Raw genomic sequence first — 72,089 nt, 5'->3', positions numbered from 1 at the left:
TCCCAGGGTCGTCCCTGCCTGCTCCCGGGATCCCCTGTGTGTCATTTACATGAACAGGGATGATCCGGGACAATCCCGGGATAAACCTTAGGTCTAGCTAAGGCCTGAGTGCCTGACTTCTTTTTACCTGTCCTGAATATCCCACTGTTCTATTTCATTGGATGATCCCAGGTTGTAGTATTAAGGGCTTCATCTCACCTACTTTCCCCCCCGATTTGCCTCTGCGATTTCTAGCTCCGTTTCATTAGCGCCTCAAGCTAATGGCCCCTTTTATGTGGGTTTGTGGTATCACGATATACCAATGAAAGTTCCCTTTTGTTTGCTCTTCCACTCCACCCTCCTTTCCCTCTTCTCTCTGGCTTTGTTGTCTAGACAGTTAATCCAAACAAGTGCATTATTAAGAAATCAGATCGTTGGAGATCCAAAATCTTTTTTAAAATGTTATATGGTTAATGACTTATAAGGTTAAGATTTTGCCCCCTAGCAGCACACAGGAAAGACTGGATTAAATCTGACCGTCCCAGAAAACTAGATTCCTAATTTTCTGGATTGGGGAATCGCGTCAACCCACTGTGTGAAGTCCAAAGTCTTAGGAGTCAATTGATCATGGCTTCCACCCTTTACACATAAACTAGCAAACATTCTTTATGAGGCTTCCATTCTTTATGCTAATGACAGTTTGATTAGCATTAGGCACAATAAATATTAAGTTGTTAGTTAAGCCAGAAAGGACAGACTTTCTAAATTATACCTACATTCCTGGCAGTGGAGGCTGATGACTCCTATGGGCAGTGAATCCTTTCTGGGTTTCAGCCAGAACTCTAAAGGTACTGAACTCATGTTTGGGATAGGGTTCAGCACCTTGGATAGCTCTTTAGAGTTCTGAGTGGTTCTGACTGAACACACAGAGTGGATTTACTGCCCCATTGACATCGGAGCCACCAGCCTCCACTGATTCCTGTTGTAATCTGACCAGTTCCCTCTAAACTATTTATGGGTACTTCAGTTTGATTGAAAAGCCATTAACTAGGCAGCATTAAGTGGGAGAAGACTGGAACCAGGCCTCGTTGCCCAGGTGATAGACAGGGAAATAACATAGTAATAGGACTGGGTGCTTTGTTGGCTACCAAAGTGGAGTCTGGGGCACTATAAAATAGCAGTGCCTATAACAACAGGCCAGACCAGGCCTGAGGCCTATCCACAGCCCAGCCCCGGGTTAGGAATCTTCCCTCAATAACTTGAGTGGAGCACATCATCTTCAGTTTCCTTTTCTCTTCCTGCACGCTCTCTCCGCGAATCCGATTGTGTCAGGATGTGCTCAAATTAGATGTGTTAGTAATACGGTGAAAGCAATTTTCTGCTTCAGATTTCGTTTCCTTCATTCCTGTCATAGTCATCATTGATTGTCTCATTGCATGCTGAAAGGTCAATTGTACTCTGCCTGTAGCTCATGATGGATCACAGGGATGGTTTGGAAACATCACCCTGGAACTCATGATTTTAAAACCTGATTTATTATTAGATGATGTTGTTAATTAGTTTTATGGCAAGGGCTGTAAGTGAACATTTTCTGTAATGCTTACTGTTAACCTCACTTTACCCTGCGTTTTAAAAAGCTAATAATTCTCCCTGCCGACTAAATGGCTCCATTCTTGGAAACTTCCTGGGCTTGTCAATAATTATTTGAAAAATGCAAGGGCACAATTCAGCCAAACCTAAGCAGTTTATGTCACACTGATCATGATGGAAAAATTAAGCACATTCTAAATGTTCTCCCTCTGAAATCAATAGGGTTCAAAAACGCTTACTTTTGGATGGCTTGAAAATCTTAGCATCTTATAGTCATGATAGTTTTTTTTTTTTTTACTGTCCCCTTCAAAGGCTGTGGACCAATTCTGATGTATCATGAAACCTTTCTTGACCTCTTTTACTAGTTTAGTACTAGTTTATTCTATCTTTTTCTATTTTTCTACCCTTTTTCTACCCTGTTGATTCTCCTGGACCTCTCAGCAGCCTTCGATACCATCGGCCATGGTATCCTTCTGGATAGTTTGTCTGAGCTAGGAGTTGGAGGTACTGCGTTGCAGTGGTTCTGCTCATACTCGGATGGCCGATTCCAGAAGGTGGTGCTGGGGGATTATTGCTCTGTGCCGTGGCTCCTAAGCCATGGGGTTCCACAGGGCTCTATCTTATCCCCTATGCTGTTTAACATATACATGACACCGCTGGGGGTGGTTATCCGGAGATGTGGACTGAGGTGTCATCAATATGCGGATGATACCCAGCTCTACCTCTCCTTTTCCTCAAACCCAGGTGAGGCATTGACTGTTCTGAACCAGTGCCTGGGCACGGTAGTGGACTGGATGAGGGCTAACAAACTGAGACTCAATCCAGACAAGACAGAGGTACTGTTAGCGGGTGGTTCATCTGTCCAGCGAGGTGATGTTTGCCCTGTCCTGGATGGGGTTGCACTTTCCCTAAAGGATCGGGTCTGTAGTTTGGGGGTGCTCTTGGATCCAGAACTGTCACTTGAGGCACACGTGAACTCAGTGGCAAAGAGCACCTTTTATCAGCTTAGGTTGATATACCAACTACGCCCTTATCTGGACAGAGATAGCCTAGCTACAGTTATCCATGCTCTGATAACCTCTCGTTTGGATTACTGCAATGCGTTATACATGGGGCTGCCTTTGAAAACGGTCCAGAAGCTTCAGCTGGTACAAAACAGAGCAGCCCGTTTACTAACAGGGAGTGGCTGGCGAGATCACATTACGCCAGTCCTTTTACAACTTCATTAGCTGCCAGTCCAGGTCCGGGCCCGATTCAAAGTGCTGGTATTGACATTTAAAGCCCTAAACGGTTTGGGGCCAGGTTATTTGAAGGAACGCCTCCTCCCATATGTACCTGCCCAGACCTTAAGATCATCTACAGGGGCCCTTCTCCGTGAGCCCCTGCCAAAGGAAGTGAGGCAGGTGGCTACTAGGAGGAGGGCTTTCTCCGCTGTGGCACCCCGGCTATAGAATGAGCTCCCCAGAGAGGTCCGCCTGGCGCCTACACTGTACTCCTTTCGTCGCCAGCTGAAGACCTTTTTATTCTCTCAGTATTTTAACACTTAATTTTAACTTAAATTTAAATTTTACTGTTTTAATTCTGTATTTTAATCTTATATCAATTTCTGCTGCGTGGTTTTATCCTGGTTGTGCTTTTTATACTGAATTTTGTATTTGTGCTTTTAACCTGTTGGTTGTTTTATTATGGTTTGAATTTTTGTGAACCGCCCAGAGAGCTTAGGCTATTGGGCAGTATAAAAATGTAATAAATAAATAAATAAATAATATTTATTACGTATTTATATTGCCCGATAGCCTAGGCTCTCCAGGCAGCGCACCATTAAAATAATAAAAACACAATAAGTATACAACGTTAACAGGTAAAAAGTGCAATATCAAATCAGATAAATTTCAGTCCAGGGAAAGCCTGTGTAAAGGCAAGTTTCTAGGAGGCATTTAAAAGCTATTACATTTCCCGCCTCCCGAATCGCACGAGGGAGGGTTTTCCAGAGCGTGGGTGCCGCCAGAGAAAAAGCCCGCCGCTGAGGTTAAGACTTGCCATTACTCCTTGTGAACTGTGATCACACCTTAGAACATGCCTAACATTTCTCTTGCATCTGCACATTGAAGAAGAAAGATTGGTAGTGATAGGCAAGGCATCTTTTGCTATTATTGGTCTTCTAAATGAGGTAGCTCAATAAGCTTCTGAGGAACCTCAGGGTTCTCTCAAACATCGCTAGACCTACCTTGGAATCCATACAGGAGGAGGGGCGAGCCTGTGCTACAAGTAGTGCGGGCCGTCTCCCCTATCTACACATAAGAAAGGACCCATCGCGTCCGCCATTTTTTTTTTAGTTTTAAAGCGCCATGTGCACAGGAGCGCACTAACTATAAAAGTAATGGTGTTTTTTTTTTTTAAGGGTTCTTCGGGATCCCCCTGGCTCCGATGTCCCCCCCCCGCTCTGGCTCTGATGTCCCCCCTCTCCCCATGGCTCCGTTTCCCCCCCCATCTTCTCCTGGCTCCGTTTCCCACCCCCCGCAATCTCCATTTCCCCCCACCCGCGATCCCCTGCCCGCAATCGTTTCCCCCCCATCCCCCCTTGCTCCGATTCCCCCCATCCCCCCTCTGATTCCCCCCCCCCATCTCCCCACCCTGCCCTGATGGCTGCAGCGCTCCTGTGGAGCGCTGCACGCTGGCCACTGCTTTTTCCGGCCACTCACGAGTAAATGCGGTAGCTGGGAAAAGCGGCGGAACGGGCTGCAAACCTGTGGTCAGAAATACCAGGCCACAAGTGGTGCCAGTTACCCCGGGGCCAGGGAGGTTTGACCCCATCTAGACGCGTAGGGACGAGCCTGGGCCTCGCACCGGGCTAACCCCTCGTCTAGCAGTGACAAAACCACTGGCCTAGGAGATTTTTGGGACGAGTACATGATCATGATTAAATTCATACCTCTACCATTGGCAACTAATCTTATTTCTATGAAACATGGAGTTGCTTCTCACATGACTCTTTTCCTTCATTAAGATGCCCTCCATGATTGTTGTTGATGATGCATGTGCTATCATGTGTAATAGCCAGCAGTATGTAGCGATTCAGAGTGTGAACTGGGAAGTCACGGGTTCAAATCTCACCTCACCCATTGCCTGGTTCAGTAGCTTCAGGCAAGCCTAAGCCAAGTCCATCAGCCACCTATCCCCGTCTGACAGATGGAGATAGCCATACTGGCCTATTTCACAAGGTTCCTATAAGGATTACTGAGATAACATATGTAAAGTTCCTTGAATACTGAAAAGTGTAGGAGTGTGGCCAGGTTATGGGACAAAGCCACATGTCACAGTTCTACTGCTGAGTATAACAGGTCATTTACGTGTGTTCGTGTGACTGTCATGTGAAGAGAGATCATATCATCTACTAAGAGCTACAGATGCAACTGCCATTAAAAAGCTGGCAATGCTACAGGTAGCATTACTATGTGATTTCTTATCGCAGGGTGGGCAAATGAGAGCATCCACTGACACACGAATGGGCATAAGATTTCTTTTCTTCTACATGCGTCTGTTCATCCCACAGCCCGGCAGCAGGAGCCAACCTGTGTAGGCAAAAGCTTGGTGGCAGCGGGGGGGGGGGGGGTGAGGGGTGGGGGGGCAGATGTTCTTTCTTGGGCTTCCTGTGAGGCAGCTGTGCTCTCACTGCCAAAAGGTTGTCTTTCGGGGAGGGAAGGAAACACATCAGAACCTAATTCTTAGCAGCTTGTTGGAAGGTTTATTATGTTCCTTTATTGCTCTCATTTCCTTAAGGTGTATTGAAAACTACAAAACACCAAAGGCCAATTAAGTAAACGACTTGGGAGTAAAGAGGTTAGTATTCATCCCTAACTAAGGCCCACCAATGGTTTTAGATTTAACTAGATGGATCTATATTTGGAGGCAAAAAAACCAACACCCCAAATATAACACAGGTGAATTGCTGTGACTGGATTGTTTGAGCTTCTCGAAGCATCTTTGTAAAAACAGAAATATGAAATATATTATAATGGGATTGCTACATGGTCATGTCAAGTATAATCTGATTCCTTTTCTAATGGGCACTGATGACCAGCTCCCTTTAGAACAGGTTCTAGAACAACTTAATGGTCATAAGAACATGAGAAGTGCCCTGATGCTGGATCAGACCAAGGGTCCATCTAGTCCAGCACTCTGTTCACACAGTGGCCAACCAGCCATCGGTCAGGGGTGAACAAGTAGGACATGGTGCAACAGCACCCTCCCACCCATATTCCCCAGCAACTGGTACACACAGGCTTACTGCCTCTGATACTGGAGGTAGCACACAACCATCAGGACTAATACCCCCTTTTAAAACCATCCAAATTGGTGGCCATCACTACATCTTGTGGTAGTGGATTTCATAATTTAACTCTGCGCTGTGTGAAGAAGTCCTTCCTTTTATTTGTCCTGGATCTCCCACCAGTTTCATGGGATGACCCCGGGTTCTAGTATTTTGAGAGAGGGAGAAAAATGTCTCCCTATCCACATCCTCCATACCGTGCATAATTTTGTACACCTCTATCATGTCTCCCCTTAGCCTCCTTTTTTCCAAAATTAGCAATCCCTGCTGTTGTAACCTTCCTTCATAGGGGAGATGCTTCAGCCCCTTAATCATTTTAGTTGCCCTTTTCTGCACTTCCCCCAACTCTATAATATCCTTTTTTAGGTGTGATGACCAGAACTGTACACAGTATTCTAAGTGTGGTCACTCCATAGATTTGTATAAAGGCAGTATGATACTGGCAGTTTTATTCTCAATTCATTTTCTTATAATGCCTAACATGGAGTTTGCCTTCTCTACAGCTGCCACACACTGGGTGGACATTTTCATTGAGTTGTCCACCACAAACCCAAGATCTCGTTTGGTCCCCGCCAGCTCAGATCCCATCAGATTATACTTGAAGTTGGGTTCTGCACCCCCACCCCGCAACGTGCATCACCTTACACTCTGCCATTTGGATGCCCACTCTCCATTAGAGCCTGTGGCTACTAGCCATAGGAATCTGTTGTGAACTAACAGGAATGGTGTTACTTATTCTTAACACATCCTAACTCCCTTTGGAGGTAAGAGTGAAGTGTGCTTCCAGATTTAATTAAGAAAAAAAGGTGTGCCTTAGGTCCCAGTAGTTTTGGAAATACTGGTGTAGTTGCTAAGACATGAGCTGGGATGTCCTTGTTTCAAATTTTAGGTCAGCCACACATTCACGAGCTGGTTTTAGAGGAGCTACTATTTCTAAGCCTCAGAAACTCCTCCTTCTCCACAAGCAATATGGGAAAAAGGCCTCAGCTAGACAAGGGGGGGGGCAGAGGGAGGCAATCTCGTGATTTTATGATCACAAAATCATCGCCCTGGTTCACATGAAGCATGCGACATCGCGCCCGCCATTTTGTTTTGTTTTTTGTTAAAGGGGACGGAGCGCATGAGCGCTTGTGCTTAAATTGTTAAGTTTTTTTTTTTTTTTAAAAACTAATTTCCTCCGCTCACCCCAACCACGATGGGCACAGAGCACCTGAGGAATTCTGTGCCCCATGCCCAGCTCCTTGCGGTTAGTTGTGAGGAGCCGGGACAAACCGCAACGCCGGGCCACACATATCATGCTCCCGGGATGCCCTGTGCTTCATATGGATGCACCGGCACGATCCCGGGGTGAACACCGGGATATTGCCCCATCTAGCTATGGCCTAAGAGTACCCCATAGATCATGTGAGGTGTTTTAAAACTAAGTTAAATGCTCAGAACTCTCTGCTTATCATTCAGAGCAGTAATTTTAAAAAAATGTTCTCAAAAAGTATTCATGCCCAGCTAGGGGATAAATAACAGAAACCATCCGAGAGAGACCAGTGCAGAGCAGCATGTAAACGTAGAGCCGTGATTCCACATTATCCTTGATCCCAGCAGAGTTTCCAGGATACGAATGCTGAGACTGGTTCCACACCTACCCTCTCATAGATATCAAACTGTGGATCTTAAGTGGATTTAAATGAACCTGTGCCACTTCTCCAAGCATTGATTTTGGCCTCCCTCAGCCCTGTAATCTAGCAAAGATCACTTCTCTAATACACACAGCCTCAGCCATTGTAGAGCTTTTGAATGGTGTGCAATCGCAAGCTCATACTGCAATCTGGTTTATTGTTGCAGGGCAAATTGCATTTTGGGTGACCTTTAAGCAGAGAAAAGGGAGAAGGCCTTTCTTAAGGGGAAAAAGTGGGAAGGCAGCAGCCTAATTTTGCCAGTTTCAAGATACAGTAGCTGTATTTTCTGTTTTCTTTAGAATCATAGGTAGGATGATAGTAGTAGGAACCAATTTGTTTTAGGAGTGGGTGCCTTGAACAAAGCAGGTCTGAGGAACTCCAGCAACCATTTTGAGATCATTTGTTGTAAAAGTTCCACAGTGTTAAGTAACACTCCACTTTCCTGTGGCATAACTTTATAGAGTTTACAGCAGCAAGTATTCCGAAATGCATTCTGAATGAGAGCTGCTATCTAGTTATGCTTTCCTGGTTTTTGTACGTGTACTTATTTTGATCTTTTACTGTATAACAACGGCAACCTTAACGTAATTCTGGAAGAAAATTCTATTCCAAGAATAGGGGGGGGGGGAATAGGTACAGAAATTTGATCACAGAATTGTAGAAATGTTGGCCCAAACATTATTTTGGAGCAGTGTTCAAATTAATGGAGGCAAGAGTAGGGTGGCCATATGGAAAGGAGGAGAGGGCTCCTGTATCTTTAACAGTTGCATAGAAAAGGTAATTTCAGCAGGTGTCGTTTGTATGCATGCAGCACCTGGTGAAATTCCCTCTTCATCACAACAGTTAAAGCTGCAGGAGCCCTGCCCTCTTTTAAATCTGGTGCTCCTGTAGCTTTAACTGTTGTGATGAAGAGGGAATTTCACCAGGTGCTGCATGTATACAAATGACACCTGGTGAAATCCCCTTTTCTATGCAACTGTTAAAGATACAGGAACCCTGTCCTCCTTTTTCAAATGGTCATCCTAGGCCAGAGGAGACCTTTTCTGATGGCTCTCTTTGCTGCTGCTGCTGCTGCTATTTATTTTTAGCCTGCTTTTCAGTCCTGTTAGATTCCCAAAGGAGAGTACAGTGAAAAGATGTTGACAATACAAATCAAATTAAAATAAAGATGATGACACAAAAATGGGAGGGACCCTGGAGTCAACCTTTACCCTCTTCCTTCCAGCTGCTTTGTTTCTTCCGGATCTAGCTGTAAATTCAAAGTGCCCATCTCAGGGCTCATCTACCCTATTTCTTCGATTCTAAGACACATTCTTCGATTCTAAGACACACTCCCCCCCCCCATATAAACATCTCTAAAAACGGGGTGCGTCTTAGAATCGTGGGTGTGTCTTAGGGTGTGTGTTTTTTCTGTTGGTGGTACTGAAATTAGTGTGCGTCTTACAATCGATGGCGTCTTACAATCAAAGAAATACAGTACACCAAGCAGGATATTCCACTATGAAAGCGGTATATAAAAGTCAGGAGTCACACTACTCTGCTTTATAGAGGTATTGAAGTGCACTGCAGGATCTACGCTACTGCTTTATAGTGGTACTGAAGTGCACTGACAACTGTTGGGGCCCATGACTAATAATAATAATAATAATAATAATAATAATAATAATAATAATTTATTTCTTACCCGCCTCTCCGCTTGGATTGAGGCAGGGAACAACAGCGAATATAAAACACATAAAAGCTGAATAAAAACATAGTATACATGATTCAAACATCCTACAAACATTCTACAAACATCCTAAAATCCCCCTGGATAGGCCTGCCAGAAGAGATCAGTCTTGATAGCTTTCTCGAATGCTAATAGACTGTCAAGCTGAGGAGTCTCTTCTGGCAGGCCACTCCAGAGTCTGGGAGCAGCAGAAGAGAAGGTCCTTTGGGTAATACTTGTCAGCCTAACTTTGACTGATTGAAGTAGATACTTCCCAGTACTTCTTCCCAGTAGATACTTCTGATTGAAGTAGATACTGCCCAACCAGGTTACATCAGTGAGCTCACAGCTTGGCTGGCAGATTCCTCCAGTTGTCTGTATTGTTATGTGTTTGGGGATCAGTCTAAATCACCTCCAAGCAAACCCTGCTTCCTCCTCAGCTGTCCAGCAGACCTCTTTGCAAGACAAAAGCTGCTCTCCTTTGGTGTCAGGTTCAGCCTTCCCTTGATTCATTTCCTCCTACCCTCCTCAGGCCTTGTAGGACAAAAGGTTGCCCATTTAGGAATTACAGTGTGGGGTGGGTGGGTATATATGTCTGAACAATATATATATATATATATATATATATATATATATATATATATATATAGTTTTACCATGTACAGCACCATGTGTATTGATGGTGCTATATAAAATAATAATATAATAATAATAATAATAATAATAATAATAATAATAATAATAATAAATGTACACATAATGGCACAATCCACTACTATTAAACACTTTTAGCTACCAAAACTTAATGCATGTTTACTTAGAAGTAATTTCCAGAGAGCTCACTGGGACTTACTTAATTATAAAGAATCTCCTTAAATTAATACAGTATGTCTTGACTAATGAGTCAAAAGCATATTACATGTCCAACATTTTCAGACTAAGTGCAGGAAGATGGTCTTTAGGGTATGTGATATTATTGCACTGGGACATGGGGGGGGAGTTTGAAGGACACTGGTATATTGCACAGAACTGCGGATGATGGGGTAGTATGTAAACTATCATAATATAATTGAAATGTAATACTTTTGTTGAGTACTCGTTATTTTAATATGTGGCTTTGAACACTCTGGGATCCATCATTGATGAAGGATGGTTTCCAGAAATGGAAATATATACTTAAAGGTAAACAAATAAGGTTAGACTCCCTTTTCCAAGTTTAGCCCCATCCCCCCCCCCAAATTGAGAAGTCTACACCCCTCCTCTGCTATACTTGTAAAACTCCAAGTCCTCCTGCTTTGGATTGCTGTCCAAGTGCCTCTACTCTTCGTAGCCAAAGATGCATAGAATTATAGAATAGCAGAGTTGGAAGGGGCCTACAAGGCCATCGAGTCCAACCCCCTGTTCAATGCAGGAATCCACCCTAAAGCATCCCTGACAGATGATTGTCCGGCTGCCTCTTGAAGGCCTCTAGTGTGGGAGAGCCCACAATCTCCCTAGGTAATTGGTTCCATTGTCGTACTGCTCTAACAGTCAGGAAGTTTTTCCTGATGTCCAGCCGGAATCTGGCTTCCTGAAACTTGAGCCCGTTATTCTGTGTCCTGCACTCTGGGAGGAACGAGAAGAGATCCTGGCCCTCCTCTGTGTGACAACCTTTCAAGTATTTGAAGAGTGCTATCATGTCTCCTCTCAATCTTCTCTTCTCCAAGCTAAACATGCCCAGTTGTTTCAGTCTCTGCAAACTGGCTTCTTTCTTTCTTTCTTTCTTTCTTTCTTTCTTTCTTTCTTTCTTTCTTTCAAACAAAACTAAAGGAGATTTAGGGCACAATCTTATGCCTGTTTAGACAGAAAAAAAGCCCTACAACTCCCAGCACACTCCAGCCAACCAAGCCCTCATCTATACGACCACAGGATTGCTCCTCATTATTTTTTAACCCGATTTTTCACAGATTCGATTCTGCCCACAGAGCGTCACACTGCAGCATTGTTAATGCGCACCTCCGTACAATCGCAGGCGGGTGGACTGGTCTACCTCCATGATCTTTTCCTTCCCCCTTTTATTTCTATTGAGTCTCACTTCGAGAAAAGGGGGGTATGGGAAGTCATGCGACAGGCGGACTGGTCCACCTCCATGTTCATATACGGAGATTGGATCAGTGGTTGCAGTACTTGGATTACTACATTCATTTATATTACAGAAGTAAGGAAGAGAAAATTGTGACATCAAAGTTCCGCCCATGTTTTTGGGGAAGGCGGGAAATGGGCAAGCCAATCACTTTGTCCTGCTCTGAAAGCTCCGCCCACACTTCAAAATCCGATTTTACTCCCCCAACGACACATTACTCTTATGCGGTTTAAACTCGAAGGTATAGCAAAAGCCACGGTAAATCGCGTCTCTGAATATGCGCATTTTCGGGCTTAAAGACCGGCGCTGCAGCGAATGGACAGCTGCGTCATGTGTCCGAGAACACAAAATTGCGCAGTTAAGGCAGTGTAAAGATGCCGTATAGACAAGCCCCTGGTTGGCTGCGGCATGCTGGGAGTTGTAGTACTCTTTTCCGTCTAAGCATGCATGGGATTGTGCCTTTAATTTACAATGAAGCATCTGATTGTACTCATTAAAGAACAGCTGCAACTTACAGTGCAAGGCTCTGCTTGTCCCATGTCAGAAGTAGGCCCCACTGTGTTCAATGGGGTTTTGTTAACATAGGATTGCAACCTTAAACACATTGAGTTTGCAATCCTATCTACACTCAGGTGGGAGTGAGTCATGTTGGACTCAGTGGGAATTACTTCTGAGTAAGCATACTGTGCTTTAAGGAAATTTTTCAATGGCAGCCCCAACATCGCCTGCAAAGCAAAACAGGGATAAAAGAATGTCTGCGACTGACTAGGGACAGGGATCTGAAAATAGAGACAATCCCTGGTAAATACTAAATAGGGAGAATTGGAGCATATTTGGTGACCCTATAAAAAGGCGGACAGGGCTCCTGTATCTTTAACAATTGCGTAGACAAGAGAATTTCAGCAGGTGTCATTTGTATATATGGGGAACCTGGTGAAATTTCCTCTTTTTCACAATAGTTAAAGCTGCAGGAGCTCTGCCCTCTTTAAAAGGTCTGAGCCATGAAAGGCTGAAAGCCAGTGTTGTAGATACATCTGCTCAGTCATACCAGCCATTCACAGAATAAAAAAATCCAGTTTTATCCCCCAGATTCTATCATGCAAGCGTGGCCTTTGCTCTGGTAACAGTGTCTGTATCCATCCATAGGCTTTGCCAATAGATGTGGTTTGGTAACGCTTAGAGTCTTGTTAACTAGGGCACAGTTTCTTGCTTAAGGGTGAAACTGTAATCCCCAAATTGTTCTGCTACTGAAAGTACTTTTGGCTTTAATTGGATTTGTACCAAGGGCATGTCTTAAAATTAAACAGAGGAAGAGGAGGAGGAGTTCCGTGCTTAGAACCAGCAAAACAGATGGCTCAGACATTATCATTATGAACATACATTGTGGGGAGAGGCAAGATAAATCATGGCTATTGGCCCTGACTTCCATCTACTTTGGCCAAAAGTGCCTGCCCAAACAGGATTATTTTCCAGATCAAAACCCCACTCTCCCTAACCTCCAGTCTGTAGTGCTATCAGGTCAGGATTTGGTGCAGAGGTAAAGAGCCTCCTCATGGCAATATGAGCAGGGATTGTCGTCCCCCACAAAATTCACCAGGGCTAGTTTATTGAATTTTGAAGTAAGTGAATTAATATGCATGGCCATCTAAATAAGAGGGGGGGGGGAATATTGCTCAGTCCAGAGTCTGAAGTTACCTAACTTTATTACTTGCTCCAGGATGTGTCAAAAAGTGGATTCTGGAATCACACAGGGTGATTCCAAATGGTAATAAGGGATCGTGAGTGCCATTTCCCACAGCCCAATTTACTCTCCAGCTTTCACTTGCAGACACATTGTATTATTTTAATATAGGATCCCTTTGCATCCCCCAAATACCTTTAAATAGGGTGACCATATGCAAAGGAGGACAGGGCTCCTGTATCTTTAACAGATGTACTGAAAAGGGAATTTCAGCAGGTATCATTTGTATATATGGAAAACCTGGTGAAATTTCCTCTTCGTCACAACAGTTAAAGCTGCAGGTGCCCTGCCCTCTTTTAAATCTGGTCACTCTAGTATAGCTCCTGCAGCTTCAACTGCTGTGATGAAGAGGGAATTTCCCCAGCTTCACCATATATACCAATGACACCTGCTGAAATTCCCTTTTCTATACAACTGTTAAAGATACAGGAGCCCAGTCCTCCTTTTCATATGGTCACCCTACTTTAAATGCAGTTTCCCCTGCCCCAAACCAGAAGTAAGAAAGAAGCTTAGGGGTGTAATTTTGAACTGGAAAAAGACCAGAGGGGGGAAAGGTAAGACGACTCGCCTTTCTTACCCTTCTTTGACTGAAATGCAGCTTGTCCAGGCAAGCTTTGGATTTGTGGGGGAAAAGTGAGGGAAAGAATCCTAGTTTGATTTTGGGCCTCAGTTCCCCCATCTCATGATCAGCCTGTGTGCAGTTTTGTAGCTTCCTTTTTTTCAGCCAGAGCTTCAGTTACACTTCGTATTTAGCTCCCTTATAAAAGGGACGCGCTGCTTTCACTTGGAATAGACCTGCATGACTTTGAACCACCAAGGTGAGTGAAATCCACCAGCATCTATTGGACCTTACCAGGACTTTGATTACACACACACGCACTTACACACCGTCATCCCCATAATGTGGGAGCAAAGGAACGCTTATCAAGCCCCTGGTGAGTTCTTTAGTATGGCTGGAGGGCTGCCTTGGGCTTGGTGGGTCACAATTTGGTCATGGTTGGGTGTACAAACTTATGCATGGTGTGGAGAAAGTGGATAGGGAGACATTTATTTGTCTCCCTCGCTCACAATACTAGAACCTGAGATCATCCCATGAATGGTGGGAGATTCAGGACAGATAAAAAGAAATACTGCTTCACACAGCCCATAATTGAACTGTAGAATTTGCTACTGCGTGATGTCATGATGGCTACCAATTTGGGTTGGATAAATTCCTGGAGGGGAAAGCTACTAGTCCTTATGGCTATTTGCTACATTCAGAATCAGAGACAGTATCCCAATGTACACCAGCTGCTGGGGAACATGGGCAGGATGACACTCTTGCACTCATATCCTGCTTATGGGTTTTCCCAGAGGCAGCTGGTTGGCCACGGTTTGATCAGAATGCTGGGCCAGAGAGGCCTTTGATCTGATCCACTAGAGCTCTTCTTATGTTCTCTGAAGGATTTGTGACACATGGTAAAAATTGATTGGGGCTGCACACAGGCAGGGCCACCCTTAGGTAAGGAGACAAGAGAGAAAGGGGCAGCAAGGCAGGATGTGAGCAAATGCAGATACATCTTCAGGATTGCTCACAGGAGGGAAACACAGAAAAATGGGGGAAAGCTAAAGGCTGAGAATAGGTGAGTGTTGGGGAGAAATCTGAAAGAGGGCGGAGAGGGGACGGAGGACCAGGCACAAGGAGCAGCAAAGAAAGGTGGACAGATTCTTTTAAGGAGGTGGGAGACCTTTGGGCAGGTAGAGTTGCAGGAGCAAAGAACACAAGAATGGGTTGGACTCATTCCAACTCTACTGTTCTATGATAAGAAGGGACAATCTAAAAAAAATAAAGGAGGAAAAAAAGAGGAAGGAGACACGTCCATGAAGAGTTTTAAATATTGGCTTGGCTGGCAAGAAATCCTCCACCAGCTATAGTTCTAACTCTCCTTGGTAGTACATCATTTTCTTTCCTCTGAGTGAAAGGAAGCCATTTCTACCTGGTGTTTTCAAATCAGCCTTGTTAGGTATTTATGTGGCACAAGTGAATTCCCCGCAGAATTTCCATGAACAATTTATTATCAGCTCTCAATGAAGAATGACTAATTGGGCTGTTGGAGTAATTCATTTAGCTTTATTAATTACCCAGCAAGCCATAGCAACGGCTAATGGCACTCACAGGGCCATATCTAAAGAGATAATGATTCAACCAAGCATAGACAGGGCACCAAATTAGCTTCTTTAAACTGGCTGTTGAGAAGTATAAAATTTCTACATAGGCTAGGGTGACCATATGAAAAGGAGGACGGGGCTCCTGTATCTTTAACAATAACCCTTTTCAATACAACTGTTAAAGATACAGGAGCCCCATCCTCCTTTTCATATGGTCACCCTAGTGTTGTTCCCATGCTAAGGAGCGAGCATGAGGTTTGCCTCTGAAGGAACCGCTGCCGCGCCCGAGCACCATCGCGCAACGGCACGTTACTGCACGGGCACAGCAGTGGCGGTGGCTCCTTTAGAGGCAAACCTTTTAAAACCTTTTGAAAACCTTTTTAAAAAACCTTTACATGCTTCTCCGGCGTGGGTGTCCTTCTGCCCACACTGGAGAAGTGCACAGGCATTCCAGTGGCAATTTGGCTCACTGGCCCACCCACCCCTCCCTGTCCAGCCGATGGCGACCAATTAGGGGCCAACATTGGCCGGGACACGCCTCCACTGCAAGTCGGAGATGCACCGTCGTCACCTTGCTCCACGGAAAAAAGCCAGGGTAAGTCCCCGACTTTTTAAATTCGGCACTTCAGGGGAAACCCCTGGGATGGCTCTGTAATGGCTGCTGCATTGTATAAATGACCTAGCGCCAATGCAGAGCCACCCTGGGGCTTTCCCCTTGTATAGACAACCCCCAGATCCTGTACGGGGTGGGTGGGTGGGGGAACAGAACCTTAATTTCAGTGCAAGTAAAGTGTAAGTAAACGCACTCGCAGTTTCTCCTCCCTAGGGAACACAACAATATCATGGCGCAACAGAGCCAATGAGATTTGGTTATTCAGAATTTCAGAGAGGGCAAATGAAGCCAGTTGTTTTATCTTCGTGCTGAAACAGTGGAGGCTGGTGGCTCAGAAATCAGTGAGGCTGTGAATCTGGCCTGGAGTGGATGCACCACCCCACTGACATCGGAGTCCCCAGCCTCCATTGCTCTGAAAGGATGGCAGAAGGCGGAAACACACTCCTGTTACTGGGACAGTTGGACCAATGCTCCTCTTTTACCATGCTGGACAGTGGGGATTTCATTGCTCAGCCTCACAACACAGCATGAAAAGTAAGAAACATGGGTGCATTCACCTCAGGAACATGAGGCCAGGCATGAACTTGCCAAAGCAGAGGGCACCAAGACCATGAGTGATGGCCCAGCTGCCCCAGCAATGGAAACACACTACTCCGTATAATTGTACCCTTTCAAGTCCTTCTCCCAATCAACTTTTTTGGGGTGTGTGTGTGCCAATTTCAGTTCCCCCATTCTGGCTCTGCTTTGTGCAAAGGTTGGCATTCTTCTCAATTGGCTCTCTTGGGGGGAATCAGCAAGTATTGTCCAGTAATACTTGCAGTGATCCCTGGAAATACCAGTCTCGGGATTGGTAGAGCTGCAACTCTATCAGCCCAAAGACGGACGTAAAGGAAGAGACATCCCAGGGTGGGCTTGTAACCAGTTCATTCCTCATAGACCTGAATCAGGAATTTGTGGGCCAAGACTGGAACCTAGCTTAGTGTGCTTCGACCTTAGGCACTGAATGGCACCATGAAACCTCTGTGATTGGCAGGCAGCATGAAGTCTTTCGATTGGCCTGGCCTGGTATAAATACTGGAAGGCTGGCCTTCACCCTTAGTTTGGCCAACAGACAGTACCTGTCCACTTCAGACTCCAACAACTGACTTCAGGGACTTCTCTTTGGCTGCAGAATACATAGGGCAGTATCCATTATTATTATTATTATTATTATTATTATTATTATTATTATTATTATTATAGCACCATTAATGTACATTAATTATCCACTAGCATAAACACTCTCTATCAGAGCACCAATAGCAAAGCTGGCATGACAAGTTCCCCCAGAAAGCACCTTGTGCCAGCTGACGTTATTTGCGTACTGCTAGAGTTATGTAAGTGGTACGTCCATAGTGTAAACAAACCGGCAGTGTTGAGTATTGCCCATATTTTATTTAGGGTGCAATCCTATGCATGTTTAGACAGGAAAAAGGGTACTACAACTCCCAGCATTCCCCAGTCATCTATGCTGGCTGGGGAATGTTGAGAAATGTAGGATTTTTTTGTGTCTAAGCATGCATAGGATAGGGTGACCATATGAAAAGGAGGACAGGGCTCCTGTATCTTTAACAGTTGCATAGAAAAGGGAATTTCAGAAGGTGTCATTTGTATATATGTAGAACCTGGTGAAATTCCCTCTTTGTCACAACAGTTAAAGTGCAGGAGCTATACTAGAGTGACCAGATTTAAAAGAGGGCAGGGCACCTGCAGCTTTAACTGTTGTGATGATGTCATGTATGCCCATGACAGATGAAGAGGAAATTTCACCAGGTTCTCCATATATACAAATGACACCTGCTGAAATTTCCCTTTTCTATGGAACTGTTAAAGATACAGGAGCCCTGACCTCCTTTTCCATAGGGTCACCCTAGTTTCAGCTGCCTGTGAATCAGATAGTGAACCGCCCAGAGAGCTCCGGCTATTGGGCGGTATAGAAATGTAATAAATAAATAAATAAATAAATAAATAAATAAATAAATACAACACCAACCCCCCTTCTTTGACCCTGCCCCCCTTGTTCCTGTGATGCTCAAGAACAGGACTAGGTTCCAGCATCAAAGCCAAGGCATAAACTGTCATGTTCCAGCAATGCTGGACCAGCAGGCCGGGCCGCTGTTAGATAATCAATTATCTTTCTCTTTCTTGAATGTCTTTGTAGCTGGGCATGCACAGCAATTAGGCCTGCAGACAAATCTATGCCGTGCAAGCAAAAACAAAAAACACCAAACAAAACCCACTTTTTTCTTTTTAATTTTTTTTATTGTGAATATCAACAAAACAGAACAAAAATAACCGTGAAAACAAAAAGAAAACACATTACATATACAGGAATATCCTCATTTTTCATCAGATATACCATTAATTTTTTTAAAAAACGCATAGGCTTCACGAAAAGCAGACCAAATATCCATGTACATATCCAATCGCAAGTTACGCCTGTATAACACACGTTCAAATGCTGAGAGCATTGTTAAGTCCTCAGTCCATTGCATTACGGGAGGTGAGCATTTATCCTTCCAATGTGATACTAAGTCTTTTAGCTGCCATAAGGGCTCTGAAGATCCATTTCTGTAAACCGCCCAGAGAGCTCTGGCTATGGGAGCGGTATATAAGTGCAATAAATAAATTTGCACTGACCATGTGTTAGCTCCCAAGAAACCGGTAGGTTGTTTAGGAGGACATACACATGGTTCCATATTAAAGATTGTTTCAGTACAAAGTTTATCTTTATTATAGGGAAAGGAAAGGAACCTCTCGTGCAAAGCACTTGAGTCATTGCTGACTCCTAGAGGGACGCCTGCTTTTGCTAATGTTTTCTTGGCAGACTTTGTAGCAGGGTGGTTTGCTGTTGCCTTCCCCAGTCGCAGTTACCAGTTTCCCCCAGCTAGCTGGGTACTCATTTTACCGACCTCGGAAGGATGGAAGGCTGAGTCGACCTGAGCCGGCTGCCTGAGAACCAGCTTCCGCTGGGATCGAACTCAGGCCGTGGGGAGAGTTTCGGCTGCAGTAACTGCCGCTTACCACTCTGCGCCACACAAGGCTCTTGTCCTTATTATAACCTCCTTCCAAAAGGAGGCAACAACTGAGCATTGCCAAAACATGTGAATTAAAGAAGCGTTAGCTGCATTATAGGGCTGTGCACGGACCCCCCGCTCCGCCCTGCTCCCGATCCGCAAATTGGAGCTCCGGCTCCAAATCGGAGCTCCGCAGCGGCAGGGGGCGGCGCCAGGTAAGGCCCCCTCCCTCCTCCCCCTTAGCTGCATCCATCCCGGCCCGTCGCCAGCTTCACTAGAGCCTGCGGCTCAACCAGGAACTGTAGGCCCCACTTGCGGCCTGCACTTCCGGGTTGAGGCGTTGGCTCTAGTGAAGCCGGCGACAGGCTGTGATGGACGCAGGTCAGACCCCCCTCCCCATTGCCCCCTTACCTGGCTCTGCCGCCGTCGCCACATGGGCGGCAGCGGCGGCAGCAGCAAGGCCAAGTAACCCCCCCTTACCTTTTTTGCGGAGCTCCGGATTGAGGCGAAGGATCCGCCTTCACCTCAATCAGCTCTCCACTGCTCCCCCGATCCTCTTCGCTTCCGCCTTAAGGGGAGGCGAAGCACCCCGATCCGCTTCTGCTTCTCCGGTCCGAGGAGAAGCGGAGCACAGCCCTAGTGCATTACATCTCCAGCAATTGTGTAAATTAGACAGACTCTTATTGCAAAGGCGTTGCGGAGTCCAATAAACCTGAAACAATTTTTGTTGTTGAATGAGACATAGCCTAAGATTAAAGAAACTCCGCTTTAAGGGTATTGTTGGTTACCAAAACAACAACAACAGCCAACCCAAAAGATTAATTATTGCAAATTCCCAGGAAAGTCTAGTCATGATTTCGAAAAGAGTCCCTGTCACAGCGAATCTTAAGCCCTAATTATGCTGAGTCAGAGGGCTTCCAGCCTACATTGCATAGCCTCATTAAAACAGATCTCCGGAGAGTTGCTTTAATTTTAGTGCTTCCTGTGCTGCATGGATTTTCCTTGGTAGTCTCATTCAATTTCCACCCAGTCCCAACACTTCTGGGTTGATTGGATCTGACATGTCTGTGGTCCCAGGGGCCGTGCTGACAAGCTTCTCCCAGATGTCATTCTCGCATGGCTGTGGAAATGTTTTGCTCTTCCTTGCCTGATCTGGAACTGTAGTCTCTGGGCGCAGTCCAGCCAGAGTGGTGAATAACACCCACTGAAATCAGTGGGGCTTCCAATGATGATGATGATTTGCATTTGTATATCGCCCCGTAGCCGAAGCTCTCTGGGCGGTTCACATAAGATAAAAACACTTTAAAACAATATACAAAGATTAAAAACCACAAAACAAGCAAAATACACATACATTTAAAACCACTATAACCACTTTAAAAACAGTGAGGCAAAAAACAGACCCAGGGTCATTACATATTGCTAAATGCCTGGGAGAAAAGTCTTGACCTGGCGGCAAAAGATGACAATGTCAGCACCAGGAGGGCCTCGTCAGGCAGGTTGTTCCACAGTTTGGGGGGGGGGGCACCACAGAGAAGGCCCTCTCTCTTGTCGCCACCCTCCGAGCTTCCCTTGGCGTAGGCGCCCGGAGGAGGACGTTAGATGTTGAACGTAGTGTTTGGGTAGGTTCATGTCGGGAAAGGTGCTTAGTCCAGTGGATGCTGGTGGCTCTGCTTTAAGTGGGGCTGTGAATCCATTCTGGCTTTCAGTCAGAACCAGTCCAGTACCAGCCAGAACTCTAAAGGAGCTATTCATGCTGAGTCCTTGGATAGCTCCTTTAGAGTTCTGGCTGGTTCTCACTGAAATCCAGAATGGATTCACAGCCCCACTGACATCGGAGCCACCAGCCTCCACTGGTTTAGTCATACTGGGTCCTATTGCATCGTTATCAATAGGAATTTGTAATGAGTAACTTTTGCTAAATTGGCCCTTGTAATGAGAACCTACATTAACATACTTTGCTTGCGGGGTGTGGGGGAGGTGTTGAAATTGAGTCACTTGAGTGTTTACACCAAAGCATGGTGTTAAAACATGAACAGTTTAGAAATTCTGGAAAATTCCTCTCTTTAAAAACATTCAGCCCCTTTGAAAAGGTTTTCATTACGGCGGGAAAAGCTATTTCCCCGTTCTTCCTCTTTCCAGAAACAAATTCTGAATGGTTAATGCGGCTTTATCGTAAGAGATGCATCAACACAGAGTAGTGATTTAATTTCTAAATGAAAATGTAAAAGGATGGAGTCCTTCAGACCCCAATTCCTTGGATGTGATATGTTTCGCCACTTCAAATTGATCTCAAGGGCCTTCCAGTGAAATCCTCACTTCTATTTATTTATTTATTTATTTATTGCATTTTTATACTGCCCAATACCCGAAGCTGTCTGGGCGGTTCACAAAAACAACCACACACTGGTGGGGTGAGGGGGTGGGCACATGACAGGGCAATTGACTCCCTTACCGTAGGAGAATTACGGGTTTTTTCTAAAAAACTTTTTTTCTTTCTCTTTTGGGGGGTAGTTACGAACCGAAATATATAAAAGGGTTAAGATCTTGCATGTTGCAGACTTTCACCTTGTAACCTCTGACACCTTTAACCTTCTAACATCTTAGGATTCTTTCCTACTAACTTCACTCCCCATTTCCTGTGATTGATCCCTGCGTATCGTGGCTTAGGTCTGCGGAAGGATCAACTGATGAGCACATATTGAATCACGTACCCAGAGGCACGGAAGTTCTCCAAACCTATGCCCACATTTTGCTGCACCTTCATACCCAGCAGTTTACTCAGGGGATCATTACTAGGCACATTCTCGCTTGTTGACTTGGTACAGTGTTCCTGTCAATCTTTGCTGTCAGGGTTGTCTTCTACTCAACTATCTTTGAACGTTGAAGGCTGGGTATTCTTTTCAACTTTCCCCTCTCTGTTTGTTTGTTACTGGGAGTTTAGAGTGTAAGCCATATGGCAGGGTGTTTTGTATTTTGTTTTATTTTGTTTTGTACAGCACCATGGAAATTGATGGCGCCATATAAATAAATATTAAAATTAATAATCAATAACCTATACCGTTCGTGGCCAGGAATTGGCAGGAATTCAATGTTCTGCACAGATTTATAGGACATTTGGCACATATACTTTTAAATTAGCTTCTACAGTTTGAGGGATCCAAAGACCAGAAGTCAATCATCTCAGGGGCTGATATGATATGGAGAAAACGGTGGCACAGCAAAGAGGGTGGAAACAAACTCCCACACTAGAGGCCTTCAAGAGGCAGCTGGACAACCATCTCTCAGGGATGCTTTAGGGTGGATTCCTGCATTGAGCAGGGAGTTGGACTCGATGGCCTTGTAGGCCCCTTCCAACTCTGCTATTCTATGATTCTATGAAATTATGGGCACAAGATTGTGTCTTTATTTGGCACCTCTAATGTAACCAATTTATACATGCATACACTCATTTGCATAATCTTTTGTGAATGAAATTTTTCAACCTCGAGAGTCAAACCTTAGCATGTTTAGACAGAAAAAGTCCTACAATTCCCAGCATTCCTAGGGAGACCAATCTCGCTTTCAGAACTGAGCACTTATGTAGAACTACATATAAAAACATAAGAACGTAAGAAGAGCCCTGATGCTGGATCAGACCAAGGTTCCATCTAGTGCTGCACTCTGTTCACACAGTGGCCAACCAGCCATCGGCCAGGGACGAACAAGCAGGACATGGTGCAAAGCACCCTCCCACCCATGTTCCCCAGCAACTGGGGCACACAGGCTTACTGCCTCAAATACTGGAGGTAGCACCCAACCATCAGGGCTAGTAGCTATTGATAGCCTTCGCCTCCAGGAACTTATCCAACCCCCTTTTAAAGCCATCCAGATTGGTGGCCATCACTACATCTTGTGGCAGTGAGTTCCATAATTTGACTATGCACTGTCAAAGTATTATAAACATAGTATTATTCATATGCCTAAATTTTAAATTCTATATTGTTTTAACTTGGATCATGGTTTAATCTGTTTTAACTGTGCATATTTATTGTTTTTATACTGTATGTTTTATCTGTATAAAACATCTGTATGTTTTATCTGTATGTTTTATCTGAGTCCTTAATGATATAGGGCGGGATATAAATGTTTTAAATAAATAAATAAATAAATAAATAAATAAATAATGCTGTTTAAGTCGTTTTACTTTTGTTAACCAAACACTGCAGTGTATGATATCTTTTACCAATGCTATAAGATAAAGGAAACATTTGCATCTTTTTTTTTTTACTATTTTAATATGTATTTCTTTTCTTTTCTTTCTTTAATGTAAAACGTTCATGCCATCAGTTCAAGCAACTTTTATCTTATTTAGATGACTTTGTAAAAAATAACAACACTGGACATTAAGGCAGGTCAGATCCATGGCTATTAAGCCTAATACTTCCATACCTCCAGTGCGCCCGACATGCAGTATACCTCAATATACCAGGTACTGGAGTACAGGTACTGTGAGTTTCCCAGAAGCATCTGGCTGATCATTGCTGGAAATAGGCTGTTGGGCTAGGTGGACCTTGGCCTGATCAGGATTCTATATCTTTTACTATCCATATGACATAAGGTATTTTTAAGTCTGATGATAACATCATGACAGGCTTTCAGAAAATGGGGCCTAAAGATCTATTTTGATACTATTGCCTTCTCTGCAAGTATTTATTTGATGATGATAATGATGATTTTATTCATTAAATTTCTTACTCACCTTTATCTTAATAAAGACCCAAGGTGACTTACAAAAAACCCCACAAACAAACCAAGAGACCCAAGGGAGCTTACAACAGATTGCATTGTGTGTGTTTTTCCAGATGTTTATGTTTCCTATTTTGGTGTTGTTGCTGGCTCTTATTAGTTCTTAATCTCATTAATTTGGTGTTTAATGTTTTAAAATGTATCGTTTATATTGTAAAATGGTACGTTGGAAGCCACCAGGGGAATGTTTTGCCCTAAAAGGTAGCCTAGAGATGCTTTAAATAAATGGTATTGGTTTGACTCTTGAGGTTAAAAACTTTCATTCTCAAAAGAGGGTGCAAATAAGTCTATGCGTGTATAAATGGGATACATTAGAGGTGTCAAAGAAAGACACAATCTGATGCAGGTCTAGGCAGGAAAAGTCCTACAACAGCTGGGAGTTGTAGCACTTCCCCCCCCCCCGTCTAAACACACATAGGATTGCATCCTAACGGTCTGAGACCAGAATAGCAACTTAAGTTCAGCATGTGACTGCTCATTTTACCTTCCCCAAACACGCTTCCCCTATTCCCCGCAGAAGCAGCTGCAGCTAAAAATAGGGAAAGATAAGCAAGAGAGAAAGAGAGAGAAGGACTGCGAAGCACCGACCCCGAATAACGACGGGAAGGCGGCAATGCACTCCTTACGGTTCCTAAGTGCTGAAGCGTTGGTGTCCAACACGCAGCTTGTCAGAGAGAACCTCGGCAGCCTTGCGCACAACCTTTTCCCTCTTCTTTTTAAGGCGAGTTACTTACAGGAGCAGGGGGAAGTGCTCCATGGCCTGGTGGAGAACTGGCCACTGGCGGAACTCAATGTCGGGACACTGTTGGGAAAGTCGGCGGATCACCAGGAAGACATCAGTAGCAGAGCCTGCTCCGTGTGCTTGGCCAGCTGCCTGAGCGGCCTGAAAGACTATGTGCTGAATTGTTCATCTCCGTATGCGAAGAGGCTCAAAATGGTGGACTTAACAGGCATAAAGGACATCGAAGTTCAGCTCTGCAAGTGCAGGAAGACCATGGGCCGGTGGGCCAGGACAGAGCTGCTTTCCACGCTCTGCTATGATTTGCTCGTTGACATGCAAAGCCTGCCGCTCAGGCCTGAGGTATTTGAGATTTCTATTGATGTCTTCATGGATGTCTTCGTCACCGAACGCAACTATGAGCTGGTTGTCCAGGCCTTGCTGATGAGGTGCCACTGCCCGCTAAAGTTGCGCTGCGCAGCCTTCAGAGTGGACAACCTAGCCCTGAGAAAGCTCTTCTACATCATAAAGCTCGCAGAGCCCTCCGCGCTCGGCAAATTTGAAATGGTCCACAACGTTCGGCTGGAAATGGAACATTTTCAAGTGCTGTTGAATAACGTCCCATTTCCGCAGCTGACATCGCTCACGCTCCCGGCTAGGACGTTCGATGTGCGGAGGTTCACAGGGGAGGATGAAGCCACTCTGGCAAAAATTGGAGAAAAGCTGGGCCAGATGACGCAACTGACTGAGCTGAGCCTCGCATTTTCCACGCTCACGGGAAGGATCCGGAAACTGCTCAGGTAACGTGTTTCAAATCATTCTTGCTGGGGAGACATACTGGGAAAGTATGAGGGCATAGTCATGGAGTTGTGGGGGAATGCCATGGGGATGTAGCAGAGCAATATTTACAAACAACCATATCTAAAGTCAGAATGGGAAGGCATCTGAAGGGCAACCAAAATGGTCAAGGGGCTGGAGCACCTCCCCTAGGAGGGAAGGTTACGACAGCTGGGATTGTTTAGCTTGGGAAAAAGACAAGTAAGGAGAGAGACATAATAGAGGTGTACAAAATTATGCATGGTGTGGAGAATGTGAATAGGTAGACGTTTTTCTCCCTCTCTCATTTTAGAGGGAGGGAGAAAAACGGCCTTATGATTCCTTATTCACAGTTGTTTATGGGTTCTTTAGATGACATTATGGCCTTAGCTAGACCTAAGGTTTATCCCGAGATCGTCCCGGGGTCGTCCCTGCCTGCTCCCGGGATCCCCTGTGTGTCATTTACATGAACAGGGATGACCCTGGGATGATCCCAGGATAAACCTTAGGTCTAGCTAAGTCCTATGATCTTCCAGTTTGCTGGGGGTGGGTGGGGGGAGGTTAGAGTGCGGGAAATTACTTCTGAAAGTGAAATAAGAGGTATTTTCCTACTTGTGTATTTGTGCTATTCTCCTATAGCACAGCACCACCTACACATTATGACCCCGATCAGAAGATACTTTAAACCACAGCTTTAACCACAGTGGTTAAGCCAGAAAGCCAGGCTGTGTTCAGAAGACACCTTAAACCACGGCTTTAACCATGGTGAATAAAGCAAAAAGCCTTATTCACTGAAGGAAAGGAAAGGAACGGAACCTCTTGTGCAAGCACTGAGTCATTACTGACTCTTAGAGGGACACCAGCTTCCACTGACATTTTCTTGGCAGGCCTTATAGCGGGGTAGTTTGCCGTTGCCTTCCCCGGCCGTGATTACCTTTCCCCCAGCTAACTGGGTACTCATTTTACCGACCTCGGGAGGATGGAAGGCTGAGTCGACCCAAGCCGGCTGCCTGAAACCAGCTTCCACTGGGATCGAACTCAGGCCGTGGGGAGAGTTTCAGCTGCAGAAAACTGCTGCTTAAAGCCATGGTTTAAGGTGTCTTCTGAACATGGCCTGGCTTTCTGGCTTAACCACCGTGGTTAAAGCCATGGTTTAAGGTATCTTCTGAACGGGCGCTACGTAACAGAAAGGCAGGAAAGGACAAGCTTTTTGTTTAGAGCTCAGATCTCAATTCTGCGAGGAAACCGAAAGTAGATAAGCAATTAACAGCCATATGTAGAAAAGCTGTGTTAATCAGCTGTATCTGCTTTCAGTTTCGTTGATGAATTGAGATATGAACATTACAAAAAGAGTGTTTACTTTCCTGTTTTCCCACTACATAATCTCTAGTTGGCACTGGGTTATAGCACAACAATGCAAATACACAAGTGAAAAAAGCAGTTTGCTTTCACAATTAAATGCTGCATTTTCCTGGTTTTAAAAAAAAACTTTCTGAAAGTGCTCTTTAGACACAGAAGCAAAACTAGGGGGGGGTGATGACATCAACTCATATACAAATATGAGCAGAGAATGATGAGAACACAATAAATGTGTCATGTAGAAAAGCCCAAGGTCTAAGTGTTCCATAATATTAAAAAAAAAACAGGAAGGAAGTCTTCTCCCAAGTTCCACCATCATGGCTGTAGAGATTGTGGTTTATTGCCTTCCTCTTGTTTGCTCTTGATCTTTACAGTAGACAAAATATTTTGATTTTATTAACCAACAACAATAATTAAGGATAGTTGAGGTGCAGCAATCTCTAGCTCAGTGCCAAAAACTTTGAGGTGTCTTCCAATCTAGTAAGCCTATGATTTTGTGGCCGTGTTCACCGAGGCTATAACCCTTCCACAAATTTTTCACGCAACTATGCCTCTGAAGTCAATTAGATTTCACCCACCCACTCATGAGAATATGTTTGCATCCATTGTTCGTAAAAACTATTTGGTAACCACCCAGTGGAAATGTAACTGTGCAATTATTTGTTTTCCTTTTCTCTTTAACTCTCCAGCCCATTGAAATCCCCCCTGAAAGTTCTGGATGTGTCTAATTGCTCTTTAAGCCATGTTGATATGGCTTACTTAGCCAACAGCCTCCATTCGAACCACCTGGAAGCCCTTGATATCAGTGGACATGATGTGGCTGACCTGTACCCATCCACCTTCTTCAAACTTCTGAACCATTCATCCTACACACTGAAGAGTCTCACCCTTGAGGAATGCAACATTCAGGACATTCACATGAACATGTTGATTTTGGGACTGGTCCCTTGCCGGAAACTAGAGGAGTTCAAGTTCCTTGGAAATCCTCTATCTTCTCGAGCGCTGAAATGCCTCTTTAACGTTTTCATTGACTTCCCAGGGCTGAAGTACATTGAATTCCCAGTTCCGAGAGACTGTTACGCCAGTGATATCAGTTACCCGATTGGCGAAGCTGATCTTTCCAAATTTGATCACCAGAAATATGAGAGGACAGCAGAGGAACTTCACATGATTCTGTTGCAGGCAAAACGGGAGGACATCAAGGCCGCTACACCCCTCTTTGGAGGCTATGACGCAGCGATACACGAAACAGGCAACGAACTGGGATCCTCCTTGCTGAAGTCTTTCAGAGATACCCTGCAGACCTTCAGCTTGGCTCTTCAGGAAATGAGCTGAAGTCCGAACCCAGCAGTGCTTTCGCAGATTCGTTAACGGAATTCAAGCATCCGTTTACTGGAATTGTTTAGTTTGTACATTTTGGGGCCCACTCTACTCCTGGGGCATTCTCTTGGGCAAGCCCCCATGAACGAAGGCGGAACTGCAGCCCACTCTCCTGTGCGGAGACGCTGCAGCTTGCCATGCAAAACAACCAGTTTCTCCTCAATAGATCTTTGGGAAAGGTTTCAGCATCCTCTCATTCATGAAAAGCTGCAACCTGTTGGATGAAGCAGCAAGCTGAAGCCCTTCCTTTGCGAGTAAAACACCAGCATTGATGCTGGACCGATTGCTGCTTGAGGGCTGGGTGGGCGACTTGTGGCCCTTTGGATATTTTGGACAACAAGTCCTATCATCCATTTCTCACCACTGGTTGTGATGGCAAGGGATGATGGGAGTTGTAGGCCAAGGCATCTCAAGGGATGATGGGAGTTGTAGGCCAAAGCATCTCAAGGGCCACAAGTTGCTCTAGAGCTAGCTGAGGATGGTGGGAATTGTAGTCTCACACCTCTGGAGGCACCAGTTTGGGGGAGGCTGCTAGAATCGCACATTCAGAAGAAGTCCAAAGAACATGGTAGATTATTGTTTGAAGTTAATACAAAATCCAGACACTTCTAGATGCTCATAATTACCGTATTTCTTCGATTGTAAGACACCATCGATAGTAAGACGCACACTAATTTCAGTACCACCAACAGAAAAAAGAACCCTAAGACACACCCGCGATTCTAAGACGCACCCCATTTTTAGAGATGTTTATATGGGGGAAAAAGTGTGTCTTAGAATCAAAGAAATAAGGTAAGATTTTTCTCTCTCAATCTCTTCCATTTTAATTAATGGCCCCTACATTTCACAATAGATACGTCTACACAAGGTTTTCTTCCAAATTGTCTGAGGGAAGGTAATGTCCACGCACAGAGACAGTTGTGTTCTTTTAGTCTGGTGTGTGTGTGGGGGCAAAACAGGCATTAACTTAAATCTGTGCCCATTCTAGAGTAAAATTGGGGAGGGGAGAGGCCTAGCTAATACACACAGGTTTAATGTAGTGTTTGTTTTGGCCGTGTGTGTGTGTGTGTCTGTGTGTGCGCGCATCAGAACTTAGGCACAGTGTGTGTGTTGAATTTACCCAAGAAATATAGACATAGGCATGCGCAAGGAGTGTGCCCGGTATGCACAGGCACACCCTAATATCTGGGGGGGGGCTCCACTTTCCTCCCCACCCTACCCCCACTGCTCCAATCAGTGCGCTTTCCAGGGCCAGCCTTACCAGGAATGAAGATGGCACCTGGCCTTGCCTCCCCACCCTGCCAGCCAGCTGGCTTACTTTATCTTCCTTAGCAGGGACACGTGCACCTGCGTCGCCAGTGCGCCGCCTCTCTCTGTAAGGTCTTTCTGCAGAGGATCCATGCAGTGCGGATCCTGAAGGCAGAAGGAACGAGAGGGGTGGAAGGGGATCATGTGGCTGAGGGACGGGAGAGAAGCACGGCGGGTTTCCGCTTCAGGCGGCGACCTGCCTTGGGCCAGACCTGCGTTCTTTTCTGGGCTCCCCCTTCCTCTTGAGGAGCAGCAAGGCACACAAGACTCCTGCCTGCCTGCCCTCCCCCTCCATGGATTTGTCCAGGATTCAGCGCTCAGGGGCAGCTGCCGCGAACAAGGAGGGTGGGACAAAACAGGAGGCAGCATCCTTCACTTCCTCTGCTCTGCGTGGACATCCCGTCTGCCACCCCTGCGTCTCAGCCCCACAGCCCCTCAACTTCTCTCCTGTAGAGGTGGTGGTGGGGGGGGGACAAACCACACTTTCCCCTCCTCTGCTCCAATTGGGGCCTTTAAGGTGCACATCCTAATGGTGCAGTGGCGCACGCCAATTAAATAGAACTGTTTAGATGACTCATTCCATATTTTCCCCTGATTTTGACCCGTTCTTTCTTTGTATGTTTGATGATACCATGGCATGATTAAAAGCAGTTCAAACTGAACATGTATCTCTAAGGAATGTTGCTTTCTGCCTGTTTTCTGGTTCTCGGGATATGTTAGTAACAAGAGTTTTTTCATTATCTACAGACTAAGATTCATATCCAGAACCATGCGTGGGAAAACGCTTCATGGCAGTCCGTTTCTCTGGGTAAAATGCTGTTGATCAACATTGATCGGGCCGGTGTGGTGTAGCAGCCAAAGTGTTGGACTGGGAGTTGGGAGATCCGGGTTCTAGGCCCCACATGGCCCTGGAAACCCACTGGGTGACTTTGGGCCAGTCACAGACTCTCAGCTCAACCTACCTCACAGGGTTGTTGTTGTAAGGATAAAATGGAGAGGAGGAAGATTATGTACGCCACTTTGGGTTCCTTGAAGGAAAAAGGCAGGAGAAGAAAATCAATAAGGGAAAGGAGAATGCAGAAAATCAGGCAGAAAGACGGGAGGTGAACTGATCGCTTCCCAGATAATGCTTCTGTGGTACAAAAACAAAATGTTCTTCCCACACACCATAGAATCTTGCTAATATCTTACTAAATGTGTGTTTGAATCAATTACTGGTGAACAAAGGGATCATTATTCTTAATTACGCCTCCAGTCACTTTCTTAACGAAAAGGAGATAGCGCTGCATATAAAGCAGGAAGGCAGGCCTGGGGAGCAGATTTTAAAATGCATTGTTCCCTGAGTCATCATTTAAACCTAAACAAAGTGGATGCAAAGTGGATAGAAATTTTGGATGGCTCATATGGGACACACACACACACACACACACCAATAGAAATGGAATTGAATGCAGATACTAAGCAAAAATACAGTTCATCAGTTCACCTCAGATAATTAAAAGTATTGCCTGGATAAGAACGAGAAGCTTTGCATATTTGCATAGCTGCACTTTTTTTTTTAATATGTTGCTGAGCTTTGCTGCAGCAGAGAAAAACTTTAAATAATAGTTTCCCCAAGGTTTCTGTACATATTGAAGCTGCTCGTTCGCTCCCGTCACATTTCGTGCCCCTTTGCACCTGGACGCCTGAGCATGCGAAAAGTAAACTGACCGGCTTTAAGGGTGGGCAGTGGGATGTATCAAGGATGGATTGCTGCTTCCTCCTGCCGGAATTGGGGCTGTTTTGAGCAAATCTGGAACTCTTGCCCTCTACTACCACCACTGTGGCCTTTTCTTGCCTCCAGTAGGGAAGCAGCATTCAAGCTGTTGCTAATATACAGAGCGAAGGTGAAGAAGCTCCAGCAGGCAGACCTAAACTGGCTTGCGGAGGCTCCGCATGCGGGCCACAGAGGCTTGTGCCGCCACCCACCCAGGAAAGCCACACAGGGAAGTGTTTCATGGGGGAAAGAGTTAGGGAGCCAGGGAGGGGGCGTAGCGGGGGAACAAGAACGCTTCTCCTCCCGTGAAAACGTGCGTGTTCGGGTTTGTCCTAGAATGTTAAGGAGCTAACGACAGGTTATGCGGCAGCTGCCCTGATGACCCCCTCCTCCGTTGCAAAAGTGGCCTTTTGAAGGAGGCTGTGCAGTAGAGAAGGGGGTCGGTGTACTTAGCTGTTCCTGCCAGCCACTCTTCCCCCAAAACTTCCTCACCCTCATGGGGTACTAGGCCTGTAGTGTGAGGTAGGCGTGGGCCCAGAACAGGGTGTAAAAGGTAGGGCTGTGCACAGACCACCCGAACCGCTTTGTGGCCCAATCCGGAACTTTTGGATCGGGCCTGAACAGCTTCGGGTCAATCCGACCCTCCCCCGCTCCGCTCTGCTCCATGGAGTGAGATCCGGAGGGGTGGATCGAGATGTTGCTCCCCCTTCCCTACTTACTTGCCTCCGCGGTGGATGGCAGAGGCAGGTAAGTGAGGAAGGGGGGACAATATGGGGGCCGAATAAGATCCCCTCCCCCTGCCCCCTTACCTGGCTCTGCTGCCATAGATGCATGGACTACGGCTGCAGAGCAAGGTAAGCCCCCCCCCACTTACCTGCCTCCGTCATGGTCTGTCGCAGGCTTCAACTGAGGTCTGGGCGTCAGTTGAAGCCTCCACTGGACCACAATGGATGCAGGTAACCTCCTGCCCCCCTGCCCCCTTACCTGGCTCCACCGTTGTTGCCGCACGGACTGCGGTGGCGGCAGCAGCACCAGGTGAGCCCCCCCACTTACCTGCATTCGGAGCTCCGGATGGAGGCGAACCACTTTGCCTCAATCCGCAGCTCCCCCGACCTGATTCGGATCCGCCTTTGGCGGAGGCGGATCGGGTCACTCCGCTCCGGATTCGCAATCTGAATCGGAGCGGAGCACAGCCCTAGTAAAAGCAGCTATCGTTGGGTGTCATTGGGGGCAGTGAATCTGCTCTGGGTTTCAGTCAGAACCAGTCAGGATGCTAAGGGAGCTATTTAAGGTGCTGAGCTAGTTTGGGATAAGGTCCAGCACCTTGGATAGTTCCCTTAGAATTCTGACTGAAACCCAGAGCCGATTCACTCCCCAACTGACATCGGAGCCACCACCTCCATGGGCTGGCTTTCTGCTGACTTCCATGGACGGGGGCACCCAGTGCCTTAGCATTGTCTGGGATTGGGATCTGGGGTTGGGCAGTGGACAATGAACCCCCTTGCTGCTTCATGGCTGTTCTGTGGGACACTGTTCAGGGACAGTGTGTGTGTCAGGGAACGACGGCCTTAACTGCAGAAAATCCACGTGGGACTTAGGGGTGGGGATTTGAGAAGCAGGCTTATCCGGCCTCTCAGATCTTCTCTGAACTCCACTTTGAACCTCAGTCCACCTCGCTCCCATTTTTGTTTGTTACTAAGCAATAGCAACTGGGCAATTGTGATCTGACTGCCACCCCATGCCTTCAGAATCTGAAATGCCTGTTCACTGATGCTTTCTGTCTTCTAGATAGGGATCAGGGACTTAATTCTCAACCCCACAAAACATCTACCTTGCTTCTGGACACATGAGCCCAAAATCACACTGACAAGAGGTGCCAGTTAAAAAAAACCAGTGTTATATTATAATAGATTTTACTTGCTGCTTAACTGAATTGAAGCTGGCCAGGCAGCCCTAGACCTTTTGAATCACGTGACCCTTTTAAACTCTGTGACCCAAACTCTTATCAAGCCATGAGCGAAGCGACATGTTAATGTTTACTAAGGGATGCTACTATCTTCTGCAGTGCTCCCGGGGGAGGGGAAATGTAAATTTGTTCCCACGGTTTGAAATATTCCTCCTTCTCTTTCCGATGGTTTGAGAGATTTACTCCTATAATGTATGTATGCAGCTCTAAGCCTAAGCTATATGAGGCATGCAGAGAAATTGATTCAAGAAAACTAATGACAGTTGCGTGGTTACTGTTCCTATCAACGTCAGCTAGAGAGAGAGAGAGAAATGAGCTGTAGGCTGGAATGCTTAATTATTCACCAGAATATTGTTTCAAGCTTCCCACTTCAAGGAATGGTTGAGCAACATGACCGGGCCCATTTCTTTGGATTTTTAAATATAGTATATCTGTATGTACACTTTGAGTAGATGGGAACCAAATGGGTCCAAGAGCACTTGCCCCAAGGAAACATCAACTCAGTACCCCCAGTATCCTTGTGTCTCTTAAGAATAAAAAAAGAGCCATGCTGGATCAGACCAAAGGTCTATCTAGTCCAGCCAGATGCCCACAGGAGACCCATAAGCCATGCATGAGTGCAAAAGTATCTTCTCATCCATGTTCCCCAGCAACTGATGTACTTAGACTTACTGCCTCAGATACTGGAGTAGCATATAACCACCAGGACAAGTAGCCATTGATAGCTTTATCTTCCATGAACTTGATATAATCCCCTTTTAAAGCCTTCCAAATTGGTAGCCATCACTACAACTTGCGGAAGAGAATTCCATAGTTTAACTAGTGTGTAGAAGTACTTCCTTTTATCTGTCCTGAATCTCCCACCAATCAGCCTCATGAGTTCTTGCATTATGAGAAATTGAGAAAATTCTCTCCCCTTGTCCACATTCTCCACGCTATGCATAACCTTGTGCACCTCAATCAAGTCTCCCTTTATTGTCCTCTTCTCTGAGCTAAACAATTCCAGCTGTTGTAACCTTCCCTCCTAGGTGAGTTGCTCCAGCCCTTTGAACATTTTAGATGCTCTTTTCTGCACTGTTTCCAACTCCACAATACCCTTTTTTAGGTACAGTGAACAGAGCTGTAATATTCTAAGTGTGGCCGCACCATAGATTTTTATAAGGGGAGTATGATACTGGCAGTTTTATTTTCAATTCTTTTCCTAATTATTCTTAACATGAAATTTGCCTTCTTCACAGCAGCCACACACTGGACTGACATTTTCATCGAGCTGTCCACCACAACCCCAAGCTCTCTTTTTGGATCTGTTAGTGCTAGCTCAGATCCCATCAGTTTATATTTGAAGCTGGGTTTTTAAAATTTTATCCCAACATGAATCACTTTACACTTGATTACATCGAACTGCGCTTGCCATTTTGATGCCCATTCTCCCAGTTTGGAGAGATCCTTTCGGAGCGCCTCACAATCCCTTTGTGTTTTAACCACCTTGAATAACCTGCCCACTTCACTGCTCACTCCTAATTCCAGATCATTTAGAAACAAATTTAAAAGAATTGGTCCCAATACAGATCCCTGTAGGACCCCACTATTTATTTCCCTCCACTGAGAGAATTTACCATTTATTCCTGCTTTCTGCTTTCTGTTCCAGTTATTGATCCACAAGAGGACCTCTCCTCTCATTCTCTGACTGCTAGGTTTGCTCAGGAGTCTTTGCTTAGCAACTTCGTGAAATGCCTTTTTGGAAGTCCAAGAAAACAAAGTCTACTGGATCACCCTGCCTACATGTTTATTGACACTCTCAAAGATCTGCTGAGACAGGACTTACCTTTGCAAAAGCCATGCTGATGCTTTTTCAAGGCTTGTTCCGCAATCTGTTTACTAATTTTATCTTTAATAACCCTTTCAACCAATTTATCTGGAACAGACAATAAGCTAATCAGGCTATAATGTCCCAGTTCCCCCCTGGATCCTTTTTTCTTTTAAAAAATGGCTTATGTTGGCCATTCTCCAATCCTCTGCAGCAGAGGCCGATCTTAGAGATGTTATATATTTTTGTTGTTATCTATCGTCATTTAAGGACTGTGTGCCTCAGCGTCTTATTGTCCAATAACTAGAGACACGCTGCTAACATTTCAGTTCAATGAGTGTATAGATAGGCCATCTTTGCTGAGGGACAGTAGCTGTTGTAAATTTACTAAATCAGTGTTTCCCACAAATGGACACCCACTGAGGTACTTGTTTTTGTATTAAAACTGTCTTCCCCTCCTGAAGCCCCAAAAGTCTCTTTCAAGAATATGCTTCAGGCAGGCAATGACATAACAGAGCCGCTGACCCAGACCTATCCAGGTCAGAGTGTGTTGCGGGGCTAGGGGCTAGTCGTCCCCCCCCCCAACCCCACTGGTAGAAATAAGGTTTGCAAGACGCTTGTAACAGAGGCATGACTGGAAGAATGTGTAATATACCAATCCACCCTGGGTGTGAAATTTCAGTAACCCACCCCGGTGGCGGTAGTTGCATCCCAGATGCTGTTACTCATTGCTAACCAGCACTGGAGGCTTTGGGTGTGACTCAAACCACACACACACACACCTGTTTGAGTCATGTGTCTGCTGCCACGCAGTGTAGCCAGCATTGGGAGGGGAGGCATTGCACATCCAGCCATGGTCCTCTGTATCCATTGCCGGGTGCGTTTCATATGTTGAACACTGGCAACTTATTACTTTGAATGGAGAACTTAACCAAAGGACAATGCTGCCGTTTCATGGAACATCCCAGACATTTGAACCAAGACTGAGCATGTCAGATTGTCAAAGTGCAAAACCTTACACAAATAATTGTGTGTGTGTGTGTGTGTGTGTGTGTGTGCGCGTGCGTCTAGGGTAGGGGTGGGCAATGTGTGGCCCTCTAGTTGTTCTGGCCTACAACCCCCAGCATTATTTATTTTTATTATTATTTATTTATTTTATTTATTACATTTTTATACCACCCAATAGCCGAAGCTCTCTGGGCGGTTCACAAAAATTAAAATCATAATAAAACAACCAATAGTCTAAAAACACAAATACAAAATACAGTATAAAAAGCACAACCAGGATAAAACCATGCAGCAGAAATTGATAAAAGATTAAAATACAGAATTAGAACAGTAAAAATTAAATTTAAGTTAAAATTAAGTGTTAAAATACTGAGAGAATAAAAAGGTCTCCAGCTGGCGATGAAAGGAGTATAGTGTAGGTGCCAGGCGGACCTCTCTGGGCTATGCTGGCTAAGCCTGATGGGAATTGTGGACCAAAATATTTAGAGGGCCACAAGTTGCCCACCCTTGCTCTAAGGGAAGAAGCTGTTGTGTTCTAGGTGAAGTGGTAGATGCCAGAGAGAAAGGAGAAGAAGCAGGATATGGTAAAGAAAGGGAGAAAACACAAGAACATGAGAAGTGCCCTGATGCTGGATCAGACCAACTGTCCATCCAGTCCAACACTCTGTTCACACAGTGGAACCACCAGCAGGGCGTGAGTGCAACAGTACCCTCTAGCCCATATTCCCCAGCAACTGATGTACATAGGCTTACTTCCGTGGATACTGGAGGGTAGCACGTGTCCACCAGAAATTTATCTAACCCCCTTTTAAAGCCATCCAGCCTAGAGCAACCTTCCCCAATCTGGTGCCCTCCAGATATTCCAGCATTCCTGAACATTGGCCATGCTCACTGGGGTGGATGGGATTTGAAGTCCCCAACATCCGGAGGGCACCTGGTTGGGGAAGGCTGGCCTACGGATTGCTAGCTAGAAGTTTGTGAACCAGCATAGCCAAAGGAGGAGGGAGTGTTTTGCACATTCGTTTGAACTAACCCACCAGATCTCAAGGGCCTCTTGCTATATGAGGCTAATTTCCTCAAATTACATTTAAACCGGCATCAATCAAAGGATGAGGACTCTTCCACCCTTCCTGCAGTATTCTGCCACTCCATAAGGGGTAAGGCTAGTGTTGCCATACGTCCCGGAAAACCAGGAATGTCCCGGTTTCCAAGCATTTCCAAAATGTCCCGGCCAGTCAGCCAAGAATCCCAGATTCCTGTTCCAGCCGGCTGGAAGAATTCCAACCTCTGAAATGGTGCCTTGAGCCTGCTCGGTGGAGTGTAAGTCTCCATACTGAAGTCTCCTCTAGCTTTTGAGAACTAGTAGAGAAATGTAATTTAGTGTCATTTTTTCCCTGTTTGTTTGCTTAAACTGTTCTTTGCCTATTATTTATTTGCAGGTGCTTAAGTGCTTTAGGCTGCAATCCTATGTATACTTACCTGGGAATAAGTCCTATTTAACTTAATAGGATTTGTTTCTGAGTAGACACACATAGGATTGCAGTGTTAGATAACTAAAGCTTAGATAGCTTTCTTTCTTTCCCTAGACCTTTACATATTTTGTGGATTCAAAATATGGCAACCCTAGGTAAGGCCGAAAAAAATCCCCAACCCCCTGCCAGTGGGTGCGACAGGAGACAACTGTAAGCCAAAATGCTACTCTTTTAAGTTCCTTACATTTCCTCTGGGGAGACAGAACTCTGGCAGCCATCAAGCCCACCCCGCCCACCCCTGGATTGAGAAGATGAGGATTCCCGTTACTTTTGGACTTTGTTAGATTAATGCCTGCCTCGGAGCTCTCCGGGGTCCTGTAGTATTTTATCCTGAGCAGCTGCCTGCCATGGCCTCTCTCTGCTCCCTTTCTCTTGCTGCCTCTGATCCTTTTGCCTGCTATAGACTGCCTTCCGCTCCCCCAGCCTGGCTGGAACAGGACACGATGATGTTCTATTGCCTGGTTTTCTCTGCCCTGTGTCTGTAGCGTGGACAGGCCTTCCGTTTCTTTGTAAGTGGGGACTGATTTATGCTCTGGCCACGTATTGACAAACAAGGGTGTCACTTGCACGGCTTGCCCGCCCCCCCCTCCCCCGGTAGCAATTTTCCTGTTTACAGTTCGCACGTCTGAATTGGGTCCAGAAAAATTAAAAATGAAAGTAAGCCACATCCCTAGCTAAGCAAGATGGCTAAAATCAAGTCAAGCCTGCCCCGAAGAATAAACCGAGCAAAGGGGCATCGTTTGCTAAACATGATGGAGAAATAAGGCTAAGGCAATCTAAGACACGACACAAAAGGAAAAGTGATTGGGAGGGAGGAGGGAAAAAAAGCAAAACTCAGGCAACAGTGTGTAATTTCAAAGTTCTTATGGGTGTTCTTTCTTGCAGGGAAGGGTGAAGCAAGCTCATTATAGCTGTTCCTCTTTGGGTTGATATAGGGGACTCTGTTGGTCTCCCCGTTCTGTGACATTCTTCCTGGGAAGCAGAGGGGGTGCAGCCTCCCACGGGCCCTTGGTTCTCTGGCCATTGGATGAAGCCAGAGTCTGCATCCCAAGGACTGGCCAGGAGATGCTGGGACATTAGGAGGGCACCAGGCTAAGGGTTTCCCTTAACTGTATTTTGTCCTTGGAAGCCATAAACATTCCTTTAAATAGCAGAGATGCTCTCATAACATTCAAAGTGTTACGGCATAACTTGCCCTGTGGTACCCAGTTGAGGTAGGATGACTCATATACAGCTGCCATAGTAACGGTGACATAAGTGAACAGGAGGTGGGAAAGAGAGAGGAGTCCCTTGGACACCTCACATGTATTTTGACACGTCTCCGGCAGAAGCTTTGTCCTGAATGCGGGATTTCCCCGTGTACAAGCCTCCCGTTTAACAGCTGGAAGAGCGCTGGGCCCATTGGCCTGCTGGGAAATAGGGGCTAAATTCACATGTTCCTGGAGCAGCCCAGTTGCTCACACTCTGTTCTGGTAAGCTATGGGAGGCTGAGACACATGGGGTTGGTGAGATTGTGGGGCCCACACCCACAATGTACGCTGCCTTCTTCCCTCTGTGATGGAGGAGGTGGTGGCAGTACAGAAAGGCACATAGGCCACAATGCTACACATGTTTAGACAGAATAAAGTCCTACAACTTCCAGCATTTCCCAACCAGCATGGTTCACTGGAGAATTCTGGGAGTTCTAGGGTTTTCCCCATCTAAACATGCATAGGATTGCACCCTTATTCTCCTTCCTACCTTTCTGCAACCCATTCCCCATAAAAACAACAACAACAACCCACCACCTTCTGCCACCATCTGCCAGTTTCGTTCCACTTAGGGTGTGTTTTAAATTTGTTGGTTGTTTTTATGCTCTTTGTGGTTTTAATTTTTGTGAACCGCCCAGAGAGCTCCGGCTATTGGGCGGTATAAAAATGTAATAAATAAAATAAATAAAATAAAAATAATATGAAAAGGAGGACAGGGCTCCTGTATCTTTAATACAGTTGTAAACCGCCCAGAGAAAGGGAATTTCAGCAGGTGTCCTTTGTATATATGGAGAACCTGGTGAAATTCCCTTTTCATCACAACAGTTAAAGCTGCAGGTGCTATACTAGAGTGACCATTTTAAAAGAGGGCAGGGCACCTGCAGCTTTAACTGTTGTGATGAAGAGGAAATTTCACCAGCTTCCCCATATATACAAATGACACCTGCTGAAATTTCCTTTTCGATACAACTGTTAAAGATACAGGAGCCCTGTCCTCCTTTTCATATGGTTGCCCTAAGTTCCACCTCTGCCTAAAAGAGGACAAAGGATCCAACCAGGGTAGCTACTCCTGGTAGACCATTTCCCACTGCTTCAAGGTGTCCCAGCATGAGATGGTGGGCTATAGATATTTTAATGAAGAATACATACATTTGGGGTGGTGTTTATTGAGTGGCATGGTGCCCCCTGAAACCAAATAGCCACAAACAGGCCCCAAGCTGCCATTTTAAACAGTAGGACGATCTATTAACACTAACAAAACACCTGAGAGCACCGAGGAAAAAGTGTTTAAGGTCCACAGAGGAAAATAAAGCCAAAAATAATAATGTTTATCCTGATATGTTTCCTAATTAAGAATTAATCTGAATTTAAAGACGTTGTACATCTATCGTCAACATTGTGGACTCTGGCAAAGCTCCCTAGCGCACAAAGACCCATCTTTTCTCGCATTTGTCTCAGAGTGAGAGTACAGTGACAAGGTGATGGAGGAGGCAAAGTACTGACTACCTTCCCCGGAATTCAAGACCAAGAGGATTTCTCCAGCGTCTGCAGAATCCTGGTGTAGTTACGTTTGATTTATATCTCCTTAAACAGCCCCTCCCCACCCAATGTGGGACAGAAGAGGTGAAAGTGCCCACTTAACTGGATAATTAGTTGGGGGTTTTTTTGTCGAGGCACCAGGTGATTCTTAATATCAGAGTGGGGGACATTGCCAAAATGACAGTGGGGTGATAGGGATGACTGATGCTTAACTGAACACTAGAGTTTAATCTTAGGACAGATGGGGACGACTTGCCAGGAGAGATTCGTCAACTTAACAGTCTTCCGGAATTTAAGAAAGCCATAAAGACTGATCTCTTCTGGCAGGCCTACCCAATTGAATTTTAAGATGCCTTTTTAATAATGTGCTGCTTTTATTAATATATTAATTTTAAATGTTTTAATTAGTTATATGCATTTTATGGTGTTTGCATTTGTGTTGTACCCCATCTCGATCCAGAGGGAGAGGCAGGTAACAAATAAAATTATTATTATTATTATTATTATTATTATTATTTATATATATATATATATATAAAATACTTAGGTATGTTTCCATACAGGCTTCAGCTGATACAGGTTGCTAAGCAACAGTAACAACATGTAATGTCAGCTAATACAGGTTGCTAAGCCCCTCGCCCGACTTCTCTGGGCTTTCCAAGGTAATCCTACCCCCCTTTCTGCCTCTTCGCTCCCCCCCCCATGAAGGGGGCAGCACCACAGTCCGGAGCATGAGCGAGGCAAGGCCGGGGCCCTTGGTGGCCAGGTGGAAGGTCGCTTGCCTGCTGCGAGCCGAGGCCCTGGCCTAATCTCATGCGAGCTGGGCGGGTGGCCCAAGGCTGACAGGAACCCTGGGGAGAGGGGGACACCTGCTCTCCCTTCCCCTAACCTCCCTGCCCCCCAGGTCTGCCAGACAGTGCTCTATCGGTGGCCTCCAAGCAGCCCGTGCCCCCACAATGATATTTAATTAATAAACTTTAAGATATGCTACAACGGCGTATGTTACGCCGGGTACAGCTATAACAGGGGTACAGAAGTTCTTTCAGCCCAAGGGCTGAATTCCATTTCAGAAAAGCTCTCGGCGGGGGAAGGGGCTACATTCCTGTGGTGGGCGGGGCCAAACACAAAAGGGGAGGGGTGAAAGGCAAAGGGGGCAGGGCCCAAAGTGACACCACATCCCAGCTTCAAGCTCGTACTGCCAGTGACTAAACCTTAGGAGAGGCATTTTAGCCTTTTAGAATGGGGAAAAGCTGCCCTAAACCTGGGAATTGGTGGTTGGTGGAAAGGGGCGGAGGCCAGGGAAGGGGAGGGACCACTTGGGGAATCACAGAGAGCCGGACGTGGCCCCCAGAACTGAGGTTCAGCACCACTGTGCTATAGCCTATTATTCCACCCAGCTGCAGCAGAGGGAGGGATGGGACAGTGAGGAGCACTGCCTCAGCTCAGTTGAGAAAGGCAGTGTAGAGTAGTGGTCAGAGTGTTGGATCAGGACTGGGGAGACCTGGGCACAAATCCCCACTCAGCCATGAAGTTCACTGGGTGACCTTGGACCACTCTCTACGTCTCAGCCTACACTGCAGGGTTGTTATGGAGATCAAATGGGAAGGGTGAGACTCATGCATGTCATCTTGAGCTCCTTCAAGGACCGGTGCTGTATAAACGCCAGAAATGAAAATGAAATGATATTGGGCTCATCCCCTTGAGCCATCTCCATTCCAGGTGACCTTACAAAAGAAGGCATGCAACTGTACAAAGTGGTGCCTCCGTTGGTTCGTCTTCTTCTTTCACCCCACCCACACCCCCTTTTTCTTTTGGGGTCGTGTCTATATTGGATTGCAAGCCTGCAGGCAGGGATTGTCCTGTTCTTAATCTTCGTGCAGCACCTTAGAAAATGTTAGATGCTTTATAAATTACTGCTACTATTGATAACATCAGGAAGATTGATGATGACCTCACCAATAGCTATTTTAGGAGCTGCTTTCAGAGACATGAGCTTTCTCTATGCCTGTGCATCTTGGCCTTGGCTGATGGAGAGATGAGGGAAGGTATAGAAATACCAAAGCAGCACTAAATCAAAAAAGCCCCCTCCCCCTAATCTCACCCAGAGATATTTTTTTCCATACTCTGGGGTGGCCGGTGGCCTAATTCATACCTTGAAAGGTCTGAGCACCTCCTTCCATATTCATCACCTGGCAACTTTTCTCCTCAGAAAGGGTTTTGTGGTTGAACAGCGAGATGGCCCTTCTGGTTTCTTTGTAAGTACAGTAACATTCAATACAATGAAGGCAGTTCTTCAGATAAAAGTGCTCTTATTATTGTTGTTGTTGTTGTTGTTGTTGTTATGATGATGGTTCAAGGTTGAAACCTTGAACACATGGGCCAAGTCCAGCCCTCCTGGGGTCCCAATCCAGTTCCCTCCCCATTCAAAAAGGTTGATGTTGTGTTTCTCAAAACCTCCCTCCTTCTTGGGAGACAACAATGAGGCCTGCTAAGTAACCCACAAAGATTTATTCAGGCAATAAACATCTCTTCCCACCTGAAGAGGGTCTAATCTCTAGGAACTTTCCTCTAGGCAAAACTATGCAAACTAAGCTAGACAATTGTCCTTTCAAGAAGAATAGAAAGCCCTTTCCCAAGACTCGTTAACTTCAGAGAGACTAGTTCTGAGGCAGCTTCTGATGGGACGCCAGCCGGGCTGACTTTCTCTTGCCTTCCTTTAGCTCCGCCCATTTTAGTCTGCGGCATACTCTAGGATCGGCTAACCTCTCCATGCTTCCCCCCCTGGAAGAATGTTGGCTTCCCACTGACTGTGTATTATTTGCCCTTGACGAGATAAGCTCTGGAGAGGGTTCACTCCCAGCTGGTGAAGAGCCCGTGAGACTTTCTCCCCCAGTGGTACTGGCTTTAGGCCAGCTCATGACATATACGGATTTAACTCTAATACACATTCCAGTTAATTCAGAATCTCTTGGCTCCATTTAATTCAAAGGGCTGAAGGGAAATGTAAACTTTAGGTCCCCATTGAATGGAGGTGGCATAACAATGTTCCATTGGGACCCTATTAGAAATATCACTGAAATTCAGAGCAATTTTGAGTGAAATGAAGTTCTGATAGGACTAGGAAAATCTCTCAACGTGACTTTGTTGGGGTGAGGGTCTGGATGGGCCTCAATTTCATCCAGCAAGATAGTTCTTATAACAATTCAAGGTTGAAGGTAGATGGACAGTTAACCCCGCCATTGCTCCTGGAACAGCGTGGGGCACTGAAATTGCCAAGAAGGCTCTAAGCCGATTGCCCAACGACTACAAAAGCTCACTTTTAGTTTAGATCCCCGTCCGACAACAAAAGCAATGACTCTTCTCTGACGTCGGTTCATTGGTCCAATTTGGGGGGGGGCGGGTGCCTACCTGAGCGAAAAAGGAAAGATGTCCACCTCAAAATGGACTTAGTCCTTCAACTGCTGCTTGGGCATGGCTGGGTGGTTTTCTCCAGTATGTCCAGCCCACCCCGAGGGAATCTGTGTGCATTTAGCCACCTGCTATTCTACTTCTCCTGTGGCTGTTCTCCTACACTGCATCTGTTCGCTGGAACTGTTTTCTCACAAGCATCACCTGTCACAATTAATCAGCTGCTTATGATGTTTTTTTCTTCATTTGATTTCTAATATGACAAGATTCTTTGGTAGTGAACTTAAGCTTTTTCAAACCAAAGATCCGTCTATAACCCCAATCTGCGACATGAAATCACTTGTACATATACTTTTTTTAAAAAAGCCCACTTTTAAAATCTTTTTTTGGTTTTGGTTTTCCTCAAACCTCTCTCTGTCTTGTTCATTCTCTTTTTCTTATCCTGCTCCACCTGACTAATTATTATTATTTATTATTATTTATTTATATAGCACCATCAATGTACATGGTGCTGTACAGAGTAAAACAGTAAATAGCAAGACCCTGCCGCATAGGCTTACAATCTAATAAAATCATAGTAAAACAATGAGGGGAAGAGAATGCAAACAGGCACAGGGTAGGGTAAGCAGGCACAGGGTAGGGTAAAACTAACAGTATAAAGTCCGCACAATGCTGGTAGAATAATAGTGGTATGCTGTCAATTTTAGATTATGGTGTGACATACTTCTGGGACACAACCCACCAGTTGAAGACCAATGTTTTATCATTTCTTACTTAATCCCTTTTACTTTTCATGAGTAGGATGACCATATGGAAAGGAGAACAGGGCTCCCATATCTTTAACAATTGTCTAGTAAAAGGAATTTCAGCAGGTGTCATTTGTATGCATGCAGCACCTGGTGAAATCCCCTCTTCATCTCCACAGTTAAAGCTACCCTCTTCACCAGATACAAAAGAGTCCAATGAAAAGGAAGAGATAGTCTCTAGTGTTGGAAAATAGAAAAGGGGGGTTATTTTTTGCTACATGTGTCTTCAACCTTTAAAAATTGTATTGTTGTAAAAGGACGTTTCGGATCTCCCGATCCTTCTTCAGGAGCTTCTGAAACAAAATAACATCCGTGAACCACAAGTCCAAATACAGTGAGCTAAAACAGCTAGATGCAACAGTTTTTTCATTCTTTCTCTGCTGTAGATGTTCTTACACTGAACTTTTGATACATTAAGTCCTTTTACAACAATACAATTTTTAAAGATTGAAGACATATGTAGCAAAAGATAAAAACCTTTCTCTATTTTCCAACACTAGAGGCTATCTCTTCTTTTTCATTGGATTCACAGTGTTTTTCCCCCTCCTTCATTTTGACAGATACAAAAGAGGGAAGAGCTCCTGCAGCTTTAACTATTATGATGAAGAGGGAGTTTCAGCTGGTGCTGCATGCATGCAAATGACACCTGCTGAAATCCCCTTTTCTAGATAACTGTTAAAGATATGGGAGCCCTGTCCTCCTTTCCATATGGTCACCCTACGTAACTTCATGTCCATATCTTTCTTTATGCAGTCAATCCATCTCTTGTTTGTTCTTCCTCTTTTCCTTCTACCTTCTGCTCTTCCTCTTAGCAAACATGCAGTCTGTTAAATATGGATGTGTGTGTGTTTGGTCAATTATGGTTTTTTTGCTAATATATCTTTAGCCAAGAGAGCAATTCCCCTTTGTGGCAGGGCTAGTGAGGGCAGCATTACCTCAGTGGCAAAATGTTGGGGGCTGTGTGTCAGGATGACATGGATAATTAGGTGCATGCTCAGGCAGTGATATCGATATCATCATCATCATCATCACCATAATCATTTATTTATTTTATTTATGTATTACACTTATATACTGCTCCCATAGCCAGGACTCTCTGGGCGGTTTACAGAAATTCTAAAATTAAGATAAAAATGAGTATACAAAATTTAAAATTCTAAAACACAGAACATACACACATAAAGCATTAAAAACCGTTAAAAAACTAAACATGTGGGTGATTAAGATGTGCCGCCATATGCCTGGGAAAAGAGGAAAGTCTTAACCTGGCGCTGAAAAGATAGCCACATTGGTGCCAGGCGAGCCTCATCAGGGAGATCATTCCACAGTCTGGGGGCCACCACCAAAAAGGCCCTGTCCCACATTGCCACACTCCAAGCCTCTCTCGGAGTAGGCACCCGGAGGAGGACCTTAGATGTTGAACGTAGTGACTGGGTATATTCATATTGGGAGAGGCGTTCCATCAGGTATTGTGGTCCCAAGCCGTGTAAGGCTTTATAGGTCAAAACCAGCACCTTGAATTGGGCTCGGAAACATACAGGCAGCCAGTGCAAGTGGACCAGAAAAAGTGTTATATGCTTGAACCTTCTGGTTCCCGAAATGAATCTGGCCGCTGCATTTTGCATGAGCTGCAGCTTCCGAACCATCTTCAAAGGCAGCCCTACGTAGAGCGCATTGCAGTAATCTAACTTGGAGGTTACCAGAGCATGGACAACTGAAGCCAGGTTATCCCTGTCCAGATAGGGGCGTAGCGTAGCTGGGCCACCAACCGGAGTTTGTAGAAGGCACTCCATGCCACTGAGGTCACCTGAGCCTCCAGTGACAATGATGGATCTAAAAGCACCCCAAGCTACAAACCTGCTCCTTCAGGGTGAGTGCAATCCCATCCAGAACCGGTAGAACACACACACCCCATCCTGTCAGCGGAATCACCTACTAACAGCATCTCAGTCTTGTCTGGATTGAGTTTCAGTTTATTAGCCCTCATCCAGGCCATTGTCACAGCCAGGCACCAGTTCAACATCCCAAAAGGTGTTAATGTGCTATCATGGTTAATGAGCCTGCATCTCATAGACATGCCTTGCATAGTGCTGACCAGATCTTACAAGGAAAGAATTAAGGGAGCATCTTTGATGGGCTGAAGGGGTGTGTTCCTATTTTGTTTACTGAATTTATGAAAAAGAAAAGATTATTGAGTAAACAGCAGTGCTGTCATTAGAGTTGTCAGCAAACTCCATCATCCTAACCCAGAGATTTTGCTGGATTTGGAGAATCTTTCTCCTGGGGATTCGGTCCATGCCTGGTCTGGAATGAATGGTGCATGGCCATGACGTGCTTGTTTGCAGAAGGGTCAATGACCTCAGAAAACCTTCCTGCCCTCGCTCTGCATCAGTATCATTATTCTGGCAGAGATTCGCTGTGCCGTTCTAGCATTTTGCACTACCAGCTCAAGGGGATCTAGCAGTGATCCTGTCCCGTGCAGTGAGCTTAACTCAAAGCTAGGGTTATTACTCTGTCAGGTTCGCAAGTGGCTGTTCAAATATACAAAAGATCTGTATTTTCAGCTAGCTTCCTCCAGTTTTCCTACTTGGGTCTTTAAGAAATAATACTTTGCTGCAATGGGGGAAAAACTTGTGCACAAGTGGAGATTCTTGCCTCAAAATGTTGGATAAGAAAAACACAAAGGTCAAACCAAACCAAAGGACAGCTAAAGCCATGAGCTGCCCACCCTTCCACAGTGTTTCAAGGTCACCTTAATCGTACAGCAGCACGAGGTTGATTTGCAGCAAAGAGTAGGCTGTCAGGCAGGGATAATGGATCCAGCTTCTCTGCTGTTAATGACTTCCTGGGTGAACGTCGATAGAATGGATTTTGTCCCTACACAGATATGAGTGTTAATTCACTGGGTGGAAATTACTGAGTCAACAATCAAACGAAAGAATTCAAGAGGGGGCCTTGGAAAGAGAAGAGAATGGCCAGAAGGCATTGATCTGGCCATGGGGAGGCACAGCAGCGAAAGGGAAATTTGGTATTCATAGGCAGGGGGGCAACCCGTGCTTGTGATTATATTGGGCACAAAGTGGGTGGCGGAGCACCATTGTGGTGAGGAAAGGGTAAAGCACTGGTAGCTTTTTAATTCAGAAAAAAAGATGATTAATGGGAAAGGAAAGGAACCTCTCGTGCAAGCACTTGAGTCATTGCTGACTCCTAGAGGGATGCCTGCTTCCTCTGATGTTTTCTTGGCAGACTTTGTAGCGGGGTGGTTTGCCATGGCCTTCCCCGGCCGTTATTACCTTTCCCCCCAGCTAGCTGGGTACTCATTTTACCGAACTCAGAAGGATGGAAGGCTGAGTCGACCTGAGCCGGCTGCCTGAGAACCAGCTTCCGCTGGCATCGAACTCAGGCCGTGGGGAGAGTATCAGCTGCAGAAACTGCCGCTTACCACTCTGCGCCATACGAGGCTCTTATTAATGGGAGGGATATGATAAAAGATGAATGGCATGTAGAGGGGGTTCCCCCCTTCTTTCTCTTGTAATATTACAACTCAGGTTCATCCCATGAAATTGACTGGCAGCAGGTCTGGACCAAGGCAGTGGGACCAAGGTATGTGCAGCTGGCTGCCCAAGCAAGCCGTCCAGCTTGACGGGAGGCATGCGAGCGAGCAGCTGCCACTTCTTGACCCCACTGGCCACGTGCAGGTGGCCGGTAGGACCAAGAAGTGGCCACTTACTTGCATGCCTCCTGCCCACCTAGACTGCTTGCTTGGGCAGGTGTTGGGCTGTGCCCACCGGCCACGCTCACCGCTTCTTGATCCCACCCGCCGCTGCCTGCACATGGCCAGTGGGACCACGAAGCGGTGAGCACAGCCACCGGGCAGGAGCCAGCTGGGAGGACTGCAGGAGCAGCTACTTCTTGGTCTTGCTGGCCCTTGCAGGCGGCTGGCGGGACCAAGAAGCAGTGAATGCACCTGCAGGCACAGTCAATGCCGGCGTGCTTCCAAAATTTTGCACTCACATCGGGCTGCTTCATGGAAGGGCCGGCCTTGACTGGCAGTGTGGTCAGGACCAATCAAAGGAAGGACTTCTTCACACCGCACGTAACTAACTTATGGAATGTCTGCCCACGAGAAGTCACGTGGGCCAGCAACTTAGACCTGATCTATGCCTGCAGCAGAGCCGAATGAAGTGGTAGAGTGCTGAAATAGCTGAGTGGACTCTACTACAGGCTGCAGCTCTGGGATACCATTTTTGAACACTCCCCATGTTTCTTTATTTTGCAACCTCCTTGCATAACAAAGACTATAACACACTGGGGAGAGACACGCTGGTCTAGTCCTGTCTCCTGTGCCAGTTTTCTACATGCACAGCATGTTTGTTTTAATGGAGGATGGATCTCATCTATCTAAGGCTGTTAGCAATGAGCTAATATGCTATTAGCCATGAGCTAATAGGCTAATTGGCTATTAGCAAACCTACCAGTTCAGTGACAGTATACCTCTGAATACTAGCTACTGGGAACAAGAAGCCTGTTCCTCCCCTGCTTTTCAGCTTCCAAGAGGCGTCCAGCTGGAGGCTGTTGGAACTTGGTCTGATCTGACCTAGGTAGGCAGTTCTGATGTCCTTAACAGCTATGGTAGCTCAAATACTGCCATGTTCAGAGAAGCAGTGCACTGCTGAAAATCAGATACTACTGGGAATAAATCTTTACTCCCAGCTCACCCCAGGGGCATCCAGCCAGGCTGTGTTGGAAGCAGAATGGTTGACAAGTCTGACCCAGCAGGACTCTATTATTATTATTATTATTATTATTATTATTATTATTATTATTATTATTATTATTCATACCCGCCTCTCCATTTTGATCGAGGCGGGGGAACAACAGTAAGTATAGAATACGTAAAACACTGATTAAAAACATAGTATATGTTTTTAAACATCCTAAAAAAAATTCCTAAAAGCATTCTAAAAGCACCCTAAAATTCCACTGCAGAGGCCTGCTGGAAGAGATCAGTCTTTATAGCTTTCTTAGATGCTAAAAGGTTGTCGAATCTCCTCCGGCAGGCCATTCCACAGTCTGGGAGCAGCAGAAGAGAAGGTCCTCTGAGTAATACCTGTCAGACTAATTTTGGCTGGCTGAAGGAAATTCTTCCCAGAGTGTTCCCCAACCTGTTAACTTTCAGATGCCTTGGACTACAATTCCCAAAATGTCCCCTTCTATCAGCCCCATGCAGATAAACTAGTACACTCATTCCCAACACCATTCCCCCAATTACATGGGAGATACTTCAATGAGTTCAGATTTATATCTGTTAAGAGCTCAATCCTATGCATGTTCAGATAGAAAAAAAGACCTACAAGTCCCTGCATTCTGGGGGATGCTGGGTTGTAGGTCTTTTTCCCGTCTAAAAAGGCATAGGGTTGCACTCTAAGGAGCTGCTCCAGGACCTCATTTTAGCTGCGGGCCCTCTGCAGGCCCACAGGCCTCACTTGGCCTAGAAGGAGGCCAGCCGCTTTCCATAATATGACCAGGCAGTGCAATTTTTCTTCCAGGCTGACCTCTTCACGCTTTCCCAGGTCTACATGAAAAAAGAGCGTCCTCATGACACAGATAAAGGGCTAATGGTCTTTCATAGTTACCCTGTCAGCAAATGTTCACATCTAGCAAGAAAAGGAGGTCAGAAAATAGCCTAATGAGGAAACGGGGTAAACGATTCCAGGGCCATAACCAGAGTAGACAGTCATTTAACTTGCACATTCGTTTAATCAATTTCTCCATTAAAAAGCCGAAACTCTTAACAGCACAACTAATTGAGCTCAAGGCCCCTGTGGGTAGAAGGTTAACACAAGGGCAGCGAGCAGCACTTATCCCAGCTTTATGTCACCGGCTATAAATTACGCCCGTGCGCAGGTGGGCCTCCATGCATCCATCAGGAGGCCTCTCGGTTATCCGCGACAAAGAAAGAGCATTCAGTGAGGCAAGTCCTCCGCAGTTCTGCTCTTCATCCCCTGGTAGATCGCCTGCTGGTGCCCCAACAGAATCAGCTCAAGCTTTCCTAAAGGACACTGATCACTTAAAGCAATTTTTGTCCGGCTTCCGGACTGATTTGGGGACTGAAACTGAGTTGGGTGCCTTGGTGGGTGACTTGTGCTGGGCGATCAGCAGGGGAGGATCCCATCCTGAGCATTCTTCTGGACCCCTCAACAGCATCCAGTGTCATGGACCACACTCTCCTTCTGCATTTGGTTGCTAGGATGGGTCTGGAGGAGTTGTTCTTGATTGGCTCCTGTCATTCCAGAAGGTGGAGCAGGAAGGCTGTTGTTCCATCCCATAATGTTGGCGTGTGGCCGGCCACAGGGTTCCACCTTGGTGCCCATTGGCTCATCTCTTTTAACATCTATGTGGAACTTCTGGGTGAAATCATTCAGAGGTTTGAGGAGAAAGAGGACGTGAGATTAGATCACAGTTGGGCAATTTGTGCCCCTCTAGATGTTTTGGCCTACAACTCCCATGATCCCACATCATTGGCTAAGCTGACTAGAGCTAATGGGAGTTGCAGTCCCAAACCTGAAGGGCCACAAGTTGCCCACTCCTGGATTAGATGGGCTTTTGGTCTGATCCAGCAGGACTCTTCTTTTATGTTGTCCTGTGAGGGGGAAGGGCCTTCAGAGTTCTCACAGCACCTGCCCCACATTAGGACCTACAGGGAAAGGGATAGAGCAGTTGCTTCAGCTCCAGAAGGTCTCAGGTAGTGCTGGGAAAGGCCCATCTCTGCAACCCTACTGCAGTCAGAGTAGACCAGTCCTGGTGTCCTCCAGGGGGGTTGGACTACAACTCCCAGCATTCCTGACCACTGGGGCTGATGGTGAGCAGGCACAAGGCTGGGGAAGGCAGGAGTAGACAATACCAAGCAAGATGGCCCAATGTTCTGAATCTGTATGAGGTGACGTCCTGTGTTCTTATTCTCAGGAGTCAGCGAGAGGGAAGTCATGGCAGTGAAACCAGGGCAGTCCGATGGCTCTGATGCCAGTAGGGCAGTGAATCTGCTCCCAGTTTCAGTCAGGACTCTAAAGGAGCTATCCAAGGTTCTGACTGGCTCTGACTGAAACCTGGAGCAGACATCACTGCCCCACTGACATCATAGCCACCAGCCTCTCTGCTGAGCTAAACTGAAACAATAACGATATAGGTTTGTAGTATAGCCCGAGACACTGTGGTTTAGAAAGATCTGATTACTTTCCACATTGGTCTTCCTCCCCATTCAGACTATGTGAGACAGTGACTAACGTAACTAAAATCATCAAGGGACTGGAGCAACTCCCCTATGAAGGAAGGTTGCAACAGCTGGGTTTGTTTAGCTTGGAGAAGAGGAGGCTGAGGGGAGAGGTGATAGAGGTGTACAGAATTATGCATGGTGTGGAGAATGTGGACAGGGAGACATTTTTCTCCCTCTCTCAAAATACTAGAACCCAATGGGGTCCTCCCATGAAGCTGATTGGTGGGAGATCCAGGACAAATAAAAGGAAGGACTTCTTCACACAGCCCATATTTAAACTATGAAATTCACGACCACAAGATGTAGTGATGGCCACCAATTTGGACGGCTTTAAATTCCTGGAGGAGAAGGTTATCAGTGGCTACTAGTCTTGATGAATTGAGTCTATCTACACCAGTTGCTGGGGAACATGGGTGGGAGGGTGCTGTTGCACCAATTCCTGCTTGTAGGTCTCTGATCAACAGCTGGTTGGGCACTGTGTGAACAGAATGCTGGACTAGATGGACCCTTGGTCTGATGTGGCATGGGTCTTCTTACGTTCTTGTGTAACCTTTACTGCCGTTGAATGCACTCCAGTGTGAAGAATTAGATCGTGGTGATCACCATTAACGTTCCCAACATCATTCATGGGTATGTCTTTCCTAGCTTGTTGAAATAGGGTATGGGAATCTACAGTGCCTCTGTAACCAGTCTGCGGTAGTAACATATGTGAAGGTATCACATATAATGTACATTCGAGATACAAAAACGCCTTGACTTTTAATGGGGAAAAGGCACTCCGTACATCAGGGGTAGGGAACCTCAGTCCTGGGGGCCAAATCCGTCCTTGCTGAGGTCTCAGATTGTCCCTCAGAGGTGGTGGTGTCACCAGATGGCCACACACCCTTCCCCTGACCCCACCCCTTTTCCTCAAACACCAATCGTTTGGCAGCTTCCTGGCTTTTGTGCAGCTTCCCCCCACCCCCATTCAAAAAGGTTCCAATGCCTCTCTTAAGGCTTAGTTACTGGCAGTAAGAACTTTAAGCTAACCTAAGCTGCATTTTTTCCTGTATTTTTGACCCCGCCCCCTTGTCTTTAGCCCCGCCTACCACTGGAATTGAATCCATCCTTTGGGCTGAAAGCAGTCCCCCACTGCTGGTGTGCCCACCCAGAGGCACTTTTCTTATATCACAGGATGGTACTGTGCTGCTAGATGGCCCAATGGTCTGAGAGCTCCATCACACCAGTGTTTTAGCGCACTTTCGTCGTGCCTTATTTACCATCTTGCTGAAGAAAGAGGAGGGCGTGCTGAGTCGCTCGAACGTACTTCCACTGCTCCAACCCTACTCTCATTGCTCTCTCATTACTATGGCCTTAGCTAGACCGGGAAAAATCCCAGGGCGAACCCCGGGATCATCCCTGTGCATCCACATGATGCACAGGGGATCCGAGGATCAGGGAGGGATCATGCCTCCCTTGCCCCGGGATCTCGCCCTCCACTTTGGGCCCGCTTTTTCCACGGTCCCGGGCTGAGCCCGAGACCACAGAATGTGTGGCCTGTTGCCGCGGCTTGACCCAGCTCTGCACGATTACTCACGCGGAGCCAGGAGTGCTGCGTCCATCGGGGGTAGGGTGGGGGAGTGAAGCAATTAAGTTTTTTTAAAAAAACGACAACTTACCTTTGTGCATGACCGTTCATGCGCTCCATCTTCTTTAAAAAATAAAAAAAATGGCGGAGGTCGTCGCGCCTTATGTATAAACGGAGGCGGGATCTCGCATCAATCACAATGCGAGATCTTCCCTCCTCTGTTGTGGGAAAGAAAATAGGTCTAGCTACGGCCTATTTCTCCCCTTGGAAGGAAGAAACAGCACCTAATCGATCAGACGCTAAATCGTTAAAACAGTAGACAACAAAACCAGAGCGAGGGGAGGGGGAAGGCACAGTGTCCATCAACCACAAGAACCAATGAACTGGAGGAGGAAGGAAAAGGAGTGGGGTGAGCAGAGTGGTGATACCAGGAAGCGCAGGTGAAAAGGTAAACCGGTGCAAAACAGCACAAGAACGCACACGCGTGAGAGTGACCAGTGTTTGATGTGCTAACGGAACAGAGGTGGAAATCGCAGATGCATACCGGGGGGGGGGGGGGAAGTAGGTGTGATGGTGCTCAGTATAAGGCAGCTCTCAATATTCCTATGTTTCTTTAATGATGGAGTGTAGTGGTCGGTGGAGGGAGGGTCTTAGGGCCATAGCGGAAGGTGGAGGGATGGAGCAACGAGGTCATTGTTTCCTGCCAAGTGTGTCCTGTTTTTACTCACATCCCTTCTTTCAAATGTTAAAAATGTTTTGCCCTCGGTTAAAGAAACGTAAACACACACACACACACAACGCACAATAAGGAGCACACCGTCCATGTCCTTGGAACAAACAGCACATTCCGTTCCCTCTCTGTGCCTGCTGGTACCTCTTGCAACAACAACTCGCTGACACAATGGCCGCGGGGCTGATGATGTCATTGGACTCTCTCAAGTGAATCACAACCTGCCCTTCTTTCGGGGGCCCAAACATTCGCCTTGCCTTGCACTGCAGACAGCAGCCTTGTGAAATGCCACGGGAAGAAAGTGGATTTTAATGGCTCTCCATTAAAGTGCTCTCTCTCTCTCTCTCTCTCTCTCTCTCTCTCTCTCATTTTAAAGGAAGGGAGATAAGTTCAACAGAAAGGTGGGAAGGGCTACATTCAGGCTGGCTAAATACTGGAAGAAACGTACAGCTCTGTAAAGGGAAAGAGAGTATGAGAGGTGCCACACAGCCAATCAGCTTTTGCCACACGACAATACTACAAACAAATACTACTACAAATACTGCTACAAATTCTACTACAAAGCAATACTACAAAAGAGAAGAATCTTGGAATTGTTGTAGATCACAAGCTGAATATGAGCCAACAGTGTGGTATGGCTGCAAGAAAGGCAAATGCTATTTTGGGCTGCATTAATAGAAGTATAGCTTCCAAATCATGTGAGGTACTGGTTCCTCTCTATTCAGCCCTGGTTAGGCCGCATCTAGAGTATTGGGTCCAGTTCTGGGCTCCACAATTCAAGAAGGACGCAGACAAGCTGGAGCGTGTTCAGAGGAGGGCAACCAGGTTAATCACGGGTCTGTGGAACAAAGCCCTATGAAGAGAGACTGAAAGAACTGGGCATGTTTAGCCTGGAGAAGAGAAGATGGAGGGGAGACATGATAGCACTCTTCAAATACTTGTCACACAGAGGGCCAGGATCTCTTCTCAACCATCCCAGAGTGCAGGACACGGAATAACGGTCTCAAGTTACAGGAAGCCAGATTCCAGCTGGACATCAGGAAACATTTCCTGACTGTTAGAGCAGTACAACAATGGAATCAGTGACCTAGGGAGGTTGTGGGCTCTCCCACACTAGCTGGACAACCATCTGTCAGGGATGCTTTAGGGTGGATTCCTGCATTGAGCAGGGGGTTGGACTTGATGGCCTTGTAGGCCCCGTCCAACTCTGCTATTCTATGATTCTATGACCATACCATGAAGCTAATTCAGAGTGAGGGAAATACTTCCTACCCTTACTCTTCATGGGAGAACACTTTCACCACTGTCTGTAGGGTTTCTCTGAAAGCTTATTGAAAAGGGGGTTCTTTTTTCAGCCAATGAAACCTTCTCCCACTTTTGGCTCAGTCCTGCACATGATCAAGTGTCACATTATCGATATCTGCACTGGTAATATCAGGGTCTAGGAATAACTTGGGATGCAGAGGATAATATGGTCATTTCCCACCCCTCTTTTAGGAACCGCAAGGGTGGATTTCGTACCCCAGCCATCAGGGGCTAAAATTAGGGTGACCATATGAAAAGGAGGACAAGGCTCCTGTATCTTTAACAGTTGCATAGAAAAGGGAATTTCAGCAGGTGTCATTTGTATATATGGAGAACCTGGTGAAATTCCCTCTTCATCACAACAGTTAAAGGTGTAGGAGCTATACTAGAGTGACCAGATTTAAAAGAGGGCTGGGCACCTGCAGCTTTAACTGTTATGACGAAGAGGAAATTTCACCAGGTTCTCCATATATACAAATGACACCTGCTGAAATTCCCTTTTCAATACAGCTGTTAAAGATACAGGAGCCCTGTCCTCCTTTTCATAGGGTCACCCTACTAAAAGGAAACTGCTTGTGTGTGGTTAGATTCCACGTTGCATCCACACCACCTGTATACAGGAACCGTGGGGGACGGTGCAGATAACTGGCATGATCAATGCTATAACTAATTTCTAATTTGGTACTCCAAGAAAACCTACATCATAACTTTCCCACACACACCTTCTAAACTGTGCGTCAACTACAGAAGTCACCAGTTTTCTGTGAATAATTCCTGTGCTTATTTTAGAAAACCTACATCATAAATAACTTTCCCACGCACACCTTCTATGTGTGCAGAGTCTGCCCAAAAGTGGCAGGTATCACGATTTGGGCAGTTCACATAGAGTGAATCATATTTAACCAAATGTAAGTGCCAAGCAATGATGTGTGGGAGCAATCACCATGCCACATTCATCCATTGATTTGGGGTCGCTGTTCAGACATTCTTTTGTGCTAGAAAACAGGGCAACAGTTTGCCATTGGTCCTATTTCTCTTTGATTATTGTCGGGACTTGTAGCCTGGAGGCAAAATAATTACTGAGCTGGGAAGCAAGTGTCAGTGCTGGCCCTTCCATGCAGCAAGGTGAAACAGGCTGCTTCAGGTGGCAGGAGTTAGGGGGACTGCTGAACTGAAGTCTGAATGGTACAGTGTTTTAGGGTGTTGGGCCTAAAATGGGAGGGGGACCATTTGGTACTCTGCTACCAGGCAGCAAAATATCTTGAACTAGCACTGGAATGTGCACACTCCAATTTCAGCCTAATCTTCACCCAAGCTACTCAAACAGGGGATGTAGGCAAGGCAAGCTTCTGAAGCTATATAGGACCAAGAGGAATTTTATTGGCTACTAAGAAGAGGGCCTTCTTTGTTGTGGCACCCCGGCTGTGGAAAGAACTTCCTAGAGAGGCTCACCTGGCACCTATGTTGACCTTTTTGGCACTAAAAGACTTTGTTTTCCCAGGCATTTTAGTCTTTCAGTTTCTGTTGTTTTAAACCTGTTGCTCTATTTTAAATCTTTGCACTGCTGCTATGTTTTATTTTTATTTTTTTTTAAATTTATATTATGGTTTTAAACTTTTAAACATTTATATTGTATATTATCATGTATTTTGTGGTTTTGATAATTGTGAACTGCCCAGAGAACTTTAGCTATTGGGTGATATAGAAATGTAATAAATATTTTTTTTAAAAAAAATGTGATGTCGCCTGACAACCATTGAACCAGATGCTGCAATACCATTCTCTAGCTAGCCACAATAGTGGCACATATTATTATTATTATTATTATTATTATTATTATTATTATTATTATTATTTATATAGCACCACCAATGTACATGGTGCTGTACAGAGTAAAACAGTAAATAGCAAGACCCTGCTGCATAGGCTTACATTCTAATAAAATCATCATAAAGCAATAAGGAGGGGAAGAGAATGCAAACAGGCACTGGGTAGGGTAAACAGGCACAGGGTAGGGTAAAACTAACAGTATAGAGTCCAAACAACATCAGGTTTTAAAAGCTTTAGGAAAAAGAAAAGTTTTTAGCTGAGCTTTAAAAGCTGCGATTGAACTTGTGGATCTCAGATGTTCTGCAAGAGCATTCCAGGCGTAAGGGGCAGCAGAAGAAAATGGACGAAGCCAAGCAAGGGAAGTAGAGACCCTTGGGCAGGCGAGAAACATGGCATCAGAGGAATGAAGAGCACGAGCGGGGCAATAGTGTGAGATGAAAGAGAAATGATCGAAAATCAACAATATCACAAAATATCATAAACAATGCAAGAAGGTAAACTTACAAAAGCCTGCTGAACAATGAAAGTTTTTTTAAAAATAAAATAAAAAACCCAGTTCTTCTGATTCATGATTCCAGTCTTGCATTCTGGCCTTAGCCTTATTAAAAGAAGTTTAGATCCCACATAACAGTAAGTAAAAGGTCCCAGCTGGAAAACTTTATATATACCTTTTGAGTCCCATGCAGCAGTTGAATCAGGTATAGCCAAATGGATATTGGCTGGGTTTGGACGAGCCATGGTACCCACATTGCATCTGCAATCCCCGCTTGGGGGTTGTTGGGTTGTGCGCATAGGGTTGTGCACATAGGGGCAGCAAAGAGCAAGACCGCTAGTTGCTATTTCTGGCAAGTAGGTAGTGATCCAGAGTTCTGGGTCAAATTGCCAGTGGTCTTGGTTTCAAGCCCCCCCTTGTGCCCACAGTCATTCATGGATAGATATCCTAGAATGCATGAATATTCCTCCAAGATCACAGTCTACACATTCGGCAGGTTTGTCTACATCTCAATCAAACATGAGAAATGATACATAATAAGGATAACATTTATTTTTCTGAACACCATCACCCATACCTGGTATCCACTTGCTGGCACTTTCCTGCAGGTCTTCGTTTTTGTGAGGAGTGTCAGTGGAAAAGATAATTTGAAAAGCCAGCTACGCCCCCTTGTGGCTGGGAAATGAAGTAAGCCACGCAAGAAAACCCTGGTTTGGAAATATATCCCTATAGTAACATGGATTTGTCTAAAGACGAGTAAAGTTAGAGTTGCCATCAAGTTTTCTGAAAGAGGCTCTTGTGTCTTTAACACAACCAGGTAGAAATCCATCAGGTGAAACATGGAGATCTGGAGATGGAAAGGGTTGTACCTGCTGAATGTCCACCTGTCGCACAGCTGTTAAAGAAAGCTAGCTAGCTTCCTGGAAGTCACACACCCTGATGTGGTAGCCTCAAATCCTAATTAACTATCCTTTGAAATTTCACCTCTGGAAACAGTAATACCCCAAAACTGTGTGCCACAAGGAAACAAATAATTCAAGTTCCTGCAAGACTTAAGGATCCATCAGGACATGCTGTCATGTTCTGCTTTGGGGCTTCCTATAGACACCTAGTTGACCAATGAGAGTAAAAGGATGCTGAATTAGATAGTCCTTTGGTCTGATCCAGCAGGGCTTCTTAAATTATGTTCACTAACTGAAGAAGATGCTTGCTTCATCTATACTCTACTCTTGCCTCATTCCAATCATGCTCCACTGGGGATGGATAATTGTTCCATTTTTACAAAGTGCCTGTTATTGGATTATTCAGTCACTCTTGCTGCAGAGATGCAGCAGAATCACCCTGCCCTCAGAGGAAGCTGCCTGTTGCATCCCTGCATGACTCACTGCTGTTCCATGAGGCATGCCTCAAACAGTGACTCCTGCAGAAACACAGGGATGGGCTCCAATGAATGACAGGTCATTCTTAAAATTAGCTTCACCTAAAGTAAGTTTGCAATCCTATGCATCCTTATCAGGGAGTAAGCCATAAATTCTAGCAACTGATCAGCACCAAGGCTAGCTCCAGTGAAGCCAAGGGGGAGAATGGCAGGAAAACATGGCTTATTTGGGAAATGATGGGGAACAGAAGAAGCTCTAGTGTAGACTTTAGAATCATAGAACAGTACAGTTGGAAGGGGCCTATAAGGCCATCGAGTCTAACCCCCCTGCTCAATGCAGGAATCCATCTTAAAGCATCCCTGACAGATGGTTGTCCAGCTGCCTCTTGAAGGCCTCTAGTGTGGGAGAGCCCACAACCTCCCTAGTTAACTGGTTCCATTGTCGTACTGCTCTAACAGTCAGGAAGTTTTTCCTGAACTCCATCCGGAATCTGGCCTCCTGCAACTTGAGCCCGTTATTCCATGTCCTGCACTCTGGGAGGATCGAGAAGAGATCCTGGCCCTCCTCTGTGTGACAACCTTTCAAGTATTTGAAGAGTGCTATCATGTCTCCCCTCCATCTTCTCTTCTCCAGGCTAAACATGCCCAGTTCTTTCAGTCTCTCTTCATAGGGCTTTGTTTCCAGACCCCTGATCATCCTGGCTGCCCTCCTCTGAACACGCTTTCCCAACCTGGGGCCCTCCAGACGTGTACAACTCTCATAAACCCACACTATAGAATTATGGGAGTTGTAACCCAATACAGCTGGAGGACACCAAGGGCCTTGCTAGACCTGCCGGGATAAGCCGGCAGGGAGGCGGGGCGACGGCGTGCAAACTTTAACGCGCGCCGCCCAGCCTCCTAGACGCACAACGCGCAGGGACGACGGAAGCCCTGCAGCGCCGGCCATTTTTTAAAAAGTTTAAAGGGGCCACGTGCGCCCGAAGACTGCGGAGAAGGTAAGGGTTTTTTATTAGTTAAACCCCCCCCATCCGCTCCTGATCCCTTCCTGATCTTTCTCTCCCTCCATGTCCCGTGTGTCGTCTCCCCTCCTTTTCCCTCCGTGTGTGTGTGTGTGTGTGTGTGTCCTGTGTCATCTCCCCTCCTTTTCCCTCCGTGTGTGTGTGTGTGTCCTGTGTCATCTCCCCTCCTTTTCCCTCCGTGCGTGTGTGTGTGTCTGTCCTGTGTCATCTCCCCTCCTTTTCCCTCCGTGTGTGTGTGCGTGTGTGTGTGTCTGTCCTGTGTCATCTCCCCTCCTTTTCCCTCCGTGTGTGTGTGTGCGTGTGTGTCCTGTGTCGTCTCCCCTCCTTTTCCCTCCCGGGATCTTCCCAGCCGATGGGCACAGCGCTCAGCGCTGTGGCCAGTCCGCGGCTTTTTGTGGCTACTCGTGAGTAAGCGATTAGCCGCAAAAAGCCACGGAAGTCCCTAGACCTTCCCCAGCTCCGGCCTCAGGCCGGAGCTGGGGAAAAGGCGCGCCATAAGCGAATTCGCTTATGGCGCGTTGGAGAAGGCCTCAGCGCGGCCTGTCTCCGGATTCCCCTGTGCGTCATCTGGACGCACAGCAGGGAAGCCGGGACAGAAGGCGCGCTAAGGCCTCGTCTAGGAAGGCCCCAAGTTGGAGAAGGCTGCTCTAGCAGAAAGGAGTTACATTTTTTCTTGTCTTATTATTTCACTGAGAACAATTCGTGTCTTGGGTCTACAAATGTGACAAGCCCAGTTCCTGCCAATTCAAAGGGCAAGAGTCTTGGGGTGCGGTGAAGGTAAGGCCGGGTGGAATGATATGAAGTGAGGCAGAGGCAAAGCAAGGTAAGTATATTCTCTGCCTGAGGAGCACAACAAGCAACGTGTGTGTGTGTGTGTGTGTGTGTGTGTGTGTGTGTGTGTGTGTGTGTGTGTGTTTAAAAATGGTGACTATCTGGTTGCTTTGTATAAATGCTAGCAATAATGATGGCTGTTCTTCATAGGAGAATCAACATCACACATTACTCTTGGAATATTTACCTTATAAAAGATATGACTCCAGCAATTAATCTCTGAAATGGCATGGCTTCTTTGCCATTTATGTCAAATTCAAGTGATTATTCTACCCTCTTCCTTTCTCAGCTCTGTGGAAGATTTGCCTCACTTCACAACGGAATTCCTTTGTGTAGAAACTTGCTTTGCTTTGGCCCTGTGAGCTATTCTTTCTCTCATGTGTGTCAGAGTAATGTAAATATCTTTGGTCTACTGCATAAACTTGGTGTGGGGGAAAAAACCCTGTAATTAATACCCTCTGCTTGTCACTGAAACCGTATTTAGTATTTGCACTTCATTGGCAGCTAATTCTTTATCAGTTGCTATGGTGACTGTTGCCATGGCACCATAAATCTTTTCTCCGGAAGACTGATCATCATATTCAAATAGTACGTATTGGCCTTTCCCGAACTGGTGCCTTTCAGGTATGTTGGACTACGACCCCCATCATCTCCAGCCAGTGCAGCCAATGGCCATGACGGTTGAGGATGATAAGTATTGCAATCAAACAACCCTGGAGGGAGTCAGGTTGGGGAAGGCTGATATCAATGAATGAACATCAGACAAAATATCCATCTCGTTCATCGCGCTATTTCCAGCTAGATGACTCTAGGAAGCTCCTACGAGAACTATGAAGACAGGGATTTCCTCTTATTTATCCTCACAGAAGTATATAAATCTCTGAATATGGAAGGTCTATTTAGCTCTTATAGTTAATAACCACAGATAGCCCCATCATCTATGAATTTTCCCAGTCCCTTATTCAAAATGCCTTGGCTAGAACCCATCACCACATTGTGTAGCAGTGAATCCCAGATTTTTTTTCTTTAAATCTGGTGAAACAGTCTTATATTGAGATATTATTGGCTCTTGTAAATGAGTGATGTATTGCACGCTTGTGATTGACCACTCACGAAAGTTTCCGGGTCTTTTACACAATGTTGTCGACAACCAGGGTGTCTCCCATGGAATCCGCCAGAAATTCCACCATGAGAAGAACCACTTTTAAAGTGGTAACATCCTGAAAAAAGTGGGATCTTCCGCCACTAGATGGAACTGTCTCAATGGAACTGAACAGAGGGGAACTATTCAATTCAAATCACGTTATTGTCCCACTCCACTTATGTAAAGTAGCCCATAATAATCACACTAAAAAGGAGAAATGCCCTGGGTAAGCAACACAATTTCCCCTTAAACTAAAGTTGCCATTTGGCTATTGGGCAGTATAGAAAAGTAATAAATAAATAAATTTTGGCCAACCTGATCTGATCAACTCCCATCCTTAAAAGGGCAAAAGTCTTCTTTGTGGTGTCAGCAAAAATGCTAGTTTCTTCTATTTCTTATATGGATTCCTCTGTCTCTTGTTAGAATAGCTTTTGTGGTTTTATAATGTATTTTGTTCTTTTAGCTCTTGGTCTCCAGAGAATATCTTTTATTGGGTGGGCTAAAAATATAATAAACAAACCAATAAATAAATATGATCTCTTTTTCTCATGCCTCCGCTTTGCCGTTTGTCAGCATAAAATATATTTGTATATAGATGGACACTTTTTAGCTCAGTTGTGATGAGACAGGGTGTGTGTGTGTTTTTTAAATAGGGCTGGCACTAGGAGCTTTCTTTCTTCCAGTTCAATTTGTTTCTGCAGATGGTAAAGCAACCACACGGACATAGGGATTTTGAAACATCAGCTAGGGACAATTCAAAGTGCTGGTTACGGCTTGGGACCAAGATATCTGAAAGGTCACTTTCTTCAGTACCAGCTGCCTGGGTTTTACAATTTTGGGGGTAGTCCATTCTCATGGTCACACCACCCTTGGCAGTATCTTTGGGCAGAGGGACATGAGAGAAGGCCTTCTTGGTAGCTATTCCTGGGCTCTAGAATTTCCTGCCAAGAGAGGCTACGTTGGAGTTTTCTCTGTTGTTCTTTGGCTGACAGGCATGGACATTTTTATTCAGGCAGGCTTTGGGCATATAAGCTGGTCTGTTGCTGAAGGAGATTTTAATTGGTTGGGTTCCATTTATTTCTTTTACTGTTGTGTTTTTAATTGCATTTTAATGTATTTGTTTTTATGTTTTATTTTAATTAAGGTTTTGTTAATTAAAATAAAAATAAAAGTGTATTTTATTGCTAGTCGCCTTGAGCACTATTTTTTGGCTGGGAGATGGGATATTAATTAAATAAGCAAGCAAACAAACAAACTTTAGAGTGGCATGAACAAGGACTTTAGCAACTGGATAACTGTGGAAATACCCACCTTTCTATCCCTTAGGTATGTCTGGATTTGTATGTCTAGCGAGTGCGGAATGTTTGACTGAGTGGGTGTGGCTAGTGATGCGGTGAGAAAGGGGGAGGGAGGGGTATAAATAGGTTGGCTGAGGGGATTGTGTGGTAGTTTTTGGTTTTAGTCTGGGAGTTTTAGTCTGGCTTGTGCCTCATGAGAGTGTTTGGTGTGTGAAAAGTGAGAAGAGATAAGATTTTAAGGGACTTGGGATTGTTGTTTTAAATATAAAAATAAGCAGGTTTGATCTAAATTGAAATACCAAAGATCTGTTAAATTTCAATAAACTTTACTTTGTGTTCTGTTACCACAAACCATGTGTCAGCTCGGATTTATTACCTGCTATATTATTATTATTATTATTATTATTATTATTATTATTTATTTATATAGCACCATCAATGTACATGGTGCTGTACAGATAACACAGTAAATAGCAAGACCCTGCCGCATAGGCTTACAATCTAATAAGTTGTAGTAAACAATGAAGAGGGAAGGAGAATGCAAACAGGCACAGGGAAGTGTAAACAGGCACTAAGCAATAGGAGAGGCATTCTGACCTTTCAGAATGGGGTGGGGGGAACTGCACCGAAGCTGGAAAGCCACCCAAAAATTGCTGGTCATGGAAAATGAGTAGAGCTTGGGAAGGTGGTCAGCCATCTGTGGAACCCTGGAGGGTCTGGGGTGATTTCGCCCACAGACTGTGGTAAATTAGGTCTCTTTTGTAACAGCTGCAGTAGATGGCTCTGCAGTTGGAGCAAAGCAATTGGTCTCATCCTTCTAAGCCCAGTAAGAAATGGGGTTCATTGCAACCAAAATGCCTTCCTAAAAGGAGCATCTGGAAGGCTGGTTAAGCCCTGTGGGAATGGCCATGTGTAAATAGAAACTTCAATTTAACAGACAAGCTCCCTACATGATGTGCAAATACTTGCCTAGGTAACCAATGTTCCATATTCTGAAAATGAATTTTGAAGTCAAAGTTGACTGTTATTTTCGTTGTTTGTTTGATAAACAAATTACCAGACAGAAAAACAAATTACCAGACAGAAAAGCAATTTGTTGCACAGAAGCACAACACAAAAGCATTGAGTGGTTGAGAGGACCAAAAGAAAAAGAGTGTATTACACAGTGTAAAAACATCTAACAATACACCTGCAGCTCAATACCTCAACAATAGGATTTATACCTTACAAAGTACGTTCAGGATTGCAGCCTAAAGCATGTATATGCTATGATATGTCCCTTTATGGGGCAAAGAAAGTTTGCTTTTCGACTATATTTAGAAATATCTTATCTTCTTATATTTATTTATTACATTTATATACCGCCCCACAGCCGAAGCTCTCTGGGCGGTTCACAAAAGCTAAAAACAGTAAACATTAAAAGTATACAAAATTTAAAAACCATCAGAGACATAAAAAGAACAGTATAAAAACAGCAGCATCCATTTATATGTTCTGAATTGCAAGAGAACTATTGCATGAAATTTATCTATTTCAATTTACCTGTATTGTAAATTGTTAGAAACTACTAACAATTTTGTATTGTTAGAAACTACTGAAAAACAGAAATATTATACAAGGAACTGAAGAATCTTTCAAATGCTTAGAGGGCAGAAACAAGTCTATTGATTATTGCACATTCTTTTTAAGTCCATTTGTGGTGGCTGCCACTAATAGCTTGCTGTTTTCATCATCATATTATTAATATTAATAATAATAATAATAATAATAATCTGAGAACTATTCACAAATACATGGTTAGGAGGATGGAGAAGAAACCCACTTTTGGCACTGGGTATCCACATACATTATTTGAAGAAATACTTCCAGATTTTATGATATTGGTGGGACCATATAGAGTGATGCTAGAAGAGGATTGTGGTTTGCCCTCAGATGTATTTCTTATTCACTACACTGATGTAATTGATCTAACATTAACCAATTGCAGGTGGCTTTGTATGTACATGCCAGCGTTGTGGAACTCCAACCTAGGCATGTTTACTCAGAAGTAAATTCCACTGAATTCATTGTGGCTTACTCCCAAGTAAGCATGTATAGGGGTTGAATCTCTTCTTCTGAGTAAAGAGACATAAGATTGGGCGATATTTCTCTCAAAATGGGTCTACAGATCACTCTCCCAGGCAATATTTTGATTTCCTGGTTGACTGTATGAGTCAGGTGTGATTCACAGTTGTTTTTTGAAGGGCAGACCATCATTGCTGGAGAATGAAAAGCCCAAGCTTCATGATTAAAGGTTATCATAGGAATATCATGACCCCTGTGACTAATACAATAGATTCACTGTCTGAATAATAATAATAATAATAATAATAATAATAATAATAATAATAACAACAACAATAATTCATACTAAATTCAGCACTGCATTTCTTTCATCAAGAGCATCTCCCAGGGGATTCTGGGAGTTTTAGTCCAACACATCTAGAGGGCAACATGTTGGGCTAACCTTCTCTAGAATTTTCTGTCTCCCTTGAAACTACTCATAGCCAGTGGAGGTTGGTGGCTCCAATGCCAGTGGGGTAGTGAATCTGCAACTTGGATAGATCCTTTAGAGTTCTGGCTGGTACTGTTTCACCGCCCCACTGACACTGGAGCCACCAGCCTCCACTGCTCATAAGAATCATGTGTCTGAGCTACACGGTTGGATCCTTCATATCAGGGGTGAATGGATGGGGGTGAAGCCCCCTATGTGGATGGATGCTGTTTCTTTGGGGAAGGCAATAATACTGCTTTACAAATTAACTCTGCTTGCCTGGATGCTTGCCTATTGCTTCATGCTGACCATCTAGGTTTTTGTACACCATACTAGGAAAACATCATAATCTCTCTCTCTCTCTCTCTCTCTCTCTCTCTCTCTCTCTCTCTCTCTCCTCTCTCTTTCCTCACAGCAAATGGACTCTGCAGTGGCTGCCTCTGAAAACAGGTACCACTCAGGGAAGTGGGGAGGCTTTCAGCAAAATCATATTTCTTGTGCTCAGTGTTTCCTCGACCTTCTGAACACTGGCAGGAGATAGGAAAGCCTCCTCCTTCTGGCTGTCCTTACAGCTATCTTTTCAGACAGCAGTAATTTGCTCCAACATTAACTTTTAACAATGAAATAATTTGCCTCTGTGCTGCCTGCCTTTGCCACTTCAGTGGGGAGTGAACTACCGCTGTTCGCCTGTGTCTTGTCCCCAAGTTGGTACGAAAAGCAGTGACAATTCCATCTTCTCTTGCATTGAAGGGAAAATGGGAAACTCTGCTTTTGACAAAAGACGTTCTTGCCCATTGATTCTGCCCAGGGAGACAGGAGACAGAAGCAGTGTGAATGCCCTCCTAGGAAGCAAACCTGGGAGCTGTGTGCATCATGTTACATATTACTCAGACCAAGCTGATAAAAGTCTAGATTAAACTACTTTGGACTCCATGCAGAATATTCGAAGTTTTAAACGTTCCCCACGCATCAGGAACAAAGGATGTGCTAGCTTAATGTATACAGAGAGTTTATGGAATACAGAGAGGTATTTTGGCACTGCAGCACATGCAAAACGATGACAACCAATGTGCAAACTGACGTAGTACAGTGCAGGTTCTATCATCCCAGTAATTCTATAAATTATCCAGAATAAGGTGGTAGGAGTGAAGTGACAGAGTCACGTATTACTCCATTTTAGAATGTGAGTTCAAACAATCACTGCATGCTTTCTTCTTCCAGCTTTCCAGGGCATCCTGACAAAGAAGGGCATAACCCCAGGTATGCAAAAGGTCCCAAGTTCAATCCCTGCCATCCTCAGATAGGGCTGGGAAAGACCTGCCTGAAAAGCTGCTGTCAGTAGACAATCACAAGCTAGCTAGATGGACCAACAGTCTAACAGTGAAAGCTGGTGACTCCGATGTCAGTAGGGCAGTGAATCGGCTCCAGATTCAGTTAAAACCAATCAGAACTCTAAAAGAGCTATCCAAGGGGGGAAGCGATCCAAGGTACTCCTTTAAAGTTCTGAATGATTTCAACTGAAACCCAGAGCAGATTCACCGCCCACTGACATTAGAGCCACCAGCCTCCCCCGGGTCTAGCTCCATATAAGAGCATCATCACACAGGGGAAAATCATGTTTGTTTAACGTCACTTCTCCACTCGTGCGTTTGTGCCTCATTACTTCCTCTTTTGGAAGAGAAAGTGAACAACTTGTGGGCCAGTTTGATCCCATAGCGGCAACTTCCATCTGTAAAAATGAGTCAGACTTACTGGGGTGTTTTTTTGTCACACAAAGAAGGCTAGAAGGGGCGGGAGGCAGATGACATCGTGAGAGGGACCCGCAAAAATCTGTGAGCGTCCAGTAACGAGCGTGCAATAAAACACTCACCTGATGAAGATCTAAGGACGCTTCCTATGTTCCTAATGGTACTCTGAACATAATCCTTTTGTTAGATACCATTTGTATTTACAAACTGAAAGATAGGTAGTGAAGCAGTGTATATCGTTCCCAGGGAATGCGAGTGCATACATCGGACAGCTTGGAGGGAGACAATAACAAATTGCTTATAATATGGCATACCAGTCCCTTCCGGGGTGAAGGACTGAGGCCTTAGCTAGACCTACCGGTTAGCCCGCAACAGAGAAGGGAAGATCTCACGTTGTGTTTATCGTGAGATCCCTCCTCTGTTTACACGCGACGTGCGACAACCTCAGAAGGAGAGGCGTCCACGCCCGCCATTTGTGTGTGTTTTTGGATTAAAGGGCCAGCAGTGCACGAACGCTCATGCGCAAAAGGTAAGTATTTTTTTTAATTTAAATTATTTCACCCGCTCCCCCCACCCTACCCACGATGGGCGCAGTGCTCCCGAGGAGCGCTGCACCCCGTGCGCGGCTCCCGGCTCCTCGCGAGGAATTGCACGGAGCTGGGTCAACCCACGGTGCCCGGCCACACATTCCGCGGACCGTGGAAAAACCAGGGCTAAAGGGGAGGGCGAGATCCCGGGGCAAGGGAGGGATCATCCCTCCCTGATCCCGGAATCCCCTGTGCATCATGTGGACACACAGGGATGATCTCGGAGATCACCCCAGGATTTCACCCTGTCTAGCTATGGCCTGAGGGTGCTAAGGCCCCAGATCAGGAGAGCGAGTCTCCAAAGACAGAGAGAGGGAAAGGCCTAATCCATCCCACCTTCCATGTGGCCAGATGCTGACTGTAGCCTCTGATCGTGGGTCATTGAAGGCAGAAGTACTTTGCTGAGGGTGTTGTCTGTGATGGTCATTGGTGTGGTCTAGCCAATCTGCCGACATGGTGGGATTGGGCATGCATACATAGAATGGTTCCTGAAGTGCAAGGTTACATACTGCGTGAAAAGTAGAAAGAAGAATGGTACATCGTAGATACATAAGGAGCAGTAAGATGCTTTGGGAGCATCGAGTATGTAAGTTCTTTCCCAGGGTTACCCACAGGTAGGTGTGACAGAGTTCATTTGATACAGACCCTGTTCAGACAACACGCTAAGCCATGGTGGTTAAGCATTTTTAGCGAAACATGATTGCTTAGCATGTCATGCGAACCATTCCTAACCATGGTGGCTACATAACCACAATTTAAACAAGCTCACTAAAAGAGTTACTGCAAAAGCGTCAGTGGCCTAACCTAGGGTGACCATATTTGGGAAACCAAAAAAGAGGACACCTAGTGTGTGTGTGGGGAAGCAGCTTTCTGAGTCCTGCAGAAAGTACGTTATTTCCCCGCCACCTTAAAGAACCCGATTGGAGTGGAGGAGGGGAAAGGATTTCATTCTGCACCACCACCATCCACTCCAATTGGGGCCTTTTCTATAATGTCCACGAATGACCCACTTTCCCCTTTAAGACCTCAATTGGAGCTCAGGGTGAGGGAATGATGTGCCTCAAGAAAGCATGTCATTCCCTCCTGCCATGCTAATGGCAGCCTTAAAGGGGAAGGTGTGTCATTCCAGGACATTATTGAAAATTATAGAAAATCCCCCCTGTCACCATGGAAAGAACAAAAACCAGGACAAATCCGGGGAAATCCTGACAGTTGGTCACCCTACCTAACCATGGTTTCGCGTGTTGTCTGGACAGGCCCCCAGAGTCTGTGATTGGGGAGTGTGGCAGCAACCAGGCTGCTCTCGTGAGCAGCAATGGTATGTCCTCTTGACGTCCCTGAGCCATTCGGCTTCTCAGAGGTCTTGGAATCTCCGGGAGACCTCAGTATCCACCTGCAGGAAAACGCACGAGGCTTCTCCATAGCATGGGGTTGCCTCAAGTCTCCACTCTGTTTGTGGGAGATGGGTAAGCTGAGTCTCCCTTCCTCTTGGGGTAGGAGAGAGCAGTTTGTAGCTCATCCTCTTTGGGCATAATAGGGTGATGTAGGTGAACCCCATCCTCTGGGTTAGAAGGGCAAGCTGTTTTCATGACTACTGAGTGGATCTTCCCCACAGCAGTCAGGGTTAGGAGCCAAGCCAGTACCTCATCCTGCCGGTGACACAAGATGTGTTTGACGTCTATGTCTCAGGCCCACTACATAATGTCAGACATCATCAGCTTGCACATGGGTTCAGCAAAGTGTTTCCCCCACCCTTCAGGCTCTTGGTACTGGCTCATTGTCAGGGTTCCCACTGCCGAGGGCCCCAACCAGGAGCACGTGGCTAGAGACATCGTACCGCCGCTCGCTCAGCGTGTCCGCCACAGGAGTGTATTTTGGTGCTTGCATTCCCTGGCCTCCTTCATGGTGGTTTTCCAGTTCTCAAAGGAGTGAGATTAGCCATGATGACCTTCTGGTCCTCACGGCAATTGACCATGTCCGTTCTCAGCTGGCTTCCTGTGTTGAATACAGAACTATTCAAGGAGATGGTGCCCGTTAAGGTGGGGAGCGATTTGGTAAGGTGGGCTATCACTGCCTCCTACAGGCATTTCCACACTGCTGAGTGGCAGTGTGGAAACTCTGAGTCTCAGAGTGCCTGCAGTAGTGGCGGTGCACATCCCGGTTGCTGGACATGATGGCTCCATTGAGGGGCACAACACTGTGGTGGGCCCAGAATCCCCTGTTTGCAAACTGTGTGCAGTCTCTTTGGGACATGGTGGTGGCTGGCTTACTACTTACTACTACAATACTGGTGATAGACTTGTAGTGGAAACGTGGAGGGCAGAGAAGGGGTTAAGCACCCCTTCCATGCTTGCCACTTCTCTACTCCCAGGGTTATTATGCTACAGTTACACGAATTTGCATCTCATCTGTAGGTTGGCCTTCAAAACACTGTAAAAGGCACAAGAGTAAACCCAGCCAAAAAGGGGGCAGCCCTAGGCCCACTCCTCTCTTGGCCATGCATGATATGCAGCTGGAGTTCACAACAAGGGGAAAGGGCCGAGGGAGATTGATGGGGCATCAAGGCAATCTGCCCAATGAATGGGCCGGAACCATTTCTGAGCTTGGCCAATGGCTTGGATGTGCTTCCTGAATGGTCCATAGAAAAGCCAGTGAGCCAAGTTATGGAAGTCCTTTTGAAAACAGAAAAGTCAAGATGAATTTGTCAAAAAAAAATTCTCAAGGCTGCTGACGTGCTTCAAGAGGGTGAATAATCCACCTTAGTAGAGCAAGCATGTGCGCAGGGGCGGAGGGGGGGGAGGGGGGTCATTTCTTCCCTCAGGCAAGATCCTGTTCTCTGCTCTGAGTCATTCAGAAAATTGTTTTCAAAAAAGATTCTGTAACTGGGTTACATATTTCTTCTTTCACATGGGATTTTAAAGTATTGTTTCCATGCCTATAGAGCATTTTGGGAAAGGAAGTGTTTGACTCCAGCAATGTTCCAAAACAGCAAGAGATCAAATTCATATGCTGATCTTTAATTGCCTTTACAGCACAGCTGAAATGTCATGTTGCTTTCCACATGCATCTTTGGTTGTCAGGTATGTGTGTGTGTCCGTGTGTGTGTGTGTGTCCTAGTGTACTGTAGTGTAGAGGAAAGAAATAGACTATTAACCATGAAGTCCCCAGTTCAGATCTCATCTCTTTCACAAACTTACTTGGTAGACTTAGGGAAGGCGTTAACAACAGCTGCTCCTGCCTGGAATATAGGAATAATATAATATATTGATCTACCTGGCATGGTTGTTAGAAGGCTTACTAAACTTGAGAGTGGTATAACCAGTAGAAGCATGGATGGCTTATTTAGAGGTTCTGACTGAAACCTGGAGCAGATTCACAGCCCCACTGACATCGGAGCCGCCAGCCTCCACTGAATACAGCCTGTGTTTTAGAATGCAGATCATGTGACGAGGCTTATATGGGACGGGGCAATTTAAAGTGGAGGACCAATGGGCAGAAGAGCAGTATCAAACTCTTTCCCCACACTCTGCTTTGGCTCCCCACTCACCCTCCCACGGGCTAAGTTTCTTTCCCCCAGGATCCAAAGTCAGAATTAAGCCACAAGAAATGTGGTTGAAATGGTTTGGGATGGAGGTGGGGGGCAGAAGCAGAAGTTGGAGAAGGGTTCAACTCCACTCTCACCTGTCTCTCCTAAACTGTAAATCAACCCCAAGCCATCACATTTAACAATAATTTCACATAACCTGTATTCTAAGGCCGAGGGTTGTGGTTCCTGGTATGGAGAATGTGGCTAGGGAGACATTTTTCTCCCTCTCTCCAAATACTAGAACCCGGGGTCATCCCATGGAGCTGATTAGTGGGAGATCCAGGACAAATAAACGAAAGGGCTTCTTCACACAGTGCGTAGTTAAATTATGGAACTCACTGCCACAAGATGTAGTGATGGCCA

General features: G+C 45.5%; 1 protein-coding gene across 1 annotated transcript; it reads left to right on the top strand.

The window, feature by feature from the left end:
* Positions 1-24,353: 24,353 nt before the first annotated feature.
* Positions 24,354-28,418, top strand: LRRC14B (leucine rich repeat containing 14B). The gene is made up of 2 exons (XM_063128487.1): positions 24,354-25,266; positions 27,331-28,418. The coding sequence occupies exons 1-2, from the start codon at positions 24,362-24,364 to the stop codon at positions 27,974-27,976; spliced, it is 1,551 nt and encodes a 516-aa protein (XP_062984557.1). The 5' UTR covers positions 24,354-24,361; the 3' UTR covers positions 27,977-28,418.
* The last annotated feature ends 43,671 nt before the right edge of the window (positions 28,419-72,089 follow it).

Source organism: Elgaria multicarinata, chromosome 6 (assembly GCF_023053635.1).
Source record: "Elgaria multicarinata webbii isolate HBS135686 ecotype San Diego chromosome 6, rElgMul1.1.pri, whole genome shotgun sequence".
Classification (NCBI taxonomy): Eukaryota; Metazoa; Chordata; class Lepidosauria; order Squamata; family Anguidae; genus Elgaria; species Elgaria multicarinata.
Note: the sequence above shows the minus strand (reverse complement) of the source record. Positions and strands in the feature narration are given on the sequence as shown.

Coding starts and splice junctions, on each gene's coding strand:
- LRRC14B (XM_063128487.1), top strand. CDS start 24,362: ATGCACTCCTTACGGTTCCTAAGTGCTGAAGCGTTGGTGTCCAACACG. Junction 25,267..27,330: donor AGGATCCGGAAACTGCTCAG/GTAACGTGTTTC, acceptor TTAACTCTCCAG/CCCATTGAAATCCCCCCTGA.